The sequence below is a fragment of the Podarcis melisellensis genome (assembly GCF_964234715.1).
Source record: "Podarcis melisellensis genome assembly, chromosome: 5".
Taxonomy (NCBI): domain Eukaryota; kingdom Metazoa; phylum Chordata; class Lepidosauria; order Squamata; family Lacertidae; genus Podarcis; species Podarcis melisellensis.
Genome location: NC_138537.1, coordinates 87,116,606 through 87,187,995, shown reverse-complemented (window position 1 = coordinate 87,187,995; position 71,390 = coordinate 87,116,606). Strand labels below are relative to the sequence as shown.

At 45.9% G+C, this 71,390-nt stretch overlaps 2 protein-coding genes across 2 annotated transcripts; one reads left to right on the top strand and one right to left on the bottom strand.

Moving 5' to 3' along the window:
• Positions 1-14,705: 14,705 nt before the first annotated feature.
• Positions 14,706-23,184, bottom strand: NDUFB8 (NADH:ubiquinone oxidoreductase subunit B8). The gene is made up of 5 exons (XM_081913844.1): positions 23,050-23,184; positions 19,374-19,500; positions 18,064-18,163; positions 16,779-16,934; positions 14,706-14,876 (listed from the first exon to the last, which is right to left on the bottom strand). The coding sequence occupies exons 1-5, from the start codon at positions 23,147-23,149 to the stop codon at positions 14,787-14,789; spliced, it is 573 nt and encodes a 190-aa protein (XP_081769970.1). The 5' UTR covers positions 23,150-23,184; the 3' UTR covers positions 14,706-14,786.
• Positions 23,185-35,119: 11,935 nt separating this feature from the next.
• Positions 35,120-53,055, top strand: HIF1AN (hypoxia inducible factor 1 subunit alpha inhibitor). The gene is made up of 8 exons (XM_081913741.1): positions 35,120-35,629; positions 39,553-39,803; positions 41,985-42,133; positions 43,586-43,731; positions 45,627-45,733; positions 46,745-46,808; positions 48,539-48,649; positions 50,860-53,055. The coding sequence occupies exons 1-8, from the start codon at positions 35,135-35,137 to the stop codon at positions 50,902-50,904; spliced, it is 1,368 nt and encodes a 455-aa protein (XP_081769867.1). The 5' UTR covers positions 35,120-35,134; the 3' UTR covers positions 50,905-53,055.
• The last annotated feature ends 18,335 nt before the right edge of the window (positions 53,056-71,390 follow it).

The window sequence follows — 71,390 nt, the reverse complement described above, 5'->3', positions numbered from 1 at the left end:
ATCAGGACCATGCTTCTGTCTACAGGTGTGAGAAAAGCACAGCTACCCACCCACTTTTTTAAAATAAAAAAGTAGAGGTCTTTCTCTCTCTCTCTCTGACCTCTGTTGCAGAACCTGACTAGCCCTTTTATTGTGAGAGCTGGATCAAGGAGGAGTGGAGTGAGTTAAAAAGAGTTTTATTTCAGGGAAGCCAATTGTGTTGAGAGGCTCCTCAGGAAAAGGGCACTCTTAGGGATCCCTGAACGCTGAAACGAGCCTTGAAGGGCCAGGAGGAACAGGAAATACGAGTGGCAGACTACGTTGCACATTCAGGGAGGGAATAGGAACCAGGAACTAGCTGCAGTTGGAAAGGAATGCAGTTCTGAAGTGGAAGCTGAAAGGAGAGACAAACATGGGTGAAAAAGGAAGGATACAGCTTCTGTTTTGGGTGCTCCCTAATGGAAATACATTTCCATCACTCATAAATTTGCTATAATGTGCCGAAAAGAAAAGAAAAATATGGACACACTGTTCCTTAGAATCAGACAAAATAATCATAATCTCATGGCCTTACCAGGTGATGAGAGTTTGTTATGTTTTTTGGCACGATAATTTTACATTCATTGCTTAGTCAGTCGTAAGGTCAAGACATCCTCTCCCAGTATAGTTCTTCTGGGGTGAAGATATCACATTTTCACGGCACTCAAGTGAAATGAATGATGGGAGTTGTACTCCAAAACATCTGAAGAGCACTAGCTTGTGGAAGGCTATTCTAAAAATTCCTTTGCTTGCTGTCTGCAGGCTCCTCAGTCAGGGCCGGCCCACCCATAGGACAAGATGGGGAGACTGCCTCGGACTGCAGGATCCACAGGGAAAGCAGAGCCCAGTGTAGATGTATGGTGCCAAATTGTATGGGGCTAGACCCCAGCTAGACTCACCCACCCCCATTTACAAAAAGACCTGACAGCTCCCTCTCTCCAAGGCTTCCCTCAAACCTATCCATTACAATGTGGGGATAAGATCACTCATAGCCAAGTAAGATGTCTTCCATGAACACAGTTTTAACAGTGAGTCCATAAGTGACTGTGGAGGCCAATTCTGGATCCACACGTCCTTCCACAGTGGGGACATTGGTTTCTGGGCCGGAGCTGATCACGGTGTGGATTTGCCAAGCATGCCTTCCTCCTAGCACGTTTCTCCCTTGCGTCCTGAGTTCGAGTGTCTTCAAAGCCCATGACACCTTTGGTAAAGGCTGTTCTCCAATTGGAGCACTTGCAGGCCAGTGTTTCGCAGTTAATAATGTTTATACTACAACTGGTGCTAGACTGAAGATAGCAAAAGTGTAGCTCTGATTTTTTTTTTTTTTTAAAAAACCCTTTGCTCCTCTGGAAAGCCCTCAGCAAAAAAATGAACGATGGAGATCATTGCACATCTTCACCATGGAAAACATGTGATATTGCAAGAAAGAAATTTTGATCCAGAAATGTAAACTAAATCTCAATGCACAGGAACGTTATTTTCAATGCTTACTTAATATCTGGAGTTTTATTATCCGGAGAATTAGAAGGATTTTTCTTCAAGCACTTCTGGGCTGTCTGTGCCACGGAGAGAATCCTCTGCCTCTTTAATAATCTCTGCAGCCCTCATCAGTGCAGCGCAGTGTGAATAAGCGTTTTAGAGGCTCTGGGTGGAAAATTTCAGGGTGCCATTTGACCTTCTTAATCAGCTGCTGTCTCAAACGTCCTGATTTCGAGATCCCATGACTCCTTCTCTCATGTTTTCGGCAGTCCATCTGGAGTATCCATTCTTGCTTTCTTCGGCGCCTTCTCTTTGTCCCCGTTAAGATTCTCGCCAACTCTCTCCTCCCTTTATCTCTCCCAGCGATGCTGTGGAGAAAGCCCTCTGTTTCTTCCCAGGAACTGATCGCAGGAGGGTTGTTCTCCACAAGTCTGTACTGCCAAGCATTGATGTTGTTGTTGTTTAGTCGTGTCCGACTCTTTGTGACCCCATGGATCAGAGCACACCAGGTACTCTCCTGTCTTCCACTGCCTCCTGCAGTTTGGTCAAACTCATGTTGGTGGCTTTGAGAACACTATCCAGCCATCTCGTCCTCTGTCGTCCCCTTCTCCTTGTGCCCTCCATCTTTCCCAACATCAGGGTCTTTTCCAGGGAGTCTTCTCTTCTCATGAAGTGGCCAGAATATTGGAGCCTCAGCTTCAGGATCTGTCCTTCCAGTGAGCACTCGGGGCTGATTTCCTTCAGAATGGATAGGTTTGTATTTCTTGCAGTCCATGGGACTCTCAAGAGTCTCCTCCAGCACCAGAATTCAAAAGCATCAATTCTTCGGTGATCAGCCTTCTTTATGGTCCAGCTCTCACTTCCATACATCACTATACCAAGCAGACCAAACACGGGCCTGATATGAGCACTAACTGCTGCTGGCACAGGGAGACTGCTTCTTGGGTTGAAAAAAACAATCACCCAAATTTGAGCAGACTACACTTTGAGTTCATGAAGACAGGCAGGGTGCTGTGTCCAAAACCAGCTTGTAAACCATCCGCACAGCAGCTTTCTCAGCCCCCAGCCTCACATTAGACATTATATTTGAGGGGAGGGGTGAAAGTGCTTTCCTATGTCCTACCCGGTCACCCCCAGGGCAGGATGAATTTATTAAAACCCTCTTATTATTCATAATGCTACAACTTACAAAACCCTTCCCCTTAGTAGACGGCATGGATAACACCAGTAAGGTATTTAATTATGTTGTAAATAGGAGAGTTAAGCACTTTGAAGTTTTATTTATTGCACAGTTAACTGTGATATACGTATGCATAACTGTTTATCCGTCTAGATTGTGTATCTCCATTAGGCCTAGTGATGAAGCTTTGTAACTTTGGATAGAAAACTGGTTTGCTTGTTTTTTCCCTCCTTGCTGTGCATGGGTTACACAACACAACTTTTTTTCATGGGACTTTGGGATGGGACATGCTGAGATTAATCCCCAAGGCATTAATTTATCTATGTCGTATCAGCTTTTGCTGTTAATTTTCCGTATTAAAGCCAGTCTAGCTACCTATTACTGGTCAATAGACCTCTGTCTAGGTTATAATAAATAAATTGAAAGCTAAGTGCTTGCTAAACACTGAGATGTTCGTGTGGTATTTTTTTATTTCTATTTTTTCAGCCCGCTGCACAATGTTGTAGGTTTATTAACCATTCATTCTTATTTGTTTCTGGTGGGTGTTACATGACATCACAATTGTTATTTCACACTATCCAGTGAACCACTTTACCCAACACTTTCCTAACTGCAAAAATTCCCCAAATAAGAGGATTTGTTGAGTGCCAAATCCACGATAATTGTGCAACCTGGCCTGGCTGCTACGAGCTAGGATTCCCCCTTGCAAAATAGTGACAGTCTGGAATTCCCCTTTGCTTGAAGATGTTTTCAATGATCTTTTTGATCACAGACCCTAGGACTTGCAGATCAGAAGGTCGGAGGTTCGAATCCCCATGATGGGGTGAGCTCCCGTTGCTCGGTCCCTGCTCCTGCCAACCTAGCAGTTTGAAAGCACATCAAAGTGCAAGTAGATAAATAGGTACCGCTCCGGCGGGAAAGTAAACGGTGTTTCCGTGTGCTGCTCTGCTTCGCCAGAAGCGGCTTAGTCATGCTGGCCACATGACCCGGAAGCTGTACGCTGGCTCCCTCAGCCAATAAAGCGAGATGAGTGCCCCAACCCCAGAGTCGGCCACGACTGGATCTAATGGTCAGGGGTCCCTTTACCTTTACCTTAGTCATCCTTTTGAAATAAAATTCCAACCTGCGTGCTCCCTGCTTGGGATTTCATGATTACAAGAGAAAGAGGAAAGGAGGGAAAAGGAGCTCTTTCTTTTTCCCGTGTTCTTAATTGTTGTTAGTGCCACAGGACTCCCAGGAACCAGATCTTTGTCTGCAATAAAACGAGGAAGAAACACTGGAAGACCCAGTGGAAGACTCTGTAGTCTTAGGGTGCTTTCAGCTGGGTGCTCATTGCAGACTGGGTGCTCCTCACACATGTTTTTCGCAGCATCAACAAGATGTTGTGGGTATCAAATTGCCCACCGGCGGGATTGCCGTAGTGGGGCAAAATGCAGATTTGCACCAGCTTGACTCCCTGTTAATATAGGGGTGTTTTGCAATCCTTGGCAAGTCCAAGATGGCCAGGATTGGAGGGAAAACCCCTGCCTTAAAATAGGGGAAACCTCCAGGAATGACACTGGGAAGTAGAGGAAGTGATATGGATGCCACTAATGGGAAGACAAGCAGCTATAAATCTTCATTTTGTTCTGGGATAAACAAGCCTGGTACAGTGGTACCTCGGGTTAAGTACTTAATTCGTTCCGGAGGTCTGTTCTTAACTTGAAACTGTTCTTAGCCTGAAGCACCACTTTAGCTAATGGGGCCTACCGCTTCCAGAGCACGATTTCTGTTCTCATCCTGAAGCAACGTTCTTAACCCGAGATACTATTTCTGGGTTAGCGGAGTCTGTAACCTGAAGTGTATGTAACCTGAAGTGTATGTAGCCCAAGGTACCACTGTATTCCCTCCCCATGTAATCTGAATTTATCCTTTCTGCAGAAAATCTCACAAGTTTCTGCAGCAGTCTTTGTACGATTAAGCCAACATCTGGAATCATCCTCAGAAAGAGAAGGTTTCGCAGGAAATCTCCTAGGCTCCCTCTGGCGGTGGCAGTTGGCTAGCACAAGTCTTTCATAAGTAGTAGAAAAAAAATCTTTATTTGCTGGCCATAGCAATGAAAATAATAATAAAAATGTACTGAAGATAGAGGTGAAAACTTAACTATGCAAAATACATTTTGGAGGTTTACATCAATAATCAAATAATAGATCTTATTCTAATTGCCCCCTGCGAAAAATCTTGCAGTTTTTGCTGTCACCTGATCATCTTGATCTGCTAAAAGAAAAGGACACAGTAGCAATGGTTGAGCAACCCAACATGGACAATAATAGAGAGGTACTTCTATCTGAAACAAACGTGGTCCTAAAAAGATTGATGAGGGCATTCTCAGGATACTGACAAAGAGAACAGTTGGCTGTGAATTACAAGAAAACTAAAGTCTTTCATAAGTAGTGAAGGAGGAGGTCAGGCAGGAAGTCAAAATTTCTCCTCCTCGTGATTGATCCTGCAACCTCTCTCTCTCACACACACACATAATTTTTTCTGTTTTACAATTTAGAATATTCATTTAAACAACCTTAAAATGTCAATGACTTCCCTTCTTCTCTTTTCATGGTTCGTTTTGCATATCATAAATCCCTGCATATTTTTACAAAAACTATACCATTCAGTATTCCATGATTGCATCCATCAAAGCTTATTTACACTGTTGAATTTATCTTAATGCTGCCAGCGTTCTCAGCTGCATATTTCCCATATATTCAATAAACGTTTTCCAATCTTCTCTAAACGTATGATCTTCTTCTTCTCTAATTCTATATGCTAAGTCTGCAAGCTGCGCATATTCTGTCAACTGAAGTTGCCATTCTTCTTTGGTTGGGACCTCACTTGTTTTCCATTTTTGTGCCGCAGTAGTGGCATACATAAATAACCTTTTCTGACACTTGGGAAATTCAGTCTGAATTATCCCCAACAGAAAGGACTCTGGATTTTTTTGGGGAAAGTACTTTTGAACATTCCCCCCCCCCCAATTCATTATGTATCAATCCCCAATACTCTTTTACTCTTTTACACGTCCACCACATATGAAAAAATGTTCCCTCAATCTCTTTGCATCTCCCGCAACCTAATATTTCAAGTGGTCTGGAATTTCTCTCCCTGGGTGGAACTGAGTGCACGAACCCACTGTTCTGCACACAGACAAGCTGGTACGCAGCCATTTAACAAAGACAAGTGTCTGAACGTTTTCTCATTCTTTCCCCTTCTGTAACCATATCTTACTGGTTCTCTCCATAGTACCTGGTTCCCTTTAGGACCACCAGTGCTAGATTTACGTATAAGCTAAACAAGCTATAGCTTAGGGCCCCACTCTCTTGAGGGCCCCCAAAAGATTTAAAGGAAAAAAACCTGGATGTACATTTCCAAAATATAAATTAGAAAACAAATAAAATAAAACCTACAAACAGCAACAGTGTTCTGTGTTCTGTAGGCTCCTATGATGTAAGTCAGGGTGGCCAACTCCCAAGAGACTACTATCTACTCACAGAGTTAAAGACTGGCAGTGATCTGGGGATTCAGGTCAAAGTTGTTGAGCTTTTTGTATTTGAGCTTCCTTGGGGGGGAGCCAGTGATCTACCAGTAATCTACCACTGACATCCACTGATCTACCAGTAGATCATGATCTACCTGTTGGACGTGCCTGATGTAAGTAATGGGCCCCTCCTGCCAGCCTACTCCCTAAAATATCACTGGTTTGCTCATTTCCATATACAGTGGTACCTCAGGTTAAGTACTTAATTCGTTCCGGAGGTCCATTCTTAACCTGAAACTGTTCTTAATCTGAAGCACCACTTTAGCTAATGGGGCCTCCTGCTGCTGCCGCGCCGCCGGAGCACGATTTCTGTTCTCATCCTGAAGCAAAGTTCTTAAACTGAAGCACTATTTCTGGGTTAGCGGAGTCTGTAACCTGAAGTGTATGTAACCTGAAGTGCATGTAACCTGAGGTACCACTGTGTAGGGTACCTACATTCTGCATGGACTGGTTTCATGGCAACATGTGCAAATGGCTTCAGATACCTATTACCGTAGGTCCATAAATTACCATATAGCATATATTCAACACACACACACACAAAAAAAACAGCGACATATAAAGGGCCCCATTACCTTCAGTAGCTTAAGGCAGGGGTAGGCAACCTAAGGCCCGTGGGCCGGATGCCGCCCAATCACCTTCTCAATCCAGCCCGCGGACGGTCTGGGAATCAGCGTGTTTTTACATGAGTAGAATGTGTCCTTTTATTTAAAATGCATCTCTGGGTTACTTGTGGGGCCTGCCTGGTGTTTTCACATGAGTAGAATGTGTCCTTTTATTTAGAATGCATCTCTGGGTTATTTGTGGGGCATAGGAATTCGTTCATAAAATATAAACAAAAATTAAAAATAAATAGTCTGGGCCACCACATGGTCTGAGGGACAGTGGACTGGCCCACAGCTGAAAAAGGTTGCTGACCCCTGGCTTAAGGCCTCATCAAACCTAAATCTGGCCCTGAGGACCAGCAGCTCTATCATAGAATCATAGAACTGAAGAGTTGAGGATCCCATCCCCTGCAATGCAGCAATATGCAAGTGGTCCATATGGGTATCAAAGCCACAACCTTGGCATTATCAGCACCACGCTCTAACCAACTGAGCTGTGTCCTCCTTTGAAGCCAAGTGCCAAATGCCTTCATTTTGGCTCTGGGGGCTAGGTTAGGTGTAGAGGTTGCGATTGGCACACGGTGACCAATGTAGATCCGAATATGTATGCAACAAGATCACAAACAGGAGAAGCTTCCTGGCAGCAGAGGATGCTCCTGTTTGTTTGTTGTTGTTGTTTTAATTTTTATTTATACTTTTCTATTTTATACATTTCATTAGTTTTGCAATCAATTTAACATTTCAAAATCTGACTCCCTTCCCCCTCTTTCTGCGGTTCCTTAAATTTATTTTTTCATGCCTCCTGCATATCCAGGTTCATTTAACTTGCTCGTTTATTTATCTACTGGAAATATATACTCTTATAAAACGGAAGGTTGTTACACTAATCCTGCCAATGTTTTTATCTGTTTACAATTTATCTGCAAATATTCAATAAACCATTTCCACTTTTTTATAAAAAGTTTGTCATCTTGATTTCTTATTCTTCCGGTAAGTTTCACCATTTCTGCATATCCATTTTGTATCCATTCTTCCCTTTACTGGGACTTCTCCTTGTTTCCACTTTGGGGCAAGCAACATTCTTGCTGCTGTAGTAGCATGCCTAAATAAGTTTCTATACCATTTACTGTATGTAGTTCTGTCCCTATTTTCATGCTCCTATTTTCATCAGAGAAACAAAGGACATGAAAACCACAGGCAAACCAGGGTGCAAGAACCATGCAAACCAGCTTCCGCATTTGGCCACAAAGGAGGCCCCTTTTTACACAAAAATTTTCATTTTATTTTATTTTAAGTGTTTGCTGCAGACTGAGATATCCATCTGCTAGGTGCAGGGCAGCAGAAAAGAACTGCTGGGAAATTGCAAACAGGCAAGAACTACTCCTGCGGGTGAGCCTGTCCTGCAATATTTTAAGAGTGATGTCCTACGCAATTAGCATTGCTCGTTGCTCGGTCCCTGCTCCTGCCAACCTACCAGTTCAAAAGCACGTCAAAGTGCAAGTAGATAAATAGGTACCACTCCAGCGGGAAGGTAAACGATGTTTCCATGCACTGCTCTGGTTCGCCAGAAGCGGCTTAGTCATGCTGGCCACATGACCTGGAAGCTGTACGCTGGCTCCCTTGGCCAATAAAGCGAGATGGGAGGCGTAACCCCAGAGTCGGCCACGACTGGACCTAATGGTCAGGGGTCCCTTTACCTTTACCTGTGGCCACTGAAGAGTTTAGCCCGGGAGAGTCGAGAGACCCAGATAAGCCATGAATCACCCCTTGCCCATGTAATATTTACTGCGGCGGGAGTAAAGCAGCAACTCCAGGGGGAGGACAGGTGAACTTGAAGCGCACTGGCCCTTTCATTTTTGTGGAGAATGTTCCCAAATTATCTGAGGAAGCACTGCATCATCGCAAGGCCTGTTTTTTTTGTAGACTTGCGTGCTTTCTCTCCAAGAATAGCCTTCTCCATCCCGTTTTGCACCTCAGAAAGAGCACGCCTGAGAAGCTCAGAGGGGCTGCACGTTGAGTGCGGAGCCAGAGAAATAAAGATCACTTTTCTGCACCACTCTCCCCTTCTTGCAAAGCTCATTTTCTTCCCTTTTCCTTGTCTCGGTGCCAATTAGTCGACAGGCAAATGTGGGGAGGGGGTGGCATAAGGATGGGGGGGGGGACCTGAGAGAGCAGCTCTCTGACGCTGCCCTTCCACCCGTGTTGGGAAGCAGAAAGGCCCAGCCCGGTCTGGTCCACGGGGGCCCCCTCTTTCACGGCTGGCATTCTTCCCCACACAATTGACGCTTGGGGGCTGTGGCCTTCCAAGCCGTGCCATTCAGCAGAGTGACACCTGTTGGCGAAGCGCAGGACGGTTTCCCTCCAGGCGGGTGCCCAAGCAGACGGGGTTCTGGGAACTCGGCCGAAGGCTCCTTTCTGCGCCACATATGCCGGTGCAACACAGCTGCAGAGTGCGTTGACCCCTCACAGCAGTGCAGGGCCAGCCCAGGGTCGGCCAGAGCAACAGGCTTCCCAGCGGCCGAGGCAGCGGGCCATTGTCCTCACATATTGGATGCTTCCCCATATTCATTTCTCCTTAATGAAGGTGCATTCCTGAGAGGAGAAATATTTACATTGGGCTTCCCAGGTGGCCACATCTCGAGCGAGACAACACAGACCCAGCTGCCTCCCAATCAAAACCTCTTTAGCGGGCCTCAAGAGGAGGGTGACGCGAGGGAACAAAAGTCCAATAACCAAGACACCCAACTGCCTTTCTCCCTCCCCACGGCGGAGTCAATGGAAAGTCCATTTCACATGCTAATCCCCACAGGCTCTCTTCAACAACACCTTTTCCCGAAAGTGTTTGGGAAAAGTCCTTGTGGCGGGTACACAGCGCCCCGCTGCTCGGATTCTTCCTTGTTTTAGTCCTGTGGGTCTCTCCCCTCCAGCAGGGCCATTTACAAGAGGGAAGAAATTAAACAAAGACTTTGGAGTTCATCAACCTCCCACTGAAATTCACAGCTGCTGAACAAACTAATCCCCTCTTCAGGGCTTTCTTCCTTTCAATGGGTTCTTGGCTTCAAAGACACTTGGAGAAAGGACTTTGCGGGGACTCACACTGTTCCCTCAATAGAAGTTAGTGCAAGTATTATACTCAAAGCAAGTGCCTTTACAAACCCCATCCCGCTAAACAATCGAGCCCCCTCTGCCTCCATCAAATGTACCCACAGCAATCGAGGCTTCGGGCGCCATGTTCTCCTCGAGGCATTTTGCCCTCTAGAAGGGAAGTGACATGCTCTCACACACAGCTGGCTCTGTGTGAAGATGGGGATATGTGTGTGTGTTTGGCTGCATGGGAATGGCACAGCGCAGCAAACAGGGCACACTCAAAGTTGCCACCACTTGGATTTAGGAGCAAAGCTGAGTGCTCTTAGGAGAGAGGGCTTTGCAAGCAAGGCATGCTGGGACTACCCAAAGTAGCTGGCGCAGAGTCAACCCCTCGTGTTCGTTGGCACCTTCTCTTGTCATAAGCTGCAATAGCTCAGTTCGTAGAGCATGAGACTCTTAATCTCAGGGTTGTGGGTTTGAAACCCACTGTTGGGTGAAAGATTCCTGCACTGCTGGGGTTGGACTCGATGACCCTCGTGGTCTCTTCCAACTCTACGATTCTATGATAACTTCCAACATTTCGCCAATGAAAATAGAGAAATTCTATTCCATTCTTATTATTATTATTCCCCACCCACCTGATTGGGTTGTTGCAGCTACTCTGGGCAGCTCCTGACATCTATAAAAACATAATACACCATTAAATGTTTTAAAACTTCCCTATACAGGGCTACCTTCAGATGTCTTCTAAAGATTGTATAGCTACTTATCTCCTTGGCTCGGTGGGGTCACATAACTCCATGCCCTCCAACATTTCTCTGATGAAAATAGGGACACGGGTGGCACTGTGGGTTAAACCACAGAGCCTAGGGCTTGCAGATCAGAAGGTCGGCAGTTCGAATCCCCGTGACGGGGTGAGCTCCCGTTGCTCGGTCCCTGCTCTGCCCACCTAGCACTTCGAAAGCACATCAAGTGCAAGTAGATAAATAGGTACCACTCCAGCGGGAAGGTAAACGGTGTTTCCGTACGCTGCTTTGGTTCGCCAGAAGCGGCTTAGTCATGCTGGCCACATGACCCGGAAGCTGTACGCTGGCTCCCTTGGCCAGTAAAGCAAGATGAGTGCCACAACCCCAGAGTCGGTCATGACTGGACCTAATGGTCAGGGGTCCCTTTACCTTTAAGGAAAAACAGGACATTCCGGGATCAGATCGGAAACCTGGATGGCTTCCGTAAATCTGAGACTGTCCCTGGAAAATAGGGACACTTGGAGGGTCTGGGAGCGGGATAAAACTATCACAGTGGCTGCGGCGTTCACCTAAATTGAGATATTGCCATTGTTGTTTCACTCACATCACAGCAGCCCTCAGTTTTAAGTTCTCAGCAGCTTTGCTGGTCCTAAACAGCTTTGTGGTTGCATTTCCCACCCCCATTTTCTTTTCCAGGCAGCACCACCAAGACTGGGAAGGTGTAGCTGTGTTGTTTCTCCAGTTTCCAGCACTACCGAGCCGGAGAAAGTTGGGGCGTCAGGGCTTCGGTGCTGCTTCTTTTCCTAACAGTAGCGCAGCTCCTGGTGGGTTAGTCACAGTGCACAATGGCAGAGTTTGATGGAAGCTGCCCTGCCCTTTGGCAGAAGAGTGGATCCCAGCTCAAACAGCATATTTTCAGGGAGCGACACCTGACAGGACAAAATGGCTTGGGTGGGTGTATGCGAAAAGGACACACTCCCAATGTCCCAAAGACAGCTGTCCTCAGATTGCTATTAGCAGTGCAGGAATTGCAGTATTTTTTCCTACTGCCCTGCCGGGTGGTGATGAATAGGTTGCCTGTACTTTATATCTGGGATGCGGGTGGCGCTGTGGGTTAAACCACAGAGCCTAGGACTTGCGGATCGGAAGGTCGGTGGTTCGAATCCCCGCAACGGGGTGAGCTCCCGTTGCTCGGTCCCTGCTCCTGCCAACCTAGCAGTTCAAAAGCACGTCAAAGTGCAAGTAGATAAATAGGTACCGCTCCGGCAGGAAGGTAAACGGTGTTTCCGTGCACTGCTCTGGTTCGCCAGAAGCGGCTTAGTCATGCTGGCCATATGGCCCGGAAGCTGTATGCCGGATCCCTCGGCCAATAAAGCGAGATAAGCGCCGCAACCCCAGAGTCGGCCCTGACTGGACCTAATGGTCAGGGGTCCCTTTACCTTTACCTTACTTTATATCTGGAGACTCTTGAGAGTCCCATGGACTGCAAGAAGATCAAACCTATCCATTCTGAAGGAAATCAGCCCCGAGTGCTCACTGGAAGGACAGATCGTGAAGCTGAGGCTCCAATACTTTGGCCACCTCATGAGAAGAGAAGACTCCCTGGAAAAGACCCTGATGTTGGGAAAGATGGAGGGCACAAGGAGAAGGGGACGACAGAGGACGAGATGGCTGGACAGTGTTCTCAAAGCTACGAACATAAGTTTGACCAAAGTGCGGGAGGCAGTGGAAGACAGGAGTGCCTGGCGTGCTCTGGTCCCATGGGGTCACGAAGAGTCGGACACGTCTAAACAACTTTATATCTATGCGTCTCTTCATTTATTTTTCTTCCCAAGCTACTCTATTCCATTCCCACCAACTGGCTTTCATACCCCCTGCCTGCCTAGCATATTCACCAGGCTGTTCTGGGTGCTTCTTACAGTTTCCCCTCCCACCTCCCATTTTTTGCACTTCTGGAAACATCGGGGTTACCCTGGTTACCTCTCTCTTACGTCCGACTGTTGCAGCCTTGGCAACGTAAGAAGCTGTTCTTGTCTCTGAAGAGCAGAAACAGAGCACAAGGCAAGCAGGGCCAGCTGCTAAATGTTGCAGGGTGCTCCTGCGTGGCCATTCCCAGGTTGATAAACAAATTGCCATCAATACACCGGGTTTTGTGTTTGTGAACTTTTAAAAGTGCAACCAGTCTGCATGCAAGCCAACGGAGCACGAGGCTTCGTAACCGACTGCTTGATTTGGCTGGGAAGCAAAGGAGAGTTGCACCCATCAACCTTCCCACTCTGCTCGTTCTGTCACTTTCTTGCACCCGGATTTCCTCTGCACCTCTCACGGTACATCTCAGCCTACAAATGCTTTGTATGTCCCATTGTATCCACTGGTGTTTACTCTCAGGAAGGTGTTAAGATCCCAGTGCTATCTGTATCTGAGCAGCCTGATCCTCTGCAGTCTTAACAGTCACTGCCTTTTCTGGCAAGGTCCTGTATTCTCCACCCCCTTCCCCCTAATAATTACGTGGGGGGGGGGGAGAGTAGGAGCATTCTCTCTGACCCTCACATGGCATTGCAGCTGCTCCCCCCCCCCCCCCGCATGTGCCGGTGGCTAAATTTAGTCCAAGTGCTCATTCGCATCAAGGATCGGACTACATCGCCAGGTTGTTGTTAAGCAGCACTGCAGCAATGCTGGTGGAATGCTGTTTCGTTATTACAGCAAGCTTTGTTGTTGAACTGACCTGCTCATGCCGCTGGGGCGAGACATCTTTATAAAGTGATCTTTAAAATGCGCTCGGACTGAACACGTACCACTATGCGAAGGATCATTTTCTTTGGCTTGGTGTCAAGTAACCCAGAGAAACAAAATTAGAATTTCCCTTCACCCAATTGTATTGCATTATATAGCCTCTGTGATAAAAAAAATAGAGGTATTTATGCAACCCCCCTATTCTCACACTCATTCCAAGGGTTTATCCACTGTTAACTTTGCTGAAGGCTTGTCTGTACCTCCTCTACTTCTTCATTCATTATTCAATGCCCTGTTTGTTTGTTTTTATTACTGGTGCTGCCTTGTTTTTTATTTCTTACACGTGGTGAGACTTCTCATTTGGTTCTGCTTGTTTCAGGCCTGAGGGGATATTTTTTGGTAGTAACTTGTGATCTATGGATTTCTGTGACAATTCCTTGCGAGCTGATAGCTAGGTTTTGATGGAAGGCAAGGAAATGCTTTCTTTTTGAAGTCACCTTTTCTGATTTTCCATCATTGCAGTTTGGTACTGTTTGCTGGCGCTGCACAAGTGGTGGTGGGGAGGTTACTGGGTCGTTTTTGATTATGTATTTAGTGGTTTTATATTCTGATTTTATCTTGTGACCTGCCCTGAGACCCAAAGTTATAGGGCAATATACAAATTTAATAAATAATAATGATGATAAATGTTTCCTTACTATGGATAAATGGATTTTTAAACAGAAGACAGATTATTTTATCTATTATCACATTTACATCTCACTGCTCAAAGCTGCATATATAACTGACCTCCCACTCATCTTTCACAAAAACCCAGGCACATAGCTCAGGCTGTGACTGGCGAGAGTTAATTTTATGTCGGAATGAGCGCTTGAACCCAGGCCTTAGCCCGACAAGCCAACCACACAGTAGCTGAGATTGGCTTGTTTTCTTTTGCTAACTATTTCCCCCTCCTTCAAAAATAAGCTGGTCCAGTGCTACTTAACTGAATAACCTGGATGTTTGTCAGAATATTGCAGCTCTTTTGTTTTTACTTTACAACATTTCTGAGTCATGCTGTATTGATCATACTTCATGTGCCGATTCTCACATGACGCAAAAGGTTCTGCAGGAAACAAGGTTACACATAAAAGAACTCTCTTGAGGTTTTAGAGCCATGCATGCTAAGTCCACACGGCCCACTGTACAACATACTCATACAAATCAGAAATAACTAAATAGAGGCTTTCATGGTTGTGCCCTCCCGTCCTGTCCACCCCTCCTCAAAAAAAAACCACACCAGGATCTTGAGAAGAGTCGTGTACAGTTTGTTTTATAGATTATCCTGATCAGAGAGGGTAAAAGAGGAGTTGCGGTTCCAGCCATCCTTATATCTCATAGTGCTTCACCACAGGTGTTTCGCTGGGATCCCCACCTCGTGCCACATGCAGGTCGCCATAGGGAAATTGCTTTGGGCCCTGCAGAGAACAGGAGACAGCGAGAATTAACTCATCACACTACATGTTTATAGAGTACAGAACTTCACATCAAGTGAGCCCTTTCAAAGTAACAAAATACCTGCCAACCCACATGTTGAATCTGACCATGCCCCCCACTTTTCGTTTGCTCACAAGGCCACCTGCATGTGGCATTTCTCACTTAAGACAGATGATTATCACCTGCCAAACGATCTATTGTGAGCAGTAGGAACCCCATCCTTGTAGACCAAGTTCAAGCTTCAAGGATAGTTAGTTTTCAGGACCACCATTTCTTTATGGGGCTACCTTTGAAGATGACCCGGAAACTACAACTAATCCAGAATGCGGCAGCTAGAGTGGTGACTGGGGGCGGCCGCTGAGACCACATAACACCAGTCTTGAAAGACCTACATTGGCTCCCAGTACATTTCCGAGCACAATTCAAAGTGTTGGTGTTGACCTTTAAAGCCCTAAACGGCCTCGGTCCAGTATACCTGAAGGAGCATCTCCACCCCCATTGTTCTGCCCGGACGCTGAGGTCAAGCGCCGGGGGCCTTCTGGCAGTTCCCTCATTGCAAGAAGCAAAGCTACAGGGAACCAGGCAGAGGGCCTTCTCGGTAGTGGCGCCCGCCCTGTGGAATGCCCTCCCATCAGATGTCAAAGCGATAAACAACAATTCAGAAGACATCTGAAGGCAGCCCTGTTCAGAGAAGTTTTTAATGTGTGACATTTTTGTGTATTTTTGGTCTCTGTGGAAGCCGCCTAGAGTGGCTGGGGAAACCCAGCCAGATGGGTGGGGTACAAATAATAAATTATATTATTATTATTATTATTATGGATCCATCCAGGGCTGCAACTCTGACTCTGCTACAGCAGATTACATTCCAGCCACATGCTGGAATACACCTGTTGGTATAGGGTGATATACAAATTTAATAAATAATAATAATAACTCACAAGGTTTACACCCCACCCCTCTTCTATGCAGGCAAACCAGAGGCACGTTCGATGACACATTCCAGCTGGGCAACAGAAAGTGTGTGTAGTGAAGTTAGGAAATTCTAGTAGACAAACTTTGGTCAAGTAGAAGCAAAGTATTATGGGAAGACCAAAGGCCAAAGGATTTATGGGGAATGTGTCCTTGTTGTTTTAAGAGGAGACTCATCGTCTCTGAAAGTGTGATTTGCTTATCTCAGGCATCTGAAGGAAGGAAACTCTCCAAGTTGATTAGTGGGATTTTAGCACCTGGTAACTAAAAAGGCTGTCTGGGTGTGAATGAGTTATCAACTCCGGGAATGTGTATCTGCTGTGTCTCTGAGAAGTTGGGAGGAACCTTTTGATCCAATAAATTTTAAAAAGAGAACTTTCTTGTTGTCCTGCGTGCCATTCTGAGGGAGGTCTGAATCCAGAGCCTGACTAATTAGCTGCATACTGTATCTGTTGAATTTCTGCCTGCATTTTGTGGAAACAACTTGCAGGGTGGGGCAGCCGGTAACTAGGAAGAATAACCTTCTCCCTTGGGTTAAGTCTTCTGGTGCCCCTGGTACAAGGGAGTGGTGGCAGCAACTACCCTCTGATGTGTTTTGTCCTGCAAAAAAGTATATGTTGCCAGCCATCGTTCCTCTAAGCCTGACCCTGCTGGATTGTAGGACAGGCGAGCGGCTGGAGTATTACTACAGTGTGGCTTGGAGAGAGGGGCATGGCCTAGGGAGTGTCCTGAGGAGCACAGATGACTCCCTAGACTCCCTAGCCTGAGGTTCCCCAAATATTTTAACAAAAGACAGAAAGTGGTCCCCCCCCCCCCCCGGATGATATGGGCCACTGGAGTCTAGGTATGAGCTTTAGCGGGCTCTCACAGCCAGATATTCAAGACCCTCTCTTAAAGGCTGACTTGTAACTCACCACAGGCTGGTAGGATGGAAATATCTCGCCAAGAACAAACATGGAGACCATGAAGCCAACGAAGCCGAAGAGGTACTTAAACATTGTGTTCCGGGGCACGAGAGTGGGAGATGTGTCAACCCGGTTCCGGATGAACATATCAAAATGCCAGTGCAGCTGGTCAAGACAAAGGGGAGGCATGGTTATATACGGCCAACAGCACCTGTGAGTTATCTTGGGGTTATTATGGAGATGAGAGAGGGCTTCACACACGTTCACTGCTAATACTATGAACCAGTGGTTGTCTATGGGGAAGCTTAGACGTGAACTAGTTCACATCGCGGGAATAAATCTTCCCCTTGAACTGATGTGACAAGCAAACAAAGTTAGCTGTGAAGACCCAGTAAAAAAACCAGGAGGGGGACACACCCAGTTTCCTCGCATGCTCCCCTTCCAGGCTTGTTTTGCTTCCCCCACAAAAAAATAAAAAACAGAATTTTTCTGCAAATAAGGGACTCTGCTGTGATGAGACATCATCCCATGATGACTTTTTCTGTTTTGTATCTTAATATACTCTCGCCTGTGATCTTCACTCCTCCAACTCTGTTGCCCTGATCTGCTTAGAGACCTCCTGCTCCCTGAAACAGAGCCATCCATTTATTCCTTGATGCTGTTTACGTCATAGAATCATAGAGCTGGAAGGGACCCAAGGATCATCTAGTCCAACCCCCTGCAATGTAGGACGTCTGGAGGATGTCTAGGTGACATCATCCCCTGAATGCATACACCTTCTCTGATTAATCTTCAAGCCACTGATAAAGATCTCTCTCTAATATTTGCCCTCCCTTGTTAAATCTGTGTTTCCAGGTGAAAACACATCCTATGCGCCTATAACTTCAGTTGCTCCTGCTTAGCCCTTATTACCAGCACCTTTCTGTCCCCTCCCTATCCATGTTTAGACTAAGTTCTTAGGGAAAGGACCTGCTTAGTTTGTGTTACATTGCAAAGCACCACAGGTACTGATGACACACTGTGACTTCATACACTGCAATCAGAAAGCAAAATATCTGCAAGGTCAAAATCTATTTTTAAAAACACATACAATTATCATTTTCATACTCAAAACTTGGATTCTAAAGCGTCAATGTCTGTACACGAAGTAAATTCAAGAACAGGACGATTTTTTGAACTTGGAAGCATCAGAATGTGATTCAGTAAAAAGTCTGTGATACTCTCCCTAACCCAGATAAATATGGACTCAAAACTGAAATCACAGAAATGGAACAGAAAAAACTATCATCCTTACTGTCTCGCCGTAGTTACGCCTTAACTCAGGATGGTCCCACTGATAATAAGGATCTCTCTCATGCTGGGATCGGTCAGGAAGCTTGGGATAGTCACCGTAACTATGAAAAGTATAAAAGGAAGTCACCATAAATACATTGCACTAGACAAACAGAAAAATGCTTACAAGAACAATAATACAAGAGCAGAAGGGAAAGCAGGGAAAGCATCCTATAAAGATCTGAGTACTCTATGTTTATTCATTAAAAAATACTCAGCCATTTCATCCTGTAAAAAGCAATTTGCCTGTGTTTTACCATTTCCCAGTTTTCCTAGTTTGCAGGTTCTGCGGGATATAGTGTGATATACCAGTAAGTCATGGAAACAAAACCCATTCGGAGTTGTGTATTTAATTAAAAATATATATCACAGGGTTAGAAAAGATCCAAATTCCAATCAGGAAGGAGGGGAGAGAGAGGGAGGTAGACTGAAGTTTATGTCACAGTGGCAGCTACTGCCACTTTAATATTATTACAAATGTGAGCCAAGGGAGAGGATCCTCCATGAATTAGGACAACAGTAGTTTAAGGTAAAGGGACCCCTGACCACAGTTCGAAAGCACACAGTGCAAGTAGATAAATAGGTACCTCTCCAGCGGGAAGGTAAACGGCATTTCTGTGCACTGCTCTGGTTTCGCCAGAAACGGCTTAGTCATGCTGGCCACATGACCCGGAAACACTGTCTGCGGAAGCGGACAAACGCCGGCTCCCTCAGCCTTTAAAGTGAGACGAGCGCTACAACCCCAGAGTTGTTTGTGAGTGGACTTAAATGTCAGGGGTCCCTTTACCTTTTAACATTCTCAAGTGGGTTTGGAGAGGGTAGGAATTTTCCCTATTTTAAAATCCTGAGGCACTGCCCTGACCTCATGTTGCTAATGCAGGTTCATTTCCCTAGTTTTCATTACTCCTTGGTAAAAACCGGACTAATAACCCAAGTCACTGAGTTGATGTGAATATGAACAAATATCTTAATGTGGCTCATGCTGAGAGAGACAGTATTGACCTGAATATGTGCTTAAAATTGTTCCTTCCTTTTTGGCTGGCCTTGCAAAGTCTAAGGGGTTCCCAGGATTGTGTGGTTGGATCCCCATTGTCTGAACTTCATGAAAACAATCTATTATTGCTGGGGGCGGGGTAGGCAGAGAAGAGCCAAGAAGCATGAATATTATGTTTATTTTACCCAAGTGTCTGCAAACAACACCAGGAGAGGCATATGCTTTTCACAATCCCAGCTCCCCACATCACCCAATCTTTTGAGTCAAGTATACCTCACCCCATGCCATCATCTGGATAAGGTTCATAGTCCTCCAGTCTCATGTTGTACTTTTTTGCCGCAGCTGCCCGTTCCTCCGGAGTTTTGGGGTAAGGCCCAGGGAGCAAGTCTTTTGGCGTGTCCGAAGCTAGAGGAAGAAATGCAAGTTAAGCCCAAGGCTACAGGGGGAAATAGCAGCTTACAAAGAATAGATTGTTCAGAGCAGGAACAGTACAGTGCTGTAGAACAAAAAGCTGAATTCATTTAGGCCTGCATTAAAGGAAGCTTTGAATTCACAGTTAAGGAAATAAGTGTACAGCTGTGTTCGGCAGCACACTCACCTCACACTCAAATGACAATGTTCTTCCCCTTCACAATCTAATACTTTTGCCAGATCTAGTAGTGTTACTTCCCTGCATTTTTTCTTACCACTGTGACAATCAATGATGTGGAGCAAGTGTAGGGGAACACACAGCGAGCTCACATAACACGGGAAAATCTGCAGAAACAACCCCAACACGGGTGTGTTTCCAGCAGCCCTGCATGTAGTCTAGAATCACAGGCTGTTCCATCCTCAGTCACCACCTGCCATTCAAAATGAGAGCTAAAGCAAAGAGATCCAGAAGCACAAATCTCTGCCCTTTATGCAGAAAGAGCACAACATTCTACATAAAGCACAGTGGTAGCCAGGGGGTGAGGGGTAGAATGACCAGAAGAGTCTAATCAATAAGGGTGGGGGTGTGGAGGTTTGGCATGAAGGTACCCTAGAAAAGACTCCCAGGCCACAGCTTTAAGAATAGCAGAAGTGACTGCGAAGGCTGTGTGTGTGTGTGTGTGTGAGAGAGAGAGAGAGAGAGAGAGAGAGAGAGAGAGAGAGAGAGGGAGGGAGGGAGGGAGGAAGGGAGGAAGGAAGGAAGGAAGGAAGGAAGGAAGGAAGGAAGGAAGGAAGGAAGGAAGGAAGGAAGGAAGGAAGGAAGGAAGGAGTGGGGGGGGATTCCTTTAATAATTTCAAAAGTTATGTGACCTTGTTGTTCAGGTCAATCTTTTTTACATAGTTTAATGTATCATGGTATTTTACGACTTGTTATTTTTATTGATTATAATTTAGTAATGGTTTATTGTAACTGTTGAGAATAAATTTCTCTTGAATCATTATTGGCTGATATTTTGAGAGTTTAATTTTATTGTGTATTACAGGCTGATGGATTACTGAATATTCTTTATTTTACATGTTTATTTTAAGACATTTTTAAATTATGGCTTATTTGTATTGGATCGTTGTAACGTGTGTGACCTTTCTTGCATATTTTGTTGCCTCTTCAGCTTGTAAGCTGCCTTGTGTATAGCAACGCAGAACAGCGGTATGCGAATTAAAAGTGACGATAGTGATGAAGATGACAGAAGCCACAGAGAAAATTGAGAAGACGTGAATAGCCCAGATATTGTGCTGGCAGGAGCTGGCTTTGGTTTTTTCTCTCTCTTTTTAAAGCCACCATCATCCTCGGTGCCACTGAACAGGGAATTCTAACCTGGGACCCAGGACCCTCTGGTCACAGGCATTCAGGAATGAAGCCCCACTAAATTTACAGCACAAAAAGAAAACTAGAAAACAATGAAAAACCAAGCCACAGCCCAATCCCACTCTCATTTACTCAGTGATCAAGGCACTGTGTGTTCATGGCGCTTTCTCCCAAAGCAAGCATGCAAAAGGGTTGCAGCCACCGTTGGAAGATTCATAGAATTGTAGAGTTGGAAGGAATCCTGAGGATTATCAAGTTCAACCCCCTGTATTGGCAGGAATATACAGTTATCCCATATAGGGATTGAATCTGCAATCTTGGTGTAATCAGCACCATGCAGCTGTCCCATATCAACTGAGCTATGGAGTGACAGGTAAAAGGATTCTTCTTCATGCAGCATATAGTCAAACTGTGGAACTCTCTCCCACAGGAGGCAAGAGGTGGACATCAACCAGAATGGATTAGACAAATTAATGGAGGAGGAGAGGGCTATTAATGGCTTTGCCCCCAGTACATGGAGGCAGTGAATGTTTCCAAATTCCAGTTGCTGGAAACCTTGAGTGTGGGATTTTGCTCTGGTGCTCAGTTCCTGCTTGCAGGTACCTGGTCAGCCCCTGGGAGAACAGGATGCTGGACAAGAAGGACCAATGGCCTGATCCAGCAGGCTGCTCTTTCCATTTCTTCTATTTCATACACCACTTGATGGTAAAACAACAACAACAACCCTCAAAGCAGAGGCGCTAAAACCAAGAACCTTGAAATGTACAAAAATTAAAACACTGAAACAAGTTAGAAACCATCTGAATCCTCTAAGCACCTAGGCAGGCTTCCCCTAAACAGGAATGTCTTTTTAAGCAGGTGCCAAAAGAGTGCAGTGAAGATGTCTACTTGGAATCAAAAGGCAGGGAGTTCCAAAGTGGTAGGCGCTACCTCATCAAGCAACCAAGTTCTTACAAACACAGAAAACAGGTGTTTGGTGGCACCCATAGGTGCATCGCAGCCTCAACTTCCTCCCAGCTCAATGGACCCCCAAGTGAAGAGGAAGGGGACCTCCACACCTGAGGGAAAAGTGACCCCCCCCAACTTGAGATGGCCCCCACCTGTGGAGAAGTGAGGGGATGTTGACCTCCCACCTTAGAGCATGGTGACCTCCACCTGAGGGGAAGATGACTCCCCCTACTTCAGGGGAATGTGACCCCCCCACCTGTGGAGAAGTGAACCCCCTGTTTGAGGGGATGCTGACCCCCCCACCTGGTAGTTACTGACCTGCCCACCTTAGAGCATGGTAACCCCCACCTGAGAGGAAGGTGACTCCCCCTACCTGAGGGGAATGTGACTCCTCACCTGAGGTGACCCCCCCCCATCTGAAGAGATGCTGAACCCCCACCTGTGGAGAAGTGAACCCTGTGTGAGGAAATGCTGACCCCCCACCTGGTAGTCATTGACCTGTCTACCTTAGAGCATGGTAACCCCACACCTGAGAGGAAGGTGACTCCCCCTACTTCAGGGGAATGTGACCCCCCACCTGTACAGAAGTGAACCCCTTGTGTGAGGAGATGCTCACCCCTCCCACCTGGTAGCCACTGACCTGCCCACCTTAGAGCATGGCAACCCCCACCTGAGAGGAAGGTGACTCCCCACCTAAGGTGACCCCCCCATCTGATAGTCATTGAACCTTGAAGGAAGGTGACCCCTCCATTTGAGAAAGTGGCCCCCAAACCTGAGGGGAAGGTAATTTCCCTTACTTCAGGGGAATGTAATACCCCCACCTGAATTAGTGACCCCCCCTCACCTGTGGAGAAGCGACCCCCCCATCTGAAGGGATGCTGCCCCCCCAATCTGATAGTCACTGAACCTTGAAGTTAGGTGACCCCTCCATTTGAGAAAGTGGCCCCAAACCTGAGGGGAATGTAATCTCCCCACCTGGGGTAGTGACCCCCCCTTACCTGTGGAGAAGCGACCCCCCCCCATCTGACAGTCATTGAACCTTGAAGGAAGGTGACCCCTCCACTTGAGAAAGTGGCCCCCGCACCTGAGGGAAAGGTGACCCCCACCTGTGGGGCAGTGACCCCCCCAAGGGATGTTGACCCCCACAACCCGCCTGCCTGAGGGGAAGGTGACCTCCCCACCTCCCCTCTCTGCATGGGAAGCGGCGGGAGCAGCAGCAACTCACGGACCGGCACGGGCGCCGCTCGGAGCCGCCGCCGCCTTCCACGCCAGCGGCCGCAGCAGCTGGAGAGGCCGCAGCCGGACAGCAGCGGCGCCGCCGAACGCCATGGCGGCCCTTCAAGCGCCGAAAGGAACTCTGGCCTTGGACGGCGGAAAGGGGAGGAGCTAAGGAAGGGGGGGAGGCGCTCGGCGCGCTCCGTCACGCACACCATAGACGCATGAAATGCCGGCCTTGGTTCCCCGGATGTCGTTTGGACTACAGCTCCCATCACCCCCAGCCTTTGCGTCGCAGGACCTAAGCCCCGCGCTTACTTTTGACGCCATACCTCCGCGTGCGCACGCGCACAAGCACGCGCCGTCGTCGCCGCCGCCTGCCGGGCGGAAGCGGCCTTTTCCCTCACGGGGAAAAAAAAAATGGGTCGATTTACAGCGCACGCGCGATGAAGGACTGGTTGTTCCGCTGGTTGTTTCTGTGGTTTCTTGCCCCCCAAGCAAGAGACAGGGCGGCGGGGCCTTCGTGCTCTCCCTCAATTGAAAGTGAAACGTTTAATTTAATTGTCGCGTTTTATTTTTATTTTTTCAAAAAAATATTATTGGTTTTCGCAACATTATAAAGAAACAGACACATAAAACAAACAAACATAAATCACAGCCTTATTAAAAATTACACTTATTAACATTGTTAAGTGACTTCCTCGCTTCCCCTTGGTTGAATTTCATTGCATGTCCTTTTAACAGTTTTCCAAATCGCAGTTCTTATAAAATTTAACTTAAACATTAACATCCTTAGATCTTCACATTATGAAATTAAACATATTAATTCATCACTTAACTTAAATAAAAATCCTAAACCAATTGAGTATCTGCAAGCTGTTTTCAGTTAATTTAACTTAACATATTTAAGTAATAATTAAATTTAATCCAATCTTCCTGATACTCCTCCTCCTCCTCCTGGTCGCGGACTCTTCCGGTTAGGTCAGCTAGCTCCGAAAAATCCATCATCTTCATCTGCCATTCTTCTGTCGTTGGTAATTCTTGGGTTTTCCACTTTTTAGCTAACAAAATACAAGCAGCAGTTGTGGTATACAAAAATAATTTAACATCTTTCTTGGGCAATTCCAAACCTGTTACTCCAATTCCAAACCTGTTATTTTCGTGTTTAAACAAAACTCGTGGCTGTTTCGTTGCTATTTATTTTATAGCATGGCTCCTGTGGAGCCTGAGCTTATCCACTTGAGAGTAAGTCCTATTGAATTCCACGCGGCTTACTCCCAGGTAAGCTCGCGGCCCCTTTTGATAAAGGGTGGGTATACAAATTGAAATAATGATGATGATAATAGGTTAAGGGACCCCTGACTGTTAGGTCCAGTCATGGACGACTCTGGGGTTGCAGCGCTCATCTTGCTCTATAGGCCGAGGGACCCGGCGTTTGTCTGCAGACAGCTTCCAGGTCATGTGGCCAGCATGACTAAGCCGCTTCTGGAGAACCAGAGCAGTGCACGGAAACGCCGTTTTACCTTCCCGCCGGAGCGGTACCTATTTATCTACTTGCACTTTGACGTGCTTTCGAACTGCTAGGTTGGCAGGAGCAGGGACAGAGCAACGGGAGCTCACCCCGTCGCGGTGATTCGAACCGCCGACCTTCTGATTGGGAAGCCCTAGGCCCTGTGGTTAAACCCATAGCGCCACCCGTGTCCCTTTGATGATGATGATGATGATGATAATATGCAATAACTGGCTACATAGTCAGAATTCACGGGGGTTGCACAAGCAGGGTGGAAGGAGATGGGGGAAGTATTTTATGGTGGTCTGCTGAGTTCAACATGAGTGTTAACATATACAGTGATACCTCGGCTTAAGTACTTAATTCATTCCAGAGGTCCGTACTTAACCTGAAACTGTTCTTAACCTGAAGCACCACTTTAGCTAATGGGGCCTCCTGCTGCTGCTGCCGCGCCGCCGGAGCACGATTTCTGTTCTCAACCTGAAGCAAAGTTCTTAACCTGAAGCACTATTTCTGGGTTAGCGGAGTCTGTAACCTGAAGTGTATGTAACCTGAGGTACCACTGTACACCACCTCTTCTGCCCGGGGTAAAATTACACTGTTTTGCTGACTAGGCTGTACTCCTCCCATCACACATCTCTGATTCCACCTCTTGTAGTGGGGTTACACTGATGCAAAGTTAACCATAATATTCCTCCTGATACTGTAATGTACCAATGTAAAGTTCCCAGCAGCAGCATGTTTTCCTGGTCTGCTTGCACAGGGGAGGGTTCTGTAAATAAGAAAAAAGGCAGAAAAAACAGAAAGAGCAAGCAAGCAACACATTCGCGTTGAGAATAAACAGCAGTTAGATGTAGGTATACCTGGTTTATCACTGTCTTCATTAAATTAGTATGTTTATAACTAATGTTGTCATTAGAGCAAATGGGTTTAATGATAAATAATCTGGAATGGGTTTTGATCTGCAGAGGTTTATAATAGAGATCGTTACAGAGACATTCCCCATTATGTCTGATGTGAATAACGGGAGAAAAAATGAGAACTAGTACGCCAGAGTTTATGTAATGAAGTAAAATGTAGGCTTCATTAATGTTAATATTGATCTTATGCAAGATAATGCATCAGTCATGCTAATATTATATATATATCTGAAAGTAAGCATGCTGTTTCAGCTGTTTATATTTTCCCAGCTCTGCCAGGACAAGACAATTAGATTTGGATATTAACTTTAATAATATTGATACCATTCCAAAAAAGGCAATTTGCATAATGAGGTGAGATGCAAAATTGATCTTATTTGGAATTGATCCCTCCATCCCATAAAACTCTGCCCTGTAAATTCTCATTAACTTTTGCTAGAATTTGCCACATGGAGAGAAAGATTACATCAATGGCCATTTCAACTTTTAAAGTCAATATTATTCTAACCATGGCTGAGTAAATGAAATATATTTTAGCAAGGGGTGGGCAGAAATAAAGAGATGGCACAAGCCAGAAAGGGAGGCCTGTTGCTTGCCGCAAGAAGGGCAAGCACATATGTTAACGGAAAAATCCGAGGGCTCCCTTGGACAAAAAACAAAGACACCAACCAGGATAACTTGGAGCAAAACAGCAGCCTGTAGGCTTGGCCTTTATTGAACTGTTGCAACAGGGTGCTCCCCTCACTTGCAGGGCATGCGCATAAACGATTTCTGGAGCAGTGGAAGAGAGTCCTCATGCTATGCTGTGCCGATTTAGTGCAGCGCGCGGGGAGTCACCGAGTGGGCGGCTCAGGGGCCGCTTTGGGCCCATGGACCTTAGGTTGCTGACCCCTGATTTAACTCAAGGTGTCGTCTAAACTGGGACTTGTGGCTAAGAGCTCTCTTCACGAACCACAAGGCGCAGCCAATGTTTGTGGAAATGTGGACCAACCCACTGCAAGAAGGGCTTTCAGTATACTTTGCTGCCTCATCTTGACAGGCTTGGCATAGCTTAATGCAGAAGAAATGTCTCTCCAGGTATTGCATGGAACCTTTTTGGGAGAGGAAGTTCCCTCTTCAGAGAGAAAGACTCACTCTCCAGCCAAACCAGACTGTGGAGTTCTGTGAGCTGTGGTGGACTATGCCAGCCATTTGCAGACCATCTTCCCCGATGAATCCCTGCTCAGATGCAAGTTTCTCCACTTTTTCAAAGCTGCAATCTCATGTCCGCTGACCTAGAAGAAGGCTCCATGGAACTACCTCAGGGAATGTTTCAAAGTATTGCACCATCTACTTTGAAACCCAGTGGGAGGAGAAGCTGTAGCTGCTGCACCAACATGGCAATCTTCCTGCTGTGGAGAGACTCACCTTTGGCCAAACTAAATAGGTTGTGAGAGAAAAGCAGCTTAGGTGGTTCTGAGTGGGCAGAGACCACAGGAAGAATTAAGCTGGTGTCTCAACGATGACCTTAAGACTAGTGAATGGAGTTACACCTTGGCTGCAGTAAAGTGTCCTCTGGTAACCTTAAGAGCGGAATACTGTGGAGCGTATGTTAGAAGCAGAGGAACCAGAGACCAAATTGCAAACATGCGCTGGATTATGGAGAAAGCTCGAGAGTTCCAGAAAGACATCTACTTCTGCTTCATTGACTATGCAAAAGCCTTTGACTGTGTCGACCACAACAAACTATAGCAAGTTCTTAAAGAAATGGGAGTGCCTGATCACCTCATCTGTCTCTTGAGAAATCTCTATGTGGGACAAGAAGCTACAGTTAGAATTGGATATGGAACAACTGATTGGTTCAAAATTGGGAAAGGAGTACGACAAGGCTGTATATTGTCTCCCTGCTTATTTAAGTTATATGCAGAATTCATCATGCGAAAGGCTGGGCTGGATGAATCCCTAGCCGGAATTAAGATTGCCGGAAGAAATATCAACAACCTCAGATATGCAGATGACACAACATTGATGGCAGAAAGTGAGGAGGAATTAAAGAACCTTTTAATGAGGGTGAAAGAGGAGAGAGCAAAATATGGTTTGAAGCTCAACATCAAAAAAACGAAGATCATAGCCACTGGTCCCATCACCTCCTGGCAAATAGAAGGGGAAGAAATGGAGGCAGTGAGAGATTTTACTTTCTTGGGCTCCATGATCACTGCAGATGGTGACAGCAGCCATGAAATTAAAAGACGCTTGCTTCTTGGGATAAAAGCAATGACAGACCTAGACAGCATCTTAAAAAGCAGAGAGATCACCTTGCCAACAAAGGCCCGTATAGTTAAAGCTCTGGTTTTCGCAGTAGTGATGCATGGAAGTGAGAGCTGGACCATAAAGAAGGCTGATTGCCGAAGAATTGATGCTTTTGAATTATGGTGCTGGAGGAGACTCTTGAGAGTCTCATGGACTGCAAGAAGATCAAACCTCTCCATTCTTAAGGAAATCAGCCCTGAGTGCTCACTGGAAGGACAGATCCCGAAGCTGAGGCTCCAATACTTTGGCCACCTCATGAGAAGAGAAGACTCCCTGGAAAAGACCCTGATGTTGGGAAAGATGGAGGGCACAAGGAGAAGGGGACGACAGAGGATGAGATGGTTGGATAGTGTTCTCGAAGCTACCAGCATGTTTGGCCAAACTGCGGGAGGCAGTGGAAGACAGGGGTGCCTGGCGTGCTCTGTACAATACAGTGGTACCTCGGGTTAAGTACTTAATTCGTTCCGGAGGTCCGTTCTTAACCTGAAGCCCTACTTTAGCTAATGGGGCCTCCTGCGGCCGCCGTGCCGCCGGAGCACAATTTCTGTTCTCATCCTGAAGCAAAGTTCTTAACCCGAGGTACTATTTCTGGGTTAACAGAGTCTGTAACCTGAAGTGTATGTAACCTGAAGAACATGTAACCCGAGGTACCACTGTATATCACATTCCCCAAGCAACCAAATTACAAAGTGATTCCCAGCCACCTCCACAAACCTGAAAGCAGCCAGAAAGTTTTTGAGAGGGGAACGCCAAAAAATATCTCATTATCAACACACGTTTACACAATGCCAGTCCTACTCTGAGCAGACCCGCTGAAGTTAACAGACCTGGCTAACTTGGGTTAGTTAATTTCAATGTGTTTATTTTGAGTAGAACTTAATTGACTAAAACTCATGAGTGTACAGCGTAGGATTGCTAGTTAACATTACAGTTTTATTCTCTTATTAAAGGTTTTCTTTTAAAAACAACAACCAAGTGGTGTATATTTTTTTATGAAATAACGAAAATAAAGAAAAATAGAATAGACAGCCATTTTAGTTGCAAATAATTTCCTATGCATGCCAAGAGCAGATTTCTCTCTCTTTCTCTCTCTTATAAAGGTAAAGGTAAAGGGACCCCTGACCATTAGGTCCAGTTGTAGCCGTCTCTGGGGTTGCGGCGCTCATCTTTCTTTATTGGCCGAGGGAGCCAGCATACACCTGTCTGCTTCTTTCCCCTCCCTGGGGACACCAAAGGGGAGAGAGGAGCAGTTGGTGTGTTTTCCTCACAGCCTGAGGAAAATCGCCGGAACGGACTTCGAGTATGTTTATTCCTGCCGGGAGTCGCCGGAGGGAGGTCTGAGGAATTCAGCCGGTGCCTGAACAGATAGGCACATACCTCAAGACGGGCCAGAATTCCAATAGTGGTAGCAGAGGATGGTGTCGATCCATCGCCTCTATTGGAAATCTTGCCCGTCTTGAGGTATGTGCCTATCTGTTCAGGCACCGGCTGAATTCCTTAGACCTCCCTCCGGCGACTCCCGGCAGGATAAAACATACGCGAGGTCCGTTCCGGCGATTTTCCTCAGGCTGTGAGGAAAACACACCAACTGCTCCTCTCTCCCCTTTGGTGTCCCCAGGGAGGGGAAAGAAGCAGACAGAAATCTATTTACATCTTTTATTCCTGTCTTTTACTTCAGTACAGAGAAAACATGTCTGCACTCATCAGCAGTTAGAATAAACTCCACCCATGTCCTTCCAGCACAGGTCATATGACAAACCCACTGAGCTAACATCCGGTGCTCAGTACAGAATGGACTGCCCCTTTGTTCCCATGGCAACAGTCACAAACTTCCTGTTTGGCTTTCCAGCCACAAGCAGCAGTCTTGGCTGCTATAGCCTTTGCTTGCTGCCGCATTGCTGCTTTAGAATAACATACTCCCCCTAAAGTATCAATGCGTGCTGCGAGCAAAGCGTCATCCAGAGAAGAAAACAAACAGTTGTTATACTTATAACATTCCCCTGTTGTTTCAGTTCCACCCTTGGAACTACCCGCCACTGGTTTTACCAATGTACCTCTCTGGTTGTGTGACTTCCAAGGAATGAGTACTTCTGCATTACCTTGGTTAGCAACTCTCTGTTGTGCCTTTGTCTCTGACTCAGACACAGCTTCAATTTGACCTTGGTCGTTTACAACAGCAACACATAAGTTAGCAAACTCTTGTGAATACCTCTTTGGTGGTACACCCTTCGTTGCTCTCTCAGACCTACGTAAGAGGTGCTGCTCTTCTTTGATTTCTGGTTCAGCCTCTGAACTCTCTGGAGAACCAGTACTAAGCTTAATCAGTGGTTCATCCTCCTCTTCTGAGGGTCTTGTCATTATGTGAGATTTCCTCTCAATGACTGTGACAACTGAGCTGTCTGAGCTATCGCTGTCATCATCAGTACTACTGAACTCAATAAGATCAAACTCATCATCATCATCATCAGAATCATCATCACTTGTGGGAAATGTTTGAACAATCACTCTCTCCTGTTCAGGAGCACTCTCTAGAAATTTTGTGAGAATCACCTTACCAGATTCAGACAAAATTACTCTGTAGAGACCCTTTTCATAACCCACAAAAATGCCTCTGGCATTCTTTACTCCACCTGGAGCTTCTGTTCTCACATGAGACCCAAAAACCTTAAAATGGGCAACAGAAGGTTTTCTGTGGAACAGTTTCTCAAAAGGAGAACTTCCCAACTCTTTTGAAAACTTTCTCAACCACGTGTAACAAAATGACATTAGCGACTCAGCCCAGTACTCATGTGGCAAATGTGAACTTAGCAATTGCGCATGCATTCCCTTTTGCAATTCTTTGTTCACCCTACTACAGACACATTTGTTCCAAGCTTCTTCGGAACTAGCAGCTTTGTGTCTTATCCCTTTCTTCTTCAGGAACCTCTGGAACTCCTGTAAAAAGAAAATTGGCTTCTCATCTGTGCAAAGACAATCTATGTCAGCATCATGCATATTTTTAACCTTGTCACAAAACTCTTTAAACCTTTCTAAGGCTTCTTTCGGTCTCTCCAAAACATAAATCCAGACAAAACCTGTAAAAGAATCAACACATATTAGGTAATACTTTGCATTGCCTCTAGACGGTGCTAAAGGACCAATCACATCAGCATACACCCGCTGAAATGCCTTGTAGACCCTCGAGGTCACCTTCTTGGTGTTCTCCTTGGCTACACCTGTAAAAGAAATCATGTTAGAATCACAAGAATTACATTCCATGTAATCACTTTGATCAAAAGTCAACAAATACAGTCCATCTTTCTCTTTGGCAGAAAGATACAACTCTCCATCTTTGTAGATCTCGCAGTTCTGATCATCATAGGACAGTTTTAGTCCCTTCTTGGCAATCTGCGAAACGCTGAGCAGATTATACTTCAACTCTGGAACCAAATAAACATTGCTTATAGTCAAGTTCAGACTTTTAAGATACACAGTTCCAATTCCGGTCGCTTCCAGCTTTTGACCGTTGGCTAGTTGCACCGCGAAGCTTTGCTTCTCAAACGTAGAAAATAGTCCTCTGTGTCCTGTCATGTGAACTGTCGCGCCCGTGTCTAGGACAAAGAAGTTCCCCGCTTCTGGCGTGGCTTTTAGCGACATCAAAGCCTTTGCAGTCTTTGCCTTTGGCTTGGTGTGACCTTTGTCTGATGCTTCAGACTTTGTGGAGCTCGCCTTGGCTCCTCTGTTCTTACGTGGCTTCTTGCAGTACCGCTGAAGATGCCCAGTTTGGTAGCAGACGCCGGTTGCTGTTTTCATCGACCTCTGCATCAAGAAGTGGCCTCCATGGAAGCCTGAGGTGAGAAAGCTGATTCTCTGCAGCCAGAAGCTGACCAGAAGAATCTGAAAGCCAAGCAACGGAGCCCAGGTATGAGATTTTCGGGCTTAGAAGTGTGAATGCAGATTGATTTATTCTCTGCTTCGAGGGAGCAAGGTTTGGGTAAAACAGCTCCAGTCAAAAGAGAAACCGCATTCCAAACATTCCTGTGGTTAATCCTGTTCAAGGAAAAGGAATGCTGTTGCTTAGCAACAAAGGCCATGCCTCAGAGAGGAGAAGTGAAAGTTAAAATGGAATGTTTTGACTACACAGTCTGAAGAGCTCTTGGAAAATTCCAAAGCAGCTAGCGTTCAGAGCTGCCAGGTGGCACAGAGTGTAAACAAGCCAGCTATTGGATTTTAGAGGCTTGTGTTTGAGAGTCAATGCAAGGACTCAAAATGGATGCAAAGAAGGGAGCTTTGCCTTCTCCGCCCCTTCTGACCAGTGACAATTATGCATCTTGGTCTATTAAGATGAAGGCCCTGCTGCAGAATCAGAGACTGTTTGGGGTGATTGAGAACCCCATTCCAGCAGCACCAACGCGTGCTTGGGAGTCACAGGATGTGAAGGCCAGAACTGCTATAATTCTGTGCGTGTCAGATTCGCAGTTGATCCACATACAAGATTTACTGCACGCGAAAGATGTTTGGGACACGCTGAGAAGGACACATCAGAGAGATGCAGGTTCTTCAGCGTTGCTGTATTTTGAGAAGCTGACCAACCTGAGGCTTGCGCCTGATGGAGATGTTCAAGCGCACCTGACGGAAATGAAATTTCTGCATCAACAGATGGTGGAACGCAATTTCCGTCTGCAGGAGGAAGTGTTTTGCTTCATGGTGATCAACAGCCTGAATCGGACTTACAAAACAGTTGCCAGTCAGCTGGGGTCTCTCCCAGCACCTGATCTCACTTCGGAGAGGGTCTTTGCCGTTGTTCTTTGTGAACATGACAGACTTTCCGCCCTGGAAGTGAAGGACAAGGGGAGACAAGAACGGAGTTCTAACACCCCCACTGTTGTTGCTACTGGAAGAGACGCTGTAGCTTTAAACGTTGTCCGATGCTACAATTGTGACCAGACTGGGCATCTTCAGCGGTACTGCAAGAAGCCACGTAAGAACAGAGGAGCTAAGGCGAGCTCCACAAAGTCTGAGGCGTCAGACAAAAGTCACACCAAGCCAAAGGCAAAGACTGCAAAAGCTTTGATGTCGCTAAAAGCCACACCAGAAGCGGGGAATTTCTTTGTCCTAGACACCGGATGCACGCAAAATATGTGTCGACACAGAGGACTATTTTCTACGTTTGAGAAGCAAAGCTTCGCGGTGCAACTAGCCAACGGTCAAAAGCTGGAAGCGACCGGAATTGGAACTGTGTATCTTAAAAGTCTGAACTTGACTATAAGCAATGTTTATTTGGTTATTCTGTACTGAAGTAAAAGACAGGAATAAAAGATGTAAATAGATTTCTGTCTGCTTCTTTCCCCAGTGTCCTTCACTTCCAGGGCGGAAAGTCTGTCATGTTCATTCAGCACGATGGCAAAGACCCTGTCCGACGTGAGATCCGCTGCTGGGAGAGACCCCAGCTGACTGGCAACTGTTTTGTAAGTCCGATTCAGACTGTTGATCACCATGAAGCAAAACACTTCCTCCTGCAGACGGAAATTGCGTTCCACCATCTGTTGACGCAGAAATTTCATTTCCGTCAGGTGCGCTTGAACATCTCCATCAGGCGCAAGCCTCAGGTTGGTCAGCTTCTCAAAATACAGCAACGCTGAAGAACCTGCATCTCTCTGATGTGTCCTTCTCAGCGTTTCCCAAACATCTTTCGCGTGCAGTAAATCTTGTATGTGGATCAACTGCGAATCTGACACGCACAGAATTATAGCAGTTCTGGCCTTTACATCCTGTGACTCCCAAGCACGCGTTGGTGCTGCTGGAATGGGGTTTTCAATCACCCCAAACAGTCTCTGATTCTGCAGCAGGGCCTTCATCTTAATAGACCAAGATGCATAATTGTCACTGGTCAGAAGGTCTGGAGTAGGCAGACCTCCCCCCTTCTTGGCATCCATTTTGAGTCCTTGCATTGACTCTCAAACACAAGCCTCTAAAATCCAATAGCTGGCTTGTTTACACTCTGTGCCACCTGGCAGCTCTGAACGCTTGCTGCGTTGGAAATTTCCAAGAGCTCTTCAGACTGTGTAGTCAAAACATTCCATTTTAACTTTCACTTCTCCTCTCTGAGGCATAGCCTTCACTGAAGGGCGTCGCTTAGCAACAGTGCATTCCATCCCTTGGACAGGATTAACCACAGGAATATTTGGAATGCGGTTTCTCTTTTGACTGGAGCTGTTTCTCCCATCTACTGCTCCCCGTGAAGCAGAGAATAACTCAATCTGCATTCACACTTCTAAGCCCGAAAATCTCATACCTGGGCTCCGTTGCTTGGCTATCAGATTCCTCTGGTCAGCTTCTGGCTGCAGAAAATCAGCCTTCTCACCTCAGGCTTCCATGGAGGCCACTTCTTGATGCAGAGGTCGATGAAAACAGCAACCGGCGTCTGCTACCACTGTTGGAAATCTTGCCCGTCTTGAGGTATGTGCCTATCTGTTCAGGCACCGGCTGAATTCCTTAGACCTCCCTCCGGCGACTCCCGGCAGGATAAAACATACGCGAAGTCCGTTCCGGCGATTTTCCTCAGGCTGTGAGGAAAACACACCAACTGTTCCTCTCTCCCCTTTGGTGTCCCCAGGGAGGGGAAAGAAGCAGACAGAAATCTATTTACATCTTTTATTCCTGTCTTTTACTTCAGTACAGAGAAAACATGTCTGCACTCATCAGCAGTTAGAATAAACTCCACCCATGTCCTTCCAGCACAGGTCATATGACAAACCCACTGAGCTAACATCCGGTGCTCAGTACAGAATGGACTGCCCCTTTGTTCCCATGGCAACAGTCACAAACTTCCTGTTTGGCTTTCCAGCCACAAGCAGCAGTCTTGGCTGCTATAGCCTTTGCTTGCTGCCGCATTGCTGCTTTAGAATAACAACACCTTCCGGGTTATGTGGCCAGCATGACTAAGCCATTTCTGGTGAACCAGAGCAGCGCACAGAAACACCGTTTATCTTCCTGCCAGAGTGGTACCTACTTTCACTTTGACGTGCTTTTGAACTGCTAGGTTGGCAGGAGCAGGGACCGAGCAACTGGAGCTCACCCCGTCGTGGGGATTTGAACCGCGACCTTCTGATCGGCAAGTCCTAGGCTCTGTGGTTTAACCCACAGCGCCACCCGCGTCTCTTATACCCCACCTTAATGATTTTACTTGATTTACACTGCATTTGTGACGTTCCATTTCATTACATTGTTGGTATCCGCTTTGGGGTGCAAATCAAGCCAGGTCGAAAAGCCAAATCTTCAGCTGCCTCCCTGCCCTCTCGCTCCCGAGGAAGATATTCACTCACACCATCTGGCAGGTTGCAGGCACCAAAAAACTGCCTGCGCCGGCCCTGCTGCTTACCAAAGGTGCTCCAAGCTGAGATGCTGATGGCTCAGGGCGCGTTTCCTCCACCGCCCGCCAGGGGTCGCTGCTGCGTTCGGGCCGACCGGAAGTCTTCCCCTCTCCTCGCGGACGACGACGCCGGCAACAACAACAACAACAACAGGCACGTCCTGGCGTACCCGGATGTTCCTCGCCCGCCGTTTCCGCCTGAGGGAGCGAGCGAGGCGCCGCTGCCGAGAGTCCCCGGGCTGCCCAGCGTCGCGAGGTGGGCGATGGCGGAGGCCTCCGCGTCCTGCTCCTCCCCCTCCCCGGCTGCTGCTGAGGAGAACGGGGGCCCTTCTCCGCCTCCCCTCCCTCCCAGGGGCCCCGAAGGCGGCGGCGGCGAGGAGGAAGAGGAGGAGGAGCGGGAGGTCGGGGGCCGCCCCCACCGAGGCTGGAGCGAAGCCCAGTTCCGGCGCTACAGCTTCCCCACGCGGCCCATCCCCAGGCTCCGCCACGGGGACCCCCGGGCCGAGGAGCTCATCGAGAACGAGGTGAGGGGGTTGGGCTCCTTCCCAAACACAAAACACACGCGCCCCCCCCTCGGGGGGAGGGGTCCCCTGTGCTGAGACCCGGGGGGGGGGGGTTGAGAGGGGTAGGGTGTGGGCCTTGGCCCCCTCTCCTACGGTTTGCCGCCAGCCTTGGTTAGGAGGCCTCCAGCATTATTATTATTATTATTACACACACAAAAATACGTATATGCATTTATACATTCTTGTCTGTCTAACCATACCCCTTAATGTGTGGGGGTGGGGTGTGTGTGTATATATATATACACACACACACACACACACACACGGCGGAAAGGGGGAGGGGTCCCCTGTGCTGAGATCCGGGGTGGTGGTCTTTGAGAGGGGTAGGGTGTGGGGGTTTCGCAAACGCCCTGACCCCCTCTCCTACGATTTGCCGCCACCTTTGGTTACGGTGCCTCCAGCTCTATTATTATTATTATTATTATTATTATTACACACACACACACACACACACACACAAATATTCATATGCATTTATACATTCATTCCTATCTGTCTATCTATACCCGCAAATGGGGGTGCGTGTACACACAGACAGACACACACACACACACACACACACACACATATGTTGTTGTTGTTTAGTCGTTTAGTTGTGTCTGACTCTTCATGACCCCATGGACCAGAGCACTCCAGGCACTCCTGTCTTCCGCTGCCTCCCACAGTTTGGTCAAACTCATGCTGGTAGCTTCGAGAACACTGTCCAACCATCTCGTCCTCTGTCGTCCCCTTCTCCTTGTGCCCTCCATCTTTCCCAACATCAGGGTCTTTTCCAAGGAGTCTTCTCTACTCATGAGGTGGCCAAAGTCTTGGAGCCTCAGCTTCAGGATCTGTCCTTCCAGTGAGCACTCAGGGCTGATTTCCTTCAGAATGGGTAGGTTTGATCTTCTTGCAGTCCATGGGACTCTCAAGAGTCTCCTCCAGCGCCAGAATTCAAAAGCATCAATTCTTCAGTGATCAGCCTTCTTTATGGTCCAGCTCTCACTTCCATACATCACTCCTAGGAAAACCATAGCTTTAACTATACACACACACAAATATGTATATACATAACATGTATACATTCATTCCTATCTGTCTATCCACACCACCAAATGGGGTGGGGGGTGTACACACACACACACACACACACACACATATATATGCATGCATTGCAGGGGTTATACTAACTAGATAATCCTCTGGTTCCCTTCCAACTCTACAATTCTGTGACACTCTCTACCAGGGGTCAGCAAACCTTTTCAGCAGGGGGCCAGTCCACTTGGGGGGGGGCTATTTTTTGGGGGGGGAGGAATTAACGAATTCCTATGCCCCACAAATAATGCAGAGATGCATTTTAAATAAAAGCACACATTCTACTCATGTAAAAATACCAGGCAGGCCCCACAAATAACCCAGAGATGCATTTTAAATAAAAGCACACATTCTGCTCATGTAAAAACACGCTGATTCCCAAACCGTCCACGGGCTTGATTTAGAAGGCGATTGGGCTGGATCTGGCCCCCGTGCCTTAGGTTGCCTATCCATGGCTTATACTAACCAGATGATCTTCAGGCTCCCTTCCAACTCTACAATTCTGTGATACTCTATACCCTGCCTTTTTCCTTGACAATGACTTAAGGCAGCTTACAGTGAGAGGGATGGAGGCCTGAGTTTCCTTCCTGGAGAAAGTGGAGCGTCCCCTCTGCTGAGAGCAACCCATCCTTGCCCACTCATCTGCTTCCCCCCGCTTTGCCACCAGCCTTCGTTAGTGTGCCTCCAGTATTATTATACATATACATACTTAAATATACACCTTGCCTTTTCCCCAAACAGAGACTCAAGGCGTCTTACAGCTAAAAACAAATCAGCTAAAAACAGAGAAAGAAGCTTTCATTATAAAAACCATTAAACATTGATAGAATTAAAACTAATTACACATATGCTTAAAACCACACACAGAATTATTATCAAAACAGCATGGCACCAGCCCTTTAATTAAAAGCGGTCAGTTCCCAGAAGCCTGTTGGCTGGCAGAAGGATAGGAAGGAAGGAGCCAGTGTGGCTTCAGAGAAGGCCCACTCTGTATCTGTGAGGGTGGTGGGTCCAAGAAGAGGGCCTTCCTCAAAGATCTCAGATCCTGGGAAGGTTCACATGATGGAGTAGGGTTGCTGGATCAGGAGGCTTCAACCTTGAAAAAATAGGGGGGAAAGGGGGGCATAGAGGGAAGTTTTCCCACTTCCTCTTTTAAACATCCCCATGGTGGGAATATTCACTTTTCACAAGCAACCTTCAAATAAAGGCAAGCTGGCCCACGCATGCACAGGTTAGTGATTTGTGGCACATAGGCTGAGGAAAGAAGAGGGTGGTTTTTATATTATTTTTGTTGCAAAATATTTCTTAGTCACCTGGATCCCCTTTTTACTCATTATACTTTATTCTGCAGTTGCTATATGAAAAACCTGCTGATATTGTTCCTGTTTCAGCATTACAGTTCCTGTGCATTTACAACTAAAAAAGGGCTTTGAAATAGCAAGTGGCGCTGCTGTGGTAAACTGGGGCATTGGGCTGAAGGCAAGGTTTTAGGTGTCTGCAAGACTAGAAGCAGCACCATAGTGGTTTGATTGCGGAATGGAAGGTGATCAGCTTTAGGATAGGCAGAAAAAGTAGGCCCTTCTGCTGCCCGCCTTCTGCTCCCCAATTATGTATTTCCAAGGCTGATGTATTCTCATCATTCGAGTGATAGCCACCAACTTGGGTGACTTTAAGAGGGGATTAGACACATTCTTGGAGAATAAGGCTACTAATAATTAGCAGTGTGCCTCTGAGCATCAGCTGCTGGGGTTCACAAGGGAGAGTGCCATTATAGGTGTCCCTTTAGGCCAGGCTTCCTCAACATCCACCCTCCAGATGTTTTTGGCCTACAACTCGCATGATCCCTAGCTAGTAGGACCAGTGGTCAGGGATGATGGGAATTGTAGTCTCAAAACACGTGGAAGGCCGAGGTTGAGGAAGCCTGCTTTAAGTCCTTGGTTAGCCACGGTGAGAATAGAATGATGGATGAGATGGGCTTTTGCTCGATTTTACCCAGCTGGGCTCTTCTTATGCTCTTATGAATGCCTTTCATACTTTGTTGCCTTATAGCCTTTCAAACAACTCTTTAAGTTATTCAAAGACCTCTCAATAGAGGTATTTGGAGGCAAATCTGTGTTTGCTTCTAATATTTGAGTACAGTGTTAGAAATTTCCTGGGCGCCAGGCATATTTTGCCACTGGCTCGGGCCCAGTTGTGACTATATGAAGATTGGTGGGCACCAGGTTGGCAGCCAGCATCTCCATCGAGCCAGTGAAAAAACCTCTGCCTTAGACCATAGTTAATACCATTTCCACTGTGTGTGCTTCTCCCTCTTGCATACTGGGGTGAATGAATTGTAAGGGCAAGCTACAGTCAAGCAATGTAGTTGAGATCATAGAATTGTGGCGTTGGAAGGGATACTGAGGGTCATTTAGTCCAACCCCTGACAAATAAGCATTGTGTTGTGACCATAACCTAGGTTTAAGCTGCCATTTGGTGCCTTGCTTATATATCTCAGTTTTGAACACTATTTGAGTATCCTTATTGAAGAGTTAAGCATTTTGTTTCATGGCTTGAGCATTAATCAGAAAGGTAAACCCATCACCATTCTTCTTTTTGACTTCTAGTGTTCCGCTGTATCGGGCTGTCGTCAGTGTGTAAGGCTGTGCTTTATGAGTGACGGCAGTGAATAGTTGCAGCTACTTTCCTTCCATTGCTTATTCCTAGTTGCAAAATCAGCCTGAATATTTGTGGCTGAGAGTTAGATACCTCCCACCTTACCTTGGGATTTTGCATTGCTATGCTTTGTGCTTTTTTCTTGTCATTCCTAGGAGCCAGTGGTGTTGACAGATACAAACCTGGTGTTCCCTGCTCTAAAATGGGATCTGGACTATCTTCAGGAGAACATTGGGAGTGGGGACTTTTCGGTATATAGAGCAAGCACACACAAGTTCCTGTATTACGATGAGAAGAAAATGGCGAACGTTAAGAACTTCAAGCCTAAGTCAAGCAGGGAAGAGATGAAATTCAGCGACTTCGTTGAGCAGCTCCAAGAAATAGAACAGCAGGATAGTGGAGAAAGGTAACATCGGTTGGTGACTTGGCGATTTGGCTCTGTCGTGAGACATGGACTGGTGTATCTTCTAAGGCAGGAGTGGGAACCTTTTTCAGTCTAAAGGCTGCATTCTCATTTAGGGGACACATTTCAGTGACCGGGTGGGGCCAGAGCCAGAGTGGGTGGAGCAATTGGTGTAAGTTTTATCTCAAGTAAGTTGTGAAGCAGGACTGGTGAAGGGTGTGGCATAGGAATAATATAATAATAATAAAAAATTTTATTTATATCCCGCCCTCCCCAGCCGAGGCCGGGCTCAGGGTGGCTAACAACAATAAAATAGTACAACATTTTAAAATCATTTCATTATGAAATTAATTCAAATCAAATTGATGGCAACCATTAAGCTAAAGTTCTGTGAAGATTGCCAAAGGAGGGAGTCAGGCTGTGCCCTGACCAAAGGCCTGGTGGAACAGCTCTGTCTTGCAGCCCCTGCGGAAAGATGTCTAGTCCCTCAGGGCCCTAGTCTCTTGTGGCAGAACGTTCCACCAGATCGGAGCCACAGCTGAAAAAGCCCTGGCTCTAGTTGAGGCCAGCCTTACCTCTCTGTGGCCTGGGACCTTCAAGATGTTTTTGTTTGAAGACCGTAAGTTCCTCTGTGGGACATACCAGGAGAGGCGGTCCCGTAGGTACGAGGGTCCTAGGCCGTATAGGGCTTTAAAGGTTAAAACCAGCACCTTAAACCTGATCCTGTACTCCACCGGGAGCCAGTGCAGCTGGTATAGCACCGGGTGAATGTGATCTCGCAGCGAGGACCCCGTAAGGAGTCCCGCTGCGGCATTCTGCACCCACTGGAGTTTCTGGGTCAGTCTCAAGGGCATCCCCTTGAGTTCTGAGGGCAGGAAGAGTCCCGAGGGTCAGATCGAGAGGGCTAGAGGGCTTCATTTGGCCCCCAGGCCCGCGGTTCTCTACTTCTGTTCTAAGTGACTAGTCTGAGATATCATCCCTGGCTAGCTGCTTGCATCATACAGAAATTCTGTCACAGTGCAGACTGATCCAAAACAGAATATATTTCTCTCTTCACATGGTCAAATCCTGTACTTCCTACCTTGTAGGGAATTCCTCCACCTTCCTGTTCATCCCCCTTTTACCATGCACAAGCGTCTTCCTGAAGCAACAGGATCATATCTAGTAGTTATTGTGCTAGTATTGCTGCTGAAGGCATCCAATAAGTGTGTTCCTTTGGGCAGCACTCAAGGTGTTGGGGAAAAGAAATAGGATTCTGGACTTAGTGGGGGGCTGGTTCTGGTGCTCCCTTTCCTATTAAATTCATTGGGAAGTGGCTGTGTAATTAAAGCCAAGAAGAAGGCTACAATAAAGGAAGTGCTGCACAGCTTGGGAGAAGAGACCCTTTGCTTCCTTTGTTGATTGCAGTGAGCAGAATCAAGGAGTCGCTCATTCGCCAGTTGTACAACTGGATGTGTGTGGTTTTTTTCTTTTTGAAAAATGGTTTAGCATTTTTGTCCATCCTCCCCAATGCTCAAAGCAGCTTCCTATAAAAATAATAGAATAAAAATAATAAAAAGATGCAGTTTTGAAAATAAGAGCATCATAAACAAGGGCTTTTTATGGGTTGTTTTATGGTTGGTTATATATGAGAACTGTTTACTCTGCTACTGCTATTTTAATGCTAGCTATTTTTACTGCTATTTTAATGGTGTATCTTACTTTGTTGCAACCCATCTGGAGGACATACACCCTAAAAGGCAGGCCAGGAACCTGTTATCATAATCAGTATAATCAACAGCAGTATTAACACTAGGTCACAGTCCCTAATCCACTGCTGTAGGTCTTTTGGAAGATAGGTTTTGTATCCTTTCTGAAAGGATACAAAGACAGGACAGCTTCTAGACTGATCTCTGAGAATGAGAGTACCTGAAACCCTGTGTTTTGTGCATCAGGGAACAGATGGGTCATCCTGCATTTGTGTACCTGCCCAATTTCTATTGACTTGGTAGTGCTCAAGTGAATCCTTTCCTTAAATCTGCAGTCCTCTGTGCAAAGATAGCCTTTGCTTATCAGGTTTCTATATAAGTGAATGTATTTTTGAGGCATTGGCTAAAAATGAATGAAAGATGGCAAGCAATATCTTCCTTTTTGCAGACCTACATGTAAAATTCTCCTTTCCCCCTTGTTTTCTGCCGTGTGCAGGCTTTATCTGCAGCAGACTCTGAATGACACAGTTGGGAGGAAAATCGTGGTGGATTTCCTGGGCTTCAATTGGAATTGGATTAACAGGCAACAGGCAAAGCGAGGCTGGGGTCAGCTGACATCCAACTTGTTACTGATCGGCATGGAAGGTAGCAGATCTGCCTTAGACTTAAATGTGCCTAAAGGTCTTTGGACAACTCATTACATTTTGCTTTTAGCATAGACAACTTCTTAGGGATTCCTTTTGCACACGAACATCCAACATCTAGCCACTGTTATCTCATATACGAAAATCTGACGTAGGTGATTCAGAGGCCTGATTCAAAGAAGCGGTGTCAGGGATGGGGGTCCACAGATGCCAGAATAGCCAACATTATGCCTCCCAGATCTTGTTGGGCTCCAGGCAGCATGGCCAGTGAACAGGGATGATGGAAGTTGCAGTCCAAATGTCTCGAGGGCATAGCTTTGGCTACCCGAGACCTACATAATCTTTGAGAACAGGGCCTCTTGTTCACAGGTTACATCTGAAAAGATAAATCACACTTTTCTTACTTGGTTCTTACTTCTTTCACATGCATCCCTTCCCTCTGGCTGCACAAATAGGCAGCATGGCAGTCATCTGACTTCTCTAGTGAGAAGGACTTTCTGCACGTAACTAATTCTTCTTTGTCCTGTAACGTGTACCACTGTCTTGTTGCGAGGACCCAGATGATGCAAGTGCTCTAAACCGATGACATACATTCAGATGTGTCCTCTGTATAACTGAATACACTGTTTAGATCCCCCCCCTACGTAGAACTTGATTTATTTTGGTGCATGACCGATGCAGATCACCCATTGTAAGGTAATGATTCTATCCTGCCTTTGAGGGCACTCTCTCACAAGACAGCCTACAGTAAAACCATTAAACTACTTCCTTTGCTTTGGATAGCTCTCTGTATGGATAACTATTATTCAGAAAACAGTGGTGCCTCGCTAGATGAAAAGAATCCGTTCCGCGATTCTCTTCGTCTAGCGGTTTTTTCGTCTTGCGAAGCAAGCCCATTGACAGCTTAGCGGATTAGCGCTACAGCGGTCTAGCGGCTTTCAGCAATCACCTGTTAAGCGGATTAGCGCTACAGCGGTCTAGCGGCTTTCAGCGATCACCTGTTAAGCGGCTTATCAGCGGAACAGGTGATAAGCGGCTTAGCGGCTTAGGAAAAGGGCGAAAAAAGCGAAAAAAACCCGCGGGGGGACGCAAGATTTTTTCGTCTTGCGAAGCAACCCCATAGGGAAATTCGTTTTGCGAAGCGCCTCCAAAACTGAAAACCCTTTCGTCTAGCGGGTTTTCCGTCTTGCAAGGCGTTCGTCTTGCGGGGCACTACTGAACCTCTAAACCACAGCTGTTAAGCTGGTTTTGAATTGGTTTGTCAGTGGCTTTTCTTACGCAATGATGGGAGCCGCAGCCTTCAGTGGGTCCTGACAGTATTGTTAAATTGCCCAACATGCTCTTAAAACTTTATTTTCTAACGGTTTACTTGTAATGTAGGCACACCCTCATTATTAATACTTGTGCTAAGAGGGCTATCAGGTTTACAGTGTCTCTGTTTCTTTTTATGAAGGGAATGTGACTCCAGCACACTATGATGAGCAGCAGAACTTCTTTGCTCAGATTAAGGGATACAAGCGTTGCATCCTGTTTTCCCCTGACCAGTTTGAGTGCCTCTATCCTTATCCTGTGCACCACCCGTGTGATCGGCAGAGCCAGGTAAGGCGATATCTGTGCCAAATGGCCCCTAATTTGTAAGAATTGTTGTCGTTCAGTCGTATCCAACTCTTCATGACCCCATGGACGAGAGCACGCCAGGCACTCCTGTCTTCCACTGACTCCCACAGTTTGGTCAAACTCATGCTGGTAGCTTCAAGAGCACTATCCAACCATCTCGTCCTCTGTCGTTCCCTTCTCTTTGTGCCCTCCATCTTTCCCAACATCAGGGTCTTTTCCAGGGAGTCTTCTCGTCTCATGAGGTGGCCAAAGTATTGGAGCCTCAGCTTCACGATCTGTCCTTCCAGTGAGCACTCGGGGCTGATTTCCTTAAGAATGTATAGGTTTGATCTTCTTGCAGTCCATGGCACTCTCAAGAGTCTCCTCTAGCACCATAATTCAAAAGCATCAATTCTTCAGCGATCAGCCTTCTTTATGGTCCAGCTCTCACTTCCATACATCACTACTAGGAAAACCATAGCTTTAACTGTACGGACCTTTGTTGGCAACTTTGTAAGAGTATGTGATACAAAATATTTGGGTGGCATTCAACTTAGTTTTACACAGAGTAGACTGATGGAAATGAATGGACCTAACTTATTCACATTCTTTAATTTCAGTGGGTCTGAGTAAAACTGAGTTGAATACTATCCTTTGTTCTGATCAGATGGAAGATTCACACAGGCTTCTATGTCCTGTCTAACAATGACCAGCCTGAAAGAGGTCACAAGCAAAATGTGATCTATATTTTCCTCCTGTTATTTGTGGTCAACGTCTCTTTGTCCTGTTCAGGCCTTACTTGCTGGTGTTTAGTCTGATAATTTAGCCTAACCCCTTGATGTTGAAGGAAAGAGACATGAAAAGCAACAACTGTGCTGCAAAGAAACCCCAGTGTGCAAGCAGGTGCTTATATGTGGGGTTTCTGTACACAAACACGCCCTGCTTTCTTTTCAAATGATTGCATGTGATTCAGTGCCATGGGGAAAAGTGTGGCTGTGCTCCAGATTAAACGCAGCAACGTCCCACATTATTGCATTTGCATCCTGCCTCTTCTCTGAGGAACTCAAGATGGTTCTTCCCCATTTTACTCTCTCAACAACTCTCTGAGGCAGGTTTTTCCAAGAGAGAGAGTGGCTGGCCCAAGGACACACACAGAACTTTGTGGCTGATCGGAGCTTTCACCCAAATCCTATTCCCAACACACTAATCCCTATATCACACTGGCTCTCCAGTATGCGGCATCCATAATATACACTATACTTTATACTATACTAAGAAAGCACTATACTATTCGATGCAAGGTGAGTAGTGCATTGTCCTCTGAACATGTACACTCCACATTGGCATGAGTAACCAGCTTTTACAACCGTATGTGTAGTCTTGTCCAGGGACAACAAATTAATGGGATGGAATTTGCCTTCCACCAAGGTATCTAAACAACCTATCAAATTTCTAGGTAGCCTATCTTTTTTTAAAAAAAATGTAAAAGCAAGATTCTAGTTCATGATTGGACTTCAGCCTGAACCCAACCTTCCCCATTTCATTTGCTTACTGTCTACCTATAGTACAGACATGCAACACAGACCTCTTTTCTACCATTTACTGATGTGCACTTAGGAGACAAACACCGTCTATTACTGTCTTACTTAATACTGTGTTGACTGATTTTGCTGTGAAGAAAACACATTGGGTTAAATCTAGAATTTAGCCTAGCACCTGACTTTCCAGGTTAACTTTTGTGACTAGTATGCAACAGGTTGTTGTCTCTACCTGAGCTCGTGCAGGTTTACCTGAGGGGAATTGGGGCATGGGAAAGGACCACACTCTGGGGAACTCTCTAGATGACCTTTGTGACTTCAGCCTCTCCAGTGACATGTTCTTTTCTCCTGTTTTGCTAGGTTGACTTCGACAATCCTGACTATGAGCGCTTTCCCAATTTCCAGAACGTAGTTGGCTATGAGACTGTGGTGGGCCCAGGCGATGTGCTTTATATCCCCATGTATTGGTAATGAGCATAGACGGAGGATTGGACAGGGTGGTGTGGGAATGGGGCAACTGCAGCAGAACCCAGGGCCCCAGATTAAGGAATGGGAACCTTGGGCTCACAAGAGGCCTATGGGTTTTTCTTTTTTGACTCAGATGTATTGTAAGGCCTACAGTTTTTACCTTCTCTGTGTATTCAAAAGGGAGGGAGTGCTTCCTTTATCCTCAAGATATGGAGGATAAATAGGCTTTTGTGTTTTAAGGTGTGCTCATGCCAGAAGAGAGAGGAAAAATAAAAACATCCTTGACATTTGCTAGTAGCTTGGATTTGGGTGGGTGGGTTTAAGTAAGGTGAGGCTTATCCTTTTGCACTCTCACCATGGCAGTTCAACACAGGATCAAAATGTTCCAACCACTGAAAACTTCATACACAACTGTGTAATATTTTAGTCCATCTCTATTGGTTTTCTAAAAAAAAAAACCCAAGTAGCTGAGGCTAATCTCATGGGGTGAGTTCTCCTTTACTGTAAGGTTAGAGTAAGTTTGACCCAAGCCGGGTGTGGATCTATCCATGTACCAATCTCTATGGGACTTAAATGGGAAATGGCACACATCCCACAGGAAGTAAAAGTATAGGGGAAAGGGGGAGAAAGTGCCTTCCTTCACTTCCCGTAGCCCTTTCAACTTAGAATGAAAGTGAACCTACCTTTGTCAGGTTGGTCCTGAAGGCGGGAAGCATGCTTTCTTTGTATTCTGAGATAAAGTATGCACATGCAAGAGAGCACCCATTAATGGGAGTGTGATCTATTGAGCACAACAGATTCAAACAGCAAGAGGTCACGGATAGTCATAGCATAGTTCCCTGGCACAAAGTGCAAATAGGATAGAAGCCAGGGGGATAAAAGAATAACAAAGGCTCAAGCTGAGCTGTCTGCGTTGATTCTGTAGCACTGGCGTCGTTAATTCTTAAATTCTCTGTGGCTAGAATTGGAAACGTATACAATTTCCCTGGCCTTTCTATTATTCTATTCAGGTGGCATCACATCGAGTCCCTGCTGAACGGAGGAATTACCATCACTGTAAACTTTTGGTACAAGGTAAACATGTCTCTAGCTTTTGTTGCTGGCAGAAGAGAACTTTGCGCATGGACAGAACAGAAACATAGAGCTGCTACTTGAAATATTTGTTGTGTGGGGTAATGCAGTATTGACGTTGCTGCATTATAAAACCTGTCCTCTTCATTCTACACACCTCTGAGGGCTGCTTAAGGTTCCCTAGAGCTACATTAACTCTTCCAAACCTGGCCTGTGTTCTTAATTCCATCTCTTAAAGAATTTGTATGGCTGCATTGGTGTTCAGTAAATTTGCATGCCACCCTTCATCCAAAGAACACAGGGCAGTTCACAACATAAAAATACAAAAGGAGAACACAAAGTACATAACAGAACAAAAGCAAAACCAACCAATTACCCCCCCCCCCCCCGCAAACATATTTAAAAGGTCATAGAATGCTAATCAGCCAAAGGTCTAGTTAAAGAGAAACTTTTTCACCTGACACCTAAAGATATGTAATGAAGACTCCTGGGGAGCCCATTCCACAAAAGGGAGCCACTGCAGAAAAGACCCCCTTCTCATGTTGTCGCCCTCTGGAGCTACCGTGGAGGAGGCACACAAAGAAGGGCCCCTGCGATGATGATCACTGGGTCCAAGCTGGTTCACATTGGTAGAGGCAGTCCGTAGATATTCCCTCTGTGAAGTATGTAGTTCCTTGGGTTGAAATAATGCCCAATTGTTTAATGGTGATGGTTCTTTTAGGGAGACCTTTCCTAGACCAGCATTTGTGCAGTGACCTCTATTATGACTCTGTGCCATTTGGCTGCTAATAGAATACCAACCATTCTCCTGTCCCCCACTGTTTTATTGTGCTTGTATGTGTGTGATGGGGGTGTGTGTGTTAGTTTTTTCAAGTAACAAACTTATGATCCTGCTGTTTCCTTTTGGTTTTTCTGCTACCTCCCAAACCAGAAACCAGAGTGAGCGCTGCAAGTTTGATGCTAGTCTCTTTGTCTATATAATAATAATAATAATAATAATAATAATAATAATTTATTATTTATACCCCGCCCAGCTGGCTGGCTTTGTTTTGATTTGGAAGCTTCCTAAGTGTGTGTGTGTGGGGGGGAATCCTCTTTGAGAGTATGAGCACATGTAAATATGTCGACACAAAATTTAAAAAATTCCTTCCAGTAGCTCCTTAAGGTAAAGGGACCCCTGACCATTAGGTCCAGTCGTGACCGGCTCTGGGGTTGCGGTGCTCATCTCGCTTTATTGACCAAGGGAGCCGGCGCAAAGCTTCCAGGTCATGTGGTCAGCATGACTAAGCTGCTTCTGGTGAACGAGAGCAGCTCACGGAAACACTGTTTACCTTCCCGCCGGAGTGGTACCTATTTATCTACTTGTACTTTGACGTGCTTTCAAACTGCTAGGTTGGCAGGAGCAGGGACTGAGCAACGGGAGCTCACCCCGTTGGGGGATTCGAACCACCGACCTTCAGATCGGCAAGTCCTAGGCTCTGTGGTTTAACTCACAGCACCACCAGCGTCCCAAGTAGCACCTTAGAGACCAACTAAGTTAGTTATTGGTATGAGCTTTGTGTGCATGCACACTTCTTCAGATACACTGAATGCACACGAAAGCTCATACCAATAACTAACTTAGTTGGTCTCTAAGGTGCTACTGGAAGGATTTTTTTTAATTTTGTGTCAACTACGGCAGACCAACATGGCTACCTACCTGTAATGTAAATATGTGTTTGTGTTTTTCCCAGGGTGCTCCAACTCCCAAAAGGATTGAATATCCCCTAAAGGCTCATCAGAAGGTGGCAATAATGAGGAACATAGAGAAAATGCTGGGCGAGGCGCTTGGAAACCCACAAGAGGTACAGGACAAACCTGAAAACTGTTATTGGGGGCCAAGGGGGCTAAGTTGCCCAGAACCCCCCGAGTTCTAATTGGGCCTAATTCTGTCAGTCGTTTGCAGTTCCTTAGATATGCATGAAGGGTTAACCCTGGGAGAAAAGAAAGGCTATAAATTATGCCATATATTTATGTACCGTATTTTTTCGCTCTATAAGACGCACCAGACCACAAGACGCACCTAGTTTTTGGAGGAGGAAAACAAGAAAAAAAATATTCTGAATCTCAGAAGCCAGAACAACAACAGGGATCACTGTGCAGTGAAAGCAGCAATCCCTCTTGCTGTTCTGGCTTCTGAGATAGCTGCGCAGCCTGCATTCGCTCCATAAGATGCACACACATTTCCCCTTACTTTTTAGGAGGGAAAAAGTGAGTCTTATAGAGCAAAAAATACGGTATTTATTTTAAAATACCTCCGGACATCATCTACGAAGATGCCGGGGTGGTATTAAAATGAAAAGGAATACAAGCAAAATGTGGGTTTTAATAGAGTCATACCAATTTGAGGTATCTCTGGTACTATTTGCCCAAAGCCAAGTGACATCCCGGTTTAACCTTTGAGGCTCAGCACTATGTCGTTGGCAAATTGACATCTCTCAAAACTTAAGATACAATAAGATCTTCTATATACATCAGGAAAGGTGGCGGATTTCAAAAGTAGGCTGATTCACCCAAGGGGCAGGGTTTCAAAGGTCTTCGGAGTTCAATAGATGTTACTGTTAAGGAAAACCTCTGTAAACAATTGCACACTGGTGTTGCAAACAAGTGACAATTGACAGTGATTTTAAGGGCTGCTTGTTCTACTGGGGTGAGGGCTCCAAACATTAATGTTGAGTTCCAAGCCTATTATCCTTTACTGAGAATAGGTTGGAAGATAAACAAGGACAATAGAGACTTTAAAAAAGACTGGGAACCATTTATGTTGTATTTACAGAAATATTGTAAAGAAGTGGACTCACTAGCAGGGTTTGAGTAAACATTTACAATTAACAAAATAAATAAGGACGTTAAGATGTAATAATTGGAGAATAACAAAGTGTAAGTGGAAATGTGAAAATAAGTATGGTATAAAAAAGTGAAGAATATAACAACATTTAAGTTAAAAATTGCAATATTAAGGTAGAATAAAACAAGCAGGGGAAGTAAATAGACAAAAAAACCATAAGAGGAAATTGAGGGAAGTCGGGGGGGGCGTGCCTGGGGATTTATATTCCTTTTTGCTTTTAGACAATGTTGATTGTGGTGATTATAAAATTGTAAAACTTAATAAAAATTATTTTTTTAAAAAAGAGAGAATGGGTTGGAAGATGCACAGTGATAATAATAATAATAATAATAATAATAATAATAATAATAATGATGATGATGATGATGATGATGTTGTATTATTTATACCCCGCCCATCTGGCTTAGTTTCCCCAGCCACTCTGGGCGGCTTCCAATCAAGTGTTAAAAACAATACAGCATTAAATATTAAAAACTTCCCTAAGCAGAGTTGCCTTCAGATGTCTTTTAAAGAGAAGATAGCTTATTTCCTTCACATCAGAAGGGAGGGTGTTCCACAGGGCGGGTGCCACTACCAAGAAGGCCCTCTGTCTGGTTCCCTGTAATCTCACTTCTCGCAATGAGGGAACCGCCAGAAGGCCCTTTGCACTGGATCTCAGTGTCCAGGCTGAAAGATGGGGGTGGAGACGCTCCTTCAGGTATACAGGACCGAGGCCGTTTAGGGCTTTAAAGGTCAGCACCAACACTTTGAATTGTGCTCGGAAACGTACTGGGAGCCAATGCAGATCTCTCAGGACTGGTGTTATGTGGTCCCGGCGGCCGCTCCCAGTCACCAGTCTAGCTGCCACATTCTGGATTAATTGCAGTTTCCGGGTCACCTTCAAAGGTAGCCCCACTTAAAGCGCATTGCGGGAGAGTCTAAGCGGGAGATAACTAGAGCATGCACCACTCTGGCAAAACAGTCCACAGGCAGGTAGGGTCTCAGGGCGCCTGCCCTGGACACAGAATTAACCTCTAGTGTTGACTTCAATGGTGTTCTGCTCTTTCCAGCTGTGTTTACAGTTTTTCATCTTGGGAAGATTTTTGGCTGTGCAAACATCACTCCATGCGGCATATGTCTATAGCCAACAATTTTTATGGTTCTACTCCTTTGTTGTTGTCTCAACAGGTGGGCCCCTTGTTGAATATGATGATTAAGGGGCGATATGACTAACCCTCGGCCTCTGCAGTGGTGGATGTTGCGAGCTGCTTCACAGACAAGTGGAAGATACTAGGCGCTAGTATCGCACGCAGAAATTGAAAGACTGAGGTGCTCCTGGCACAACTCTGCCCTGTCCTGCACCAACGTAGGGAGTGACTGGTACCATCAAACACTCCCGTCCATCCCTCTTTCAACTTCACTTAACCTTCCAGAGGATCCCGTGCTTTACGAAGTAGGAACCTAGCTGCCAAGGACTCATGTGTCTGCAACCTGCCAGTATACAGAGATTGGCGCCTGGTACTTGCCTGCCACCTGTCACATTGCAAAATACTTTTTTGGGGAGGGAGCAGAGTTTAGATTGGTCCTGCCAGTCTTTTGCGTTCATCCCACCAGCTGAATTGTATGATGTTGCATGAGGGGTGGACGCAGTAAGTCTCAAAGTCTTGAGAGTCTCCCGAAGCGGGAGAGAACCTTTGGCCATGTAAGATTCCACTGTCTGCTTATTTTGCCTGGGAAGTGAAAGCAATTGCATGCTGGCATCTGCATAGTTGCCTGTGTGTGAGAAGCAACTAGACAAGCCATGTAGATCTTCCCTCTGCACCTTGGCATTAGAAATCTCCCCGCCACCCCTTCTCTGAGGTTTAGCTTCCGTGTTTGTCAAAGGTCGCCTTCTCTCTGATGGCACAATTTTTTAATGTAAAGCAAAATTATGGTTACAAGTACATAGAGGGAGAAGGTGGGGATGGAGACAATAAAGTCTTCCAAGTCCGCTGTGCCAAATTAACATCGAAAACAGCGTTTTGGAGGGCCTGACCTCTTCATTCTGTTGGAAGTCCGGGCTGAAATCCCCATACACACAGATTCCCTTTGCTACACTCCGGACGGCTTTTCCACAATGAGCACCAGTGCCCTTTGTCAGTAAAAAACACCTTTGTGTTGTGTTTCTCTTTCCATACATGGAAATGTTAATTTCACTCCATCCCCAGCCTTCTGCATACTGGATTATAATGGATAAATAGGTGGAGAAGGGGAACAGCAAAGTTACAGTAACACTTTATTGCAGTGATTTTTTTCGACAGACTTCTATGTAGGGTGGAAGCCTCTATTTTCCATTCTATTCCACTTTCCCCTGCTTGACAGGAAATGTGGGTGTTTCTGGCTGTGTTTCATCAAGACGAGAGTGCTGAGTTGAGATCCCAGCTTTGTCCCTTTGCCACAGAGGTGCTTTTCTGTGAAATGGAGTTTTGAGAAGACCTCGCTGCAAAAGCTTTGCTTGTCCCAGCAGGAGAGAGGTCATGACCAGCTTGCTGGGACAACACCTGAGCATGACTTCACCTTTTTTGGGACAGATCACGCTCTTATCCTTTTATTGTACGGATCACACTCCTAATCTTTTACTGTGAATTCAGAATGCAGTAGCTGAAGACATTCTGGAGAAAGCTGGGTAGTGGTTCAGATTTCACTGGGCAGGTGGAGGGAGCAATGGAGCTTTGTCATAAGCCAAACCTACTCCTTGATTTAGCTCCGCCAGCCACATAGAAGCAGTGGAATGCCAGAGTTCTTGCCATAGATAATAGATCGGGAAAGGGGATAGAATGGCTTCTGAAGAGCAAGATTGGACTTGGCAAATGGTAGTACTAATAAATGCATTCTGCCTTTGCCTGAGGGCAAAAGCAATTCTTGTGCTTCACGGAAAGTGCCCTGGATGTGCAGCAGTATTGGCCAGGGTGCCAACAGAGATTGGAGCAATTTGTGGAACTTTGCTGTTGCATAGAGCCCATGCGGAAAGGGGCCACTCGCCTCGCTTGGAATGGAGAGGATGGGACTTAAACACAACCTTCGGATCTCTCATTTCTTTTTGCCAAAGGTAACTTTTGAAAGTTTTTTAACGGTTGGTTTTTTTTAATAAAGAAGAAAAAAAAATCATTGCGCCTGACCGGTGCAAGAACTCAGTTTACAATGCACTGATGGACTGATTAAGTTACTGTCTTCTCTTGTGTTTTTTTGTGTTTTTTTAATCCTATGCTTTTGATGCCCTGTGTGGTATTGGGGAAAGCTGTGTGTGTGTGCGCGCGTTTTCTGTGATGATGTGTGAGGACATGTGGGAAAGGCGTAATGCATCCTGAAGCGTAGTTCTTAAAATAAAACTGTCCAAAAAGAGAAGTATGGTGTTCCCTTTGTTCTGCCCAACAAATGGCCCTCTCTATCAGAGAACACGATCAGGACTGTGGGAATGGCTATCCCTTTGAGGGCTGTGGCATAGGCTTGCTGTGTAGTGCTCAGACTCTTGATGCTGTTGCTAGAACCTTGTGTTTGTAGATCTCTGGAACTACAATTTTCGCCTACACTGTTGGGATCTCCGCTCGGCCAAGCTGATAAAGCTCACCTTCCTCCAAGTCCTTCAGAATCGCCCTCCCGACGAATAATTAACGACCTGAGCCTTTCATAAGGCTCTAAGGCACGTTCTCCCATTCAGCAGAGAATCCAGCACAGGGAAGTTATGAGATTTATGGCTACATGCTATGCTTTATTTCTTATTACGCAGACAACAAAGAAATATACATCCTCTCTCTATGAAAGCAGAGAGCAAGCAAAACAAAGGAAACAGGAAACCAATAACGTCACATCCGTCTCTAGTCTCCCATGAGATTTCCAACAGCCTGGACTGTCTCTGGAATGTAAACAGAGCCTTGTGACTCCAAGCAGCTGCTCAGTGGCAAACAGGAACTAACATACAGAGCCCTTCCAAAGGAGGTTCATTGCCTGTGGCCTCCTGGAGTGTACGTACAAACCCACCCCTGTCTTGGCAATGTATCTAGACCAGGGCTTCTCAAACCTGGGTCTCCAGCTGTTTTGGGACTACAACTCCCATCATCCCCAGCTAGCAGGACCAGTGGTCAGGGATGATGAGAGTTGCAGTCCAAAAACAGCAGGAGACCCAAGTTTGGGAAACCCCAATCTAGACATTGAGAAATCTTTGCTGGTTATCAGCCCAGCTCAATAGCGCATTGGCTTTAGAGCAACAGCTTATAGGGAGGGAGCAGTATCCCTTTTACAGCAGGTCTTGCCACATGGTGGGTATGTTTACCTTGGTGCTTCCTTCATATCTCCCTTGTTGGCTCACCTCTGCGAGGGCCTTTATTTGGTTGTGGTTGGGAGGGAGCTTGTTGCACAGGTGCCTGACTTTCCTTCCCTGACATCCCAGAAGATTCTGTTCATCATCTCTACCAGTAAGAAGGCTGACCCTCCAGCAAGTATTATAACTTGCAAAACTTTAATATGAAATAAATCATAAAAGTGTTGATTGGGCTACAATTCAAGAGGGTGCCTTTTGGGGGGGGGCATGCAAGAGACTGTGTGAATTAGTAGTTTGCAGCCAAAGAATGGGCTGCTTTAGTTCAAATCAATAAAGGTAAAGGGACCCCTGACCATTAGGTCCAGTCGTGACCGACTCTGGGGTTGCGGCGCTCATCTTGCTTTATTGGCCGAGGGAGCCGGCGTACAGCTTCCGGGTCATGTGGCCGGCATGACTAAGCTGCTTCTGGCGAACCAGAGCAGCGCATGGAAACACCGTTTACCTTCCCGCCGGAGTGGTACCTATTTATCTCCTTGCACTTTGACGTGCTTTCGAACTGCTAGGTTGGCAGGAGCTGGGACCGAGCAACGGGAGCTCACCCCGTAGTGGGAATTTGAACTGCCGACCTTCTGATCAGAAAGTCCTAGGCTCTGCGGTTTAACCCACAGCGCCACCCGTGTCCCATGTTCAAACCAATATACGTATCCTAATCTGGTTTTTTTGGCCTTTGATGACCCCTCTCATGTTTGCCAGGTCTCAGTGTTGCTTTCATAACAAGCTACAGCTGGCAGAATTCCAGCGTTTTGCCACCCTGTTCCTTGGCCAACCTTTCTAATCCTCCTTCTTCCTCCCATGGGAACTTAAGTACCGTGAAGTTGCATCTAGCCGCCTCCTCTTCTTTGCCATTTCACTTCTCTTCCACCTACCCTTCTGTTTCTTGCACTCTTCCCTTCAGCATCACCCCTGTGTGAGATTTTCAATCACAACTCAGTTGACAACTCGCTCTCCCTTCGTCAAATTTGTAGCTCGGCTGCAAACTCTGATCCCTTGGGCGACTGAACATTCCCTGCCACCACACCAGTTCAAGCCAGTAAATGCTGTAGAGACTACAGGTTTCCCCAGGCTGACCTATGTAGCTAAATAACAACCCGGCATGCACATAAAAAGGTAAAGTCCAGTCGCAAATTATTCTGGGGTTGCTGCGCTCATCTCGCTTTACTGGCTGAGGGATCTGACATTTGTCCGCAGACAGTTTTTCTGGGTCATGTGACTAAGCCTCTTCAGGCGAAACCAGAGCAGCGCATGGAAACGCCGTTTACCTTCTCACCGGCACAGTACCTATTTATCTACTTGCATCGGTTTGCTTTCAAACTGCTGGGTTGGCAGGAGCTGGAACCGAGCAACGGGAGCTCACCCCATCGCGGGGATTCAAACCACCGACCTTCCAATCAGCAAGCCCGAGGCTTGGTGGTTTACACCACAGTGCCACACGTTGCGTCTGTATACCATGGGTAGGCAAACTAAGGCCCGGGGGCCGGATCCATCCCAATCACCTAAATCTGGCCCACGCACGGTCCAGGAATCAGTGTGTTTTTACATGAGTAGAATGTGTCCTTTTATTTAAATGCATCTCTGGGTTATTTGTGGGCCCTGCCTGGTGTTTTTACATGAGTAGAATGTATGCTTTTATTTAAAATGCATCTCTGGGTTATTTGTGGGGCATAGGAATTCGTTCTCCCCCCCCAAAAAAAAAAATATAGCCCAGCCCCCCACAAGGTCTGAGGGACAGTGGACCAGCCCTCTGCTGAAAATGTTTGCTGACCTCTGGTCTATACCAAGCCCTGTTCTAGTATGTAAGCACATATTTAAAGCTTATGTCTCCACCCGGGGGGCGGGGGGACTTAGGAAAGGATCATGCAAGAAGAAACAATTGCACCGCTTCTATCTTAGAAGCAAGGTCCAAGTCTGAAGATGAAGAAGAGTTTGGATTTGATATCCCGCCTTTCCCTCCCTTTAAGGAGTCTCAAAGCGGCTAACATTCTCCTTTCCCTTCCTCCCCCACAACAAACACTCTGTGAGGTGAGTGGGGCTGAGAGACTTCAAAGAAGTGTGACTGGCTGGTCCCATCTTGGAAGGGGTGAAGGATTCGCACCCGCTACCCAAAAGCTTTGGTCTTTTTCCAGTGCCTCATCCACCTAGTCTTTGGGGTTTAGTTTAGAGTTAACTGCTGAGAAGCTGGTAGGTCTCCTCTGTGTAATTTATTGCTCCATCTTGGTGGACGGCCCTTGTGCGAGAGGCGGAGGAGCTCTCCTCTCGCCACGACAATGAAACGTAAGCTCTAATTACTGCCTCGCAAAGTCAAATATTTGTTGCAAGCAGAGGATTAATTGGCAGGGGAAGGGAGAGACAGTGGAGGCTCTCGCAGAATAACAGGAACAGATGCCTGAATGCCTTGGGGAAGCACAGCTTTCTCCTACAAATCAGAGCTTTAAATTACAAGGCTTTTACTGATGCCAACAGTTGTGGGAAGTCGTCTGCTCTCATTTGCGTAATGGCTTCTGTCACTGCTGATTAGACAGAGGATGAAAGAAAAGAAATTTGACAATTAGGAATGAATGATCATTAATCAGAAAGTTGGTTAGGAGAAGGGGAAAGAATATCCCACAGACAATAGGGAACAACCTCGCTTGTGTTCCGCGGTGGCAGACATTTGTACCCATAGATGGGGGCGCAGAAACTCGTTCTCCAATGTATGACGGCCTGTCCAGAAGAATTCTGCAAGGAGATAATGTCCGGGAGTTATTTGTCAGCATCTGAAAAACCCAAGGGAAATGTCTTGCTCTTCTCCATCCTAAAAGCAAAGCAAAGCGCTAAAATCTTAAGGACTATTTTGGCTCATGTTAACCCAGTAAAAAGCCCCCTTCCTGCTGTTAACGGAAAAATCCGAGGGCTCCCTTGGACAAAAACAAAGACACCAACCAGGATAACTTGGAGCAAAACAGCAGCCTGTAGGCTTGGCCTTTATTGAACTGTTGCAACAGGGTGCTCCCCTCACTTGCAGGAGAGAGGAAGGACACAGAAAAAATGGTTTGCAAGGTCTTATAAAGACTTTTGAAATTCCCATCCTGTAGATCAAGCCCACCCCCAGAAACATCATGCATACATCACAGAAAGGAGGGGTTGAGGGAGGAGTTGTGGTGGTAACCTGAGTGTCCTGTCACCTGGCTGGTTCCCCCTTTCCCCCTCCCCATGAGTACTTTCCAGGTGACAGAGGGGAGCTGGCAGTTTCCTGCCCCCAGAGGGAAGAGCTGATTATTGTCCTTTGTTCCAGTCCGTGCTGAATCCACTCCCATATGCAAGTTCTTTGTGATCTTGATGGTCTTCTGTCTAGGACCATCAGGGTTGGCATAGCAACTGGGCAGGGCTCCTGTGGATGTGCTGGTATGCTGAAGGGATTATGGCTGCCCTGTATCAAACCTTCCCCATTTTGTAGTCCTTCCTTCATGGAGTAAAATAAAAGTGGAACAGTGCAAATCCGATGTATGGTTGCTTTTCTACGAATTTATAACAGAAGCGTAGCGTATGTAGTGTGTGAGTGTGAGTGTGTGTGAAGTTTGTACAAACTGAATGATTGGGGGGGGGTTCCTGCTACACTGCCGCGGACTGCTGACTGCTCCAGATCATAAACTGCTCCTGAGAAATTCAGTTTCTCAAGTAATCTGCCATGTAGGATGGTGTGTTTTTTGAGGGGAAAGCAAACAAAGTCCCCATAGGGTTGCCAAACTACTTCCAGGCCAATAAAACTTGGATAGGTGTTTCATTAAAAATGTGCAAGCGGTAAAAACCATTTTGCAACCCCGACAATCTTTGCATCAGGGATTTTCTTGGCCCAGTACACTCTATGTGGATTGGGTCCTGTGCTCAACCTGCAAAAGGCGATAAGAAGTTGCATAACAACTGAATGCCCTTTGTGTCATGGGCAAATTTCTTTCCTCTCTTACAGGTGGCATGGAGGCCCCAAAATAAATCGGCCACACACAGGTAATAAGATGCTTGGCAGGCAGAATGTCAAAAAGGTGAAGTTTTCCCTTTGATTGCAGTTGTATACTAGAAAATGTTTCCCCATGCAAAGAACTCTAGCTTTGAGTTGTAAGCCAGTTGCATCGCTGGAGGTCTTTCATCAGCTGATCTTAAGTTTGCAGTTCATTGTAAAAATCATGGTATTTCAGAAATTCAAGATTCATAGCAATCATGTTCAGATGCTCACGCTTGGACAAACTCAAGATTTCAATTGTTAAAAAGCAAGCAATGTGTTCGTTTTGCTGTGGTTACTTAATGATACAACAATGTTATCCACACAAGTCAAACTACATGCAGATCTCGCTGTCGGAACACTTGGTATCTGAAATGGAAATGGAAAACACAAAGAATTGTACTCAAACCTTGCTACATGAATGGCTGGTTCAGATATCCAAGCTGCCAGAGTGTGACCCCTTCCTTTCTTATTTTGTCATTTATTTCATAAAATCTATATATCGCTTGATTGTAAAAAAAAACAACAACCCCCAAAGCAGCTTATGAAAGATAAAAGTCAAGGAAAATTCACAATCGTACTTTAAAACATGCAAAAGTTAAAATACGAAAACATTAAAATCTCATCAACTTTCTAAGCATCTGGCTACACTTGCCTAAACAAGAATGTTTACCAAGAAGAGTGCAGTGAAGACGCCTGCTTGATCTCAATAAGCAAGGAGTTCCCAAGTGCAGGTGCCGCCACACTAAACAATTGAATAAATAAATGCAGAACAGAAATTGTGTGGCACCTGTAGTAGGTAAAGGTAAAGGACCCCTGGACAGTTAAGTCCAGTCAAAGGTGACTATGGGGTTGCGGCGCTCATCTCGCTTTCACGCCAAGGGAGCCGGCGTTTGTCCACAGACAGCTTTTCCAGGTCATGTGGCTAGCATAACTAGACCGCTTCTGGTGCCACAGTACACTGTGACGGAAACCAGAGTGCACGGAAATGCCATTTACCTTCCCACAGTGGTACCTACTTATTTAATTGCACTGGCATGCTTTCAAACTGCTAGTTTGGCAGGAGCTGGGACAGAGCAACGGGAGCTCACTCCGATGCGGGGATTCGAACCGCCGACCTTCCGACTGGTAAGCCCAAGAGGCTCAGTGGTTTAGACCACAGCGCCACCTGCATCCTGGCACCTGTAGCAGTGCCAATTCCACCAATCAAAGCAAAGTTTTGCATTTGCCATTGGGAGGAGAGCTTCTTTGACAACCACTTGGCCCCACTGTGTTCCAAGAAAATAACTTGTCCCTGTTTTCATCGGGGAAATATTGGAGGACATGCAAAGGTCATGCATGGAAAAGCACCCACTGTTGGCAGGTGCTGATGGCAGATAGAAGAAGAAGAAGAAGAAGAAGAAGAAGAAGAAGAAGAAGAAGAAGAAGAAGAAGAAGAAGAAGAAGAGTAGTAGTAGTAGTAGTAGTAGTAGTTTGGATTTGATATCCCGCTTTATCCCTACCCTGATAACCATCGCTCAACCCATTTCACATTAACTCTGTTGTCCAAAAATAGTTCATCCGGGACCTGGCCATCCATGAGGCAAAGTGAGGTGACCTCCTCAGGTGGCAGGATCTATAGGGGCAGAAGATTTAGCCTCGTGTGCAGCCACAGCAGCAAGAATCCTACTGGCCCAGAAATGGAAACAAGAGGAAATACCGACAATAGAAGAATGGAGACTGAAGCTGACTGACTATGCAGAATTGGACAGATTAACCGGGAAAATTGGATATCTTCAAGACCAAAAGTTCATCGAGGAGTGGGGGAAATTTGTTGAATATCTGAAAAGAACATGTGATGTGCAAATAACACTGGTGGGTTTTCAAGAAGCACTGTGAAAGCAGAGATATATTGTTAAAAAGAAATAGGAGTGGGAGGGAAGGTTAATGGCAATATAAACAGAGGAATGCGTAAACTGAGAAGTAATTATGGATGGTTGTCAGAGAAGCCGAAGGAAGTCTAAAAAGAATCAAATTTGTGAAAATTTGACATAATTGTATATTTGTGTTGGAAAATAATAAAAATTATTTATAAAAAAGAAGAAGATCCAGCCTCATAAGGAATGTGTTACATGTAGATCTTTACCCACCAACTCCAGTTTCCAATGCACATCTTCACTCCCCTCACTTCTTCCCTGGCAGGGAGAGCTCTGTTTTGTGGTTTGCCTCAGGTGCCAAAATATATGCCCGGACAAAAAATGGTACAGCTCAACAGGTTAAGGGAAAATTCATCCACACCCGCAGATAATAGTTTCTCAAAACCTTGAAGCCTAAGAAGGGCTTCATCGTAGCAGGCCTTTTGCCAGGGACAACTTCCAGGCGCACATGAGGATGGAAGGATTCCAGTTGTACCTTCCAGCCCTATCTTTCCCTTTGCCTAACAAAACATATTCTCCCACAGACATAGTTCTCAGGGTGGCATTTGAACCTGCCTTCTCAACTTCACGTGTCCTCCTTGCATTGCACCCGTACTTGGAACAAGATCTTTTGTTCAGTGTCACAATGCACCAGATTACTATTGACACTAGCGTGAGGGAATTAGCTCTGATCCGCTTCCTAGGCACTAAGAATCAAATAACGTAGGGCTTTATTGCAGAGAATGTGCTCTTTTATTAGGACACAGAACATCTGATGAGTAGGACAGCTTGTTTACAGAAGAAGAAAAGATTAATGGTTAAGCAAACAACATTCAGATCAGGCCACCAACTAGGCTATGGCTGGGACAGTTTGGGTACAAGAACGACCTGCCAAACCTGGAGAAAATGGGATGGCCAAAGGTTCCAGGCCACATAAACAGAGCCCCACTGATAGCATAGCTGTCAACCATCCCTTATTTGGCGGGAAACTCCCTTATCCCAGCGTCGTGTCCCGCTGCTGTCCCTTATTGATGATGTCCCTTAGATTTCCTGGGTTTCAAAGGAAGCAGCTCCTCTCCCTCCCTCCCTGCTGGCCATGGAGGAGGGAGGCTCCAACTGTGTTGCTTGGCTGCGTTGCTCACCCAAGAAGGAGTCTAAGAATGACTGGGGGTGGAGCTTGCATGTCTTGTGCTGATCAAATCGGACGCGTTGCCTGGGGACTCACCTTTGCTCAGCGCTTCGCAGCAGAGATGTGACGGTGGTTTTCCTTGCTGCATCCCCTTTGCCGGGTTGCTGCACTGTGAGAACCACCGCTTGAGGCTTGATTTGGCTGCTGGCTGGGCTTTCTGCCTTTGGCTCAGAAGTTGAACATAGCTGTGCTCTGAAAATCCCTTATTTTGGCTGCTGATCCCTTATTTTCGAGGCTGCTGGCCCCTTATTTTCAAATCTGTAAGTTGACAGCTATGACTGGTAGAAGGAAAGGAGCTAGCAGTAGAGTGGCTAAATTCAGAAAGTCAGGGGGGAAAGAGAAGAGATGAATTAGAAGAGAGCAGCAGCAACTTTATTTCTCCTGGGCCTGATGAAAAGAGGGCTGAGCCCTTAGCACCAGACTGTTGAGGGTCCCTGGGAGTGGAGAGCTGGAGCTCCCTGAGTTTGTAGGTCCCTGGAGCCTGGATCATCCTGAAGTTTCCTTGAATTGGGGGAGTAAGGGAAATGTATGACAATGCAGCCTCTAGGACTGGGGTCAGCAACCTAAGGCCCATGGGCCAGAAGCAGCCCATGGAGGTCGTTTGACTGGCCCACGAGCCACCCCCGAACTGAGCTGCCCACTCTTGTGCTGCGCTAAGTCAGCGCAGCGTGGCACAGGGACTCGCTTCTGCGGTGCTGGAAATCGTGTCTGCAGCGCCTGTGACATAGCGTGGGTTGCTAGCACCCGGGGCAACAAGGAGCAGATGGGAGGGAGGGAAACAGATGCAGTACACATGCACATTCAACTACCTATCAGCATATGTGTCACCTAAGAAATCGCAGGCACAGAGATAAGAGTGTCTGGAGTGGTCATTTCCTGGTTTGCACAGAGAAGCTGTTTTCAATGGAGCCCAGTGATGGAGGCTGTATTGAGGCAGTACTGGGCGCTGAAATTGTGTGCCCCTAACAATTTTGTGTCCCAGGGCAACCAACCCTGTGCCCCCACCAGGCTACGCCACTGGGAGCAGCACAGCCTGAGCAGGGACCCAGTAAGACCTCACCAAAACCTAATTGGGAATCCCTCTTATTGGTCAAATTAAACCTGGAGGGGTTTTTATCTACATAAGAGAGAAGGGAAAGGGTGTTGATACGTAGCTAGGATTTGCCATAGGCGCAGAATGAATGACAAAATTTTGTTCCTGCACATGTCCCTGGTGTTGACATCCTTGCTGTTGTTAAGACAGGTTAATAGCTGTAATGTGGGTTGACTGACAGGGGTGGTGTCTTAAGGCTGATGCTTTGTTGCAACCGGGATCGTAAGAGGATCAAATTCAGTGCGTGCTCTCGGATGTTTTTATTTAACTTACAGATTTCGTCATGGTGAGGAAATAAGAGGCATTTGCATGTCGTACCCAGGGAGAACATCACATTAAGCAACATAAATCAAGTTCAGCAAATACAAACAAAAACTTTCCTGCCCTCAGTTTTTAAGCTTTGTGCTTAGCCCTTCTAAAGCAATTTTTTTTCGGGGGGGATGGGGACCTAGTAAAGGTGCTTAGAAGGACACTTAAAAGAGCAGCAAGTTTTGAGCCTGGTAACCCTGGAAACAGGATGACAGCTAAGTTGTAGGCACAGTATGTGAGGTTGAAGAACATACCGTATTTTTTGCTCTATAAGATGCACTTTTTCCCTCCTAAAAAGTAAGGGGAAATGTGTGTGTGTCTTATGGAGCGAATGCAGGCTGCACGGCTATCCCAGAAACCAGAACAGCTAGAGGGAGCGCTGCGCAGCACTCCTTCTTGCTGTTCTAGCTTCTGGCTTAGCCGCGGGAAGCCTCTGCGGGGCACAGGGAGCCTTCATCCTACTGCCCTGCGGAGGCTTCACGGGGGTATCCCAAAGCCAGAATAGCTAGCGGGAGCACTGCACAGCACTCCCTCTAGCTGTTCTAGCTTCACGCGAAGGCTCCGCAGGGCATGGAGAGCATCCCTTTTCCCTCCTTGGGGAAAAGCCTGCAAGCACCGCACATACGCTCGATGCGGCTCGTGAAAGGGATTGCTGAGCAGAGCCTGGGATGCATACAGGCTCTGCTCAGCGCTCCCTTTAAATAATATTTTTTTTCTTGCATTCCCCCTCTAAAAACTAGGTGCGCCTTATGGTCAGGTGCGTCTTATGGAGCGAAAAATACGGTATTTGCTACTTGGATAGTACAGAGTTGAGATGAGTGCAATAATTGGCAGTGCCCATGCTTTTGTATTTAAACGCTTTACTGGCCGAGGGAGCTGGCGTTTGTCCGCAGACAGCTTCTGGGTCATGTGGCCAGCATGACCAAGCCACTTCTGGCAAATAAGAGCAGTGCACGGAAATGCCGTTTACCTTCCTGCCGGAGCAGTCCCTATTTATCTACTTGCACTTTGACATGCTTTTGAACTGCTAGGTTGGCAGGAGCAGGCACCGAGCAACGGGAGCTTACCCCATTGTGGGGATTTGAACCGCCGACCTTCTGATCGGCAAGCCCTAGGCTCTGTGGTTTAACCCACAGCGCCACCCTTGTCGTATGTTTATAGTGCATTCAAATAGCTGGTTTTTGTTTTTGTTTTTTATTAATGTACCTGAGTCTGAGATGGCAGAACATAAAAAAGCAGCAGCAGCAGCAACAAAAAGTTTAGTGGTGAAAGATGACCAGGACAATTGCCATGTCCATGTGCTCCCATTGAAAGGTGTGCTAACATTACTACTTCAGAGTGTAGAAGTTGCTCCCTCCATGTGTTCTCTTTCCCCCCCCCCCCCCAGCTGCTCACATTAGCATGGGTTCAACTTGTTTCTGTTTGGGTTCACATCAAGAGGCATTGACTGGCAGGGATGTCCTTACTCCTCGCAAAAGTGTTTATATTTTGTTTTGTTTTTTTGCTGGTTAGCGTGACGGTTGAATATGGCCAATGGGGAGACTGGGCTGGAATCAGCCAAGCTGGGAGAACAAGGAGAACTTCCACACACCAGAAGGACCATAATAATAATAATAATAATAATAATAATAATAATAATAATAATAATAACAACAACAATAATAATAATAATAATTTATACCCCGCCCATCTGGCTGAGCCCCCCCCAGCCACTCTGGGCGGCTTTCAACAGAATATTAAAATACAATAGTCTATCAAGCATTAAAAGCTTCCCAATGGTGGAATGATATTTTATGGCCTTAGCAGAAATGTTATAAGGAGTTAAGCATATATAAGTATTTTAGTTTTAATGGAAAATAAGGTTAAAAAATATGTTATTTATAATATGATAGAAAATAGAGAAAGATGGAAAGGATTTGCTGAAACAATTAACAGAAGTGGAATACAAAAAGGGAGGTGAGAGGAGGTTGAGGAAACAAGGGAATGAAAGATAGAGTATGGAAAAGATGTGATGTATGTTTTTAAATTGTTTTTGTTTTGTTTTGTTTTGTTTTTTATTTAGGGTTAGGGTTAGGGATTGGGTTTTGTTTAGTTTAGTTTAATGTGTTTAGTTTAATGTGTTTAGGTTGTGTTTTGTATTGTCTATATATTGTATTGTATTGTCTTTTTTTTCTCTTTTGTCTTCTTTTCTTTTCTTTTCCTTTTTTGTAATCCTTAAAAGCAATAAATATTATTAAAAAAGCAACAACATTAAAAGCTTCCCTAAACAGGGCTGCCTTCAAATGTCTTCTAAAAGTCTGGTAGTTGTTTTTCTCTTTGAAATCTGGTGGGAAAGCATTCCACAGGGTGGGCGCCACTACCAAGAAGGCCCTCTGCCTGGTTCCCTGTCACCTCACTTCTCGCAGTGAGGGAACCGCCAGAAGGCCCTCAGAGCTGGACCTCAGTGTCAGGGATGGACGATGGGGGTGGAGACGCTCCTTCAGGTATGTTGCAGGAACCCTCCCAATCTTTCAGTTTGTACAAACACTACACACACACACACTCACACACAACATACTCAATGTTTCTGTTATAAATTCATAGTAAATCAACCGTACATCGGATTTACACCGTTCCACTTTTGTTTTGCTCCATGAAGGAAGGACTATCAAAGGGGGATGGTTTGATACAGGATGGCCATAATCCTTTAACCATACCAACACATACTCAGAATCCCTGCCCAGTTGGCATGGCAACCTTGATGGTCCCAGACAGAAGACCATCAAGGACACAATGGACTTGCATATGGGAGTGGATTCAACACGGACTGGAACAAAGGACAATGATCAGATTTTCCCTCTGGGGGCAGGAAACTGCCAACTCCCCTTTGTCCTCTGGAAATGACTCATGGGGAGGGGGAAAGGAGGAACCAGCCAGGTGACAAGATTCTCAGGTTACTTCCACAACCCCTCCCTCAACCCCTCCTTTTTGTGACGTCTCAATGATGTAGTCATGATGTAGTTGTGATGTAGTTCTAGGGGTGTAGCTTGGGGGATTAGTAGCTAATAAAAGTTGGGGTCTTCTTTTGTTCGGGACTTCCATCTTGCTTCATCTTGTTGTGGGTGGGAGTCCTGTCGCAACAGTTTTCAATAAAGGCCAAGCCTACAGGCTGCTGTTTTGCTCCAAATTGTCCTGCTTGGTGTCTTTGTCGTTTTGTCCAATTGAGCCCTCAGATTCCTCCGTTAACAGGTAAACAGGACTGAGGCCGTTTAGGGCTTTAAAGGTCAGCACCAACACTTTGAATTGTGTTCGGAAACGTACTGGGTTGCCAGTCTTTAGCAACACCTCAGCTCCTTGCCTTTCGGTCAGTGGGTCGATCAAATCTCCAACTCTGCTCAATTTCCATGTGAACTCAGTTCACATAAACTCCCCCCAGCACTAGCACAGCAACCACAGATCCCTTCGATCAAGCTGGCGCAGCAAAATGCAAGGAATGACATTGGAATGACTTTGACGAAATGAAATGGAATGGCACCTCAAAGCTTTCAGTGGTCCATACATATGGCAACCATCCCAGTTGCCTCCATACCACCGGTTTCCCAGTTTGCAATGATCAAGGTTCCCCCCCCCCCTGATTCGCAAATGTGTCAATCCAGCACAAACGTCGAGGCTCATTGGTGGGAGAATGTGAGTGTCAGAAAGGTGCCAATAGACATTTCTTGGCTCCCTCAAGGAAATAAAGGCCATCGCTGAAACTGTCAAAATGATTAATAGCTTATGGAGTGTGGGAGGGAAAGAAATGGAAAGGAAGGCGAGGAAAACAAAATAGAGGGGGGGGTGGACAGCAGATGGGAGATCTATAAATAAACAGAGAGTTAAATAAATGCGGTATTATCTCAGTGCAGAGATGAGAAGGAGACCAACAGCAAAATGAAGGCAACTTTATTTGGCCAAGGCAGTGGAGTAAGATGAGAAAAGGTATAACGGCAGATTTGGCCTGGTGTCTTTTTTAAAAAAAAATAGGAAATTGAAGTTAATGTGAGGGAACAGAGGGCTTTCCCCATAAACCACCCTTCCTGTGTTTCAGCACCTGCTTAATCAGAGATGATGGTGAGACTAAAAAAACCCAATATGCAGACCACCGCTGTTAGCTCTTAAGAACTAGGGTCTGTCTCCAGCCAGACACACCTGTAACAGGAGGGGATGCTAACCCAGCCCAGGTGGACTCTTCTTAAAGCAGCAGACTACAGTGGTACCTTGGTTCTCAAATGCCTTGGAACTCAAACAACTTGGAACCCAAACACTGCAAACCCGGAAGTAAGTGTTCTGGTTTGCAAACATTTTTCGGAAGCCAAACATGCTCCGTTTTGACTGTTATGCTTCCGATTTGAGTGCCACACTTCCGTTTTGAGTGTGACGCTGAGGTCTGTCTGTTTTTGCTATTTCTTTTGCATTCTTGTTTCCTCTTTTGGTTTCGTTTTTGTGACAGTGTGGAATCCGGTTCAGCTACTGATTGACTGACTGATAGATTGATTGTGTGACTGCAGCACATTGTTTATTGCTTTCATTTTATGGATCAATGGTCTCGTTAGTGAATTTCATGTTAAATTGCTGTTTTAGGGGTGGTTTTTAAAAGTCTAGAACGGATTAATCCGTTTTGCATTACTTTCTATGGGAAAGTGTGCCTTGGTTTTGGAACGCTTTGGTTTTGGAACAGACTTCCGGAAAGGATTAAGTTTGAGAACCAAGGTACCAGTGTAATATGCAGTTGAAAATGTTGACTAGTGTTTTATGCACTTCGCAAGTACATGCCTCTTTTGCATGGTCCCTATTAAAATAAACCACACAGAGAAGGGCAATCTTGTTGTCCATTCAAAGATGATTCTTCCTACACTGGAACTCAGCCTGACTTATTCGTCTAAAAGCGTCTCTTAGCTCAAAAATGGGAACAACAGGAATTACCAATGATTGTAGAGTGGCAGGTGAAGATGGTAGAATATGCAGAATTTGCGAAGCTGACCGGGAAAATCTGAAACCAGCATAATCAAGCTTTCCAAAAAGACTGGGGTAAATTTGCACAATATTTGAAGGACAATTGCAAACAATTAACAACCCTAGCAGGATTCATTCAAAAACACTTGTAATGATTATGACTCATACCTTCTTATATTTATTTAAAAATTTGATAATTGAATTGAAGCAAGATAAGCAGGAAAAGATAGAAATGCTATGACATAGAAAGGAAGTATGGTAATCATGAGGTGGGAGAGAGGGAAGTCGAACAAAAACTGCTGTGAAAATCAAGGATGTATTTAAACGTTACAAAATGGAAATTTAATAAAATATTATTAAAACAAAAACAACCTGGCTTATTCGTATACTTTGCTCTCCCAGAAGTATTGTCAAACCATAATAGTCACAAAGAGTAATCATTGCGACATAGCCAGTCTCACAGAGACCCTACCCAGCAGTACTGAAAGTGCCCAATCCCATATTCCTCTTGATGAAACTGCATTGCCATACCCTCCAAGTGTCCCTATTTTCAAGGGACAGTCCTGGAATTACAGAAGCCGTCCCGGTTTCTGGTTTGATCTCAGAATGTCCCACTTTTCCTTTTTTTCCTCTCCTCCACATCTCGGAGAACAATTAAAAGTGGTTTGTGTGTGCAGGTGCAAAAACAGAGTCCTGTTTATGCTGAAAATGAAATTCCTGCACCAAATGAAAGAAATGGTGAAGCTGACCGATGATTTTGAAGGAAAATGTCACCCATCCAAATTTAAATTATTGAATTGCAGGCAGCCATTAATTTTTTTAAGGAAATGCATTTACTGCTTTTTCCTTTATTGTAAATGGAGCCTTACACCGTCTACTGAGAAGTTAAATCCCACTGAATGGAGCTTACTCACAGGTAACTGGGTAAAGACAGGGCAGCCTTACACTGCAATCCTAAGCATTTTTACTCAGAACTAAGTCCCACTGAAGGGATGTGGGTGGCGCTGTAGTCTAAACCACAGAGCCTAGGGCTTGCTGATTGGAAGGTCAGCGGTTCGAATCCCCACGAAGGGGTGAGCTCCCGTTGCTCGGTCCCTGCTCCTGCCCACCTAGCAGTTCAAAAGCACGTCAGAGTGCAAGTAGATAAATAGGTTCGCCAGAAGCGGCTTAGTTCACCAGAAGCAGCTTAGTCATGCTGGCCACATGACCTGGAAGCTGTACGCCGGCTCCCTCGGCCAGTAAAGCAAGATGAGCGCTGCAACCCCAGAGTCAGTCACAACTGGACCTAATGGTCAGGGGTCCCTTTACCTTTATAAACATACGACACCAGATGGTGCAAGAGAGCAGAAATTTTTAAACGCCATTTTCCATAGATTTTTTTCCTTTTGTTATAACGATCTGATTTCTGACTTATTTATAGTTATTGTCCCCTGTCTATATCCACCCCTTTACTCCAACAGTCAGAAACAGAATAATAGAATTGTAAAGTTGGAAGTGTCACGGTAAAATCTGGGTGCGAGGCTGCTCTGCCACCCAGCTCGTCCCTGCGGAGGAAAATGAGCTCAGCCGGAGACAGGAGCAAGCTGCAGAAGATCCAAGTTTATTGCGCAACAGGTTCAAGGCGAGATTGAACAGCGAGAAAGGGGTGACATGAACTTTTGAAACTTCCCTCCATGCCCCAGAATACAGTGCAAAACACATCCCAGTTACATCATGAATACATTAAGAAGAGGTTGGGTTACACAGGATTAACATATGGAGGAGGGAGCGGGGATATGCAGAGCTGGAGATATGCGCAGATAAGCACATCCTGAGTACCGGTGATGAGAAGACAATGGTCCATGTACTGGCATTGCCTGGAGGAAAGGCTTGGCAGAGTGATTTGACAGGATTAGGGTCTTGACACCTTGCTTGAGGGATTATGGAGGACAGGGGAGGTGTCATGGAGTCACAATTGGCACGTTGATTTTCTATGAATTTTATAGATTTTAGTCCCTTTTGACATTGACAATTGGAAATAAATGGATATATTGTAGCGAAGAAGAAGGTGAAGAAGACATGCCCCCCCTTCCGTATCAGTAGGGACCCTGAGGATCATCTAGTCTAACCCCCTGCAATGCAGGAATATGCAGATAGGGATCAAATCTGCAACCGTGGCGTTTTCAGCACTATGCTCTAAATCAGGGGTCAGCAAACTTTTTCAGCAGGGGGTCGGTCCACTGTCCCTCAGACCTTGTGGGGGGCCGGACTATATTTTGAAAAAATATATATAAATGAATTCCTATGCCCCGCAAATAACCCAGAGATACATTTTAAATAAAAAGGCACATTTTACTCATGTAAAACAAGCTGATTCCTGGACCATCCACAGGCCAGATTGAGAAGACAATTGAGCCGGATCTGGCCTTAGTTTGCCAACCCACAGTGGCATAGCGTGGGGGCTGCAGGGGGGGCCGGCCGCACCGGGCGCAACATCTGGGGGTTAGAGTTAGGGGGCGCAAATCCACAGGTTAGGGGGCGCAAATTACTTGCCTTGCCCCGGGTGCTGACAACCCACGCTACGCCACTGCCTACCCATGCTGTAAATCAGTGTTTCCCAACCTTGGGTCTCCAGCTGTTTTTGGACTACAGTTCCCATCATCCCTGACCACTGGTCTTGCTAGCTAGGGAGGATGGGAGTTGTAGTCCAAAAACAGCTGGAGACCCAAGGTTGGGAAACACTGCTTTAAATAACTGAGCTATCTAGGCAAGACCCAATCACATATAAAAACAATGCTTGGCTTAGTCTGTCAAACCAAGTATATATGATCTAGTTGTTGGAATACTGTTGAAAGATTGAAATATACAGGCTTTTAGGACATCAGTGTTTTTGATACGCTATGTTATTCACTATTGTACAGGTTGATATCGGAGGGTCTAAATCACAGACCCTCCAAATGCATTAGGAGTATGTCGTTTCCAGAGCTGGCCAGGAAATTGTCTCTTAGCGCAGTGGCCATAGCTTCATTTAATCTAGGGCTATCATAGTATCAAAGTTGGAAGAGACCCCGATGGCTATTCAGTCCAGCATGCTTAGATGCAGGAATCTTAACTAAAGCACCCAGGACAGATGTCCATGCAGCCTCTGCTCAAAAACTTCCAATAAAGGAGAGCCCACCACTTTCCAAGGGAATCCATTCCACTGTCAAACACCTCTTACCGGCCGAAAGTTCTTCCTGGTGTTTAGTCGGAATCTCCTTTCTTGTAACTTGAATCCATTGGCTCCTCTGGAGTAGGAGAAAACAAGCTTGCTCCATCTTCCATGTAACGGTCCTTTAGATAATTGAACATGGCTATCAGCCATACTAGGGATGCGGGTGGAGCTGTGAGTTAAACCACAGAGCCTAGGACCAGTGGCATAGCGTGGGTTGTCAGCACCCGGGGCAAGGCAAGTAATTTGCGCCCCCTAACCCGTGGATTTGCGCCCCCTAACCCTAACCCCCAGATGTTGCGCCCAGTGCGGCCGCCCCCCCTGCACCCCCACGCTACGCCACTGCCTAGGACTTGCCGATCAGACGGACTATGCGGAACTGGATAAACTGACTGGAAAAATAAGATATGTTCGAAACCAAAAGTTCATCGAAGATTGGGGAATATTTGTAGATTATCTGAAAAATGTTTGTGATGTGCAAACAACGCTAGTGGGGTTTCAAGAAGCACTGTAAAAGTTTAAGAGGTATTGTCAAAAGAAATAGAAAAGGGAGGGAAGATAAATGGCAAAGCAATCAAAGGAATGCGAATTAAAGAGTAATTACGGATGATTTTCAGAGAAACTGAAGGAAGTCCAAAAAGAGTAATTTGTTAAAATTTGTTAAGATTTGGATAATAATTGTATTATTGGAAAACTAATAAAAATTTATATATATAAAAAAAGGACTTGCCGATCAGAAGGT

Excerpts from the sequence above, each read along its gene's own strand:
- HIF1AN (XM_081913741.1), top strand. The coding sequence starts at position 35,135 with ATGCTGATGGCTCAGGGCGCGTTTCCTCCACCGCCCGCCAGGGGTCGC. Across the intron at positions 43,732-45,626 it reads CGTGTGATCGGCAGAGCCAG|GTTGACTTCGACAATCCTGA; the intron begins GTAAGGCGATAT and ends CTGTTTTGCTAG. Across the intron at positions 46,809-48,538 it reads CTGTAAACTTTTGGTACAAG|GGTGCTCCAACTCCCAAAAG; the intron begins GTAAACATGTCT and ends TGTTTTTCCCAG.
- NDUFB8 (XM_081913844.1), bottom strand. The coding sequence starts at position 23,149 with ATGGCGTTCGGCGGCGCCGCTGCTGTCCGGCTGCGGCCTCTCCAGCTG. Across the intron at positions 16,935-18,063 it reads GGCGTAACTACGGCGAGACA|CTGCACTGGCATTTTGATAT; the intron begins GTAAGGATGATA and ends TGTCTTGACCAG. Across the intron at positions 14,877-16,778 it reads TTCCATCCTACCAGCCTGTG|GGCCCAAAGCAATTTCCCTA; the intron begins GTGAGTTACAAG and ends TGTTCTCTGCAG.